The following is a 72,089-nucleotide window of genomic DNA, read 5'->3' on the forward strand; positions in this document are numbered from 1 at the left end:
GTTCCCAGCAAGAAAACCAAGTTATCTTGTAGATAAGATACCTTTTAATGGCTAACAAAAATACATGATTTTACTGCGAGCTTCCGAACCAACGCAGGGTTCTGCTTCAGGCTTAAATGAAATAGAACCCTATGTTGGTTCAAAAGCTCGCATTAACATCATGTATTTTTGCTGGCCATTAAAAGGTATCATATCTACAAGATTACTTGGTTTTTCTTGCTGGAAACAATCAGATTTTGATCCATTCTGAGGATGTAGGATATGGGTGACTTCCCCATATAACCTGAGGCTGTCTTGTTCATGTCTCCATATTTAAATGTTGGAAAAGTATAAATGGACTGTGTGAGGAGCCATTATGCCGTGATGTGCCAACAAACCTTGAAAATGCTTGCAGTGCATTTAACAGGGATGTCCTTAGCCACTGTGACTGCACTGGAGTTAATCCAGCTGATACAATATTGTATCTTTTGACTTTCGCTAACTGCTTGCATTAATGACCACACAATAATCAGGGACAAAACGTAATTAAGCCCATCCCAGACTGGGACAAGTGTGAGCAATGCCCTGCAAAGCGAAGAATGGCCAATAGATGACTAACTGCTACTTGACAGGTGCTTTTTACCACTAAATATAACACAAACAGTGTAGTAGAGCAAGTATACCTATAAACAGTGTATGCACATATAACACTGTAACAGAAAAGAAGAGCAGTACAGGAATGAAGCTGAGCTGATATACGGGAGCTAGTGATGGCAGCAGTATTCTGGATTCACAGAAGGTGAAGGGTAGCATCTCTCCTTAAGGAGAACACCTAGAAGGTATGTGGAGACACATGGGATGTGAGTAGACTTATAAGGCCATCCATGCTCCTTTGGGAAATATATTCAAATAAGGAAGGCGGAACAATACTTCTTCGGTGCCACCTATTGGATGGCAGCATTCCTGCAAATTTTATAACAACGATTGGGAATTGACCACAAGCCAGAAAACCATACACAGACAGCTGTCCCGGGGTGTTTGCCTTTCATCAGTGTGCAGTAGGTTTCCTGCTTGACTAGTGAGAGGCCTATGACGTGAATCGGGAAGGTTATCATATCTCCTTAAAGACTCACAGAACTAACATGTATTTGTAGCTGTAAGGGACACTTCAAAAATGAGTGAAAAGTGTGGAATAAGGACACTAGCATATATAAAAAATAATTTTTTCTATGTCAAAGATTTCCATAGCTTGAAATTCCCAGCCAGAATGACCAATAAATGCAAATTCAACATCAGGAAAAAAAATAGTCAGAACAGATGTACTACCGTATATTTAATAGAAAATCACACCAAAGTTTAGCAAATTAAATATATGATATTTTTCAGGATTTGTGTCACCCTCACAGGTTCCACTGTTTTTCAATGGTTTGGTCTCCACAGTTGGTTATATTTTTTATTTCTCATCAAACAAGCCAAGCCAAGGATATTTAATGATGTTGAGGTCTGGGCACTGGGTGGCCAGGTTATTGTTACGAGAACACGAGCAGCTCTTCTGTCTGATCACATCCTCTTCACCTTCACAGCGGCGTGCCTTGGCTTATTATCCTGCTGTACATTTACCGGCATTACATCACTCTAGAATTTGTTTTACATCCCCAAACTTGTACTTGTTCCCTACCATTTCTAACTAATAGTGTCTTTCATTGGTTTCTGGGTGTACATGCTGCACTCTGTTAACACCAACGATTTCAAATATAAAATCATCAATCCATAAAACTTCTGTGCTTCTGGTGTTTAGTTTTGTCTTCTTTTTGTCTGCTTCTTTTTCCCTGTAACGGCTGGTTGACCGTCAAGCAGCTTTTCTACACATTCTCATAGATGTTTATAACTCTTCTACTTAGAAATGCTGAATTACTGAAAATGATGAAAAACCCCTTATCGTTATTTGGGTTATATGAAGTGTTTTTTCATGTTACATAAATAAATCAAAACCCCAAACCAATCCGAATCTTAAGAAAAAAAATCACAGCACTAACCCAACCGGGGAGGAAGCAGAATCAAATAAAGAGTTAGGAGGTAAGTGCTAATAATGCCATATAGCTATAACTGCTGCAATCCCCTTACATCGGGTTTATGTGAACTGAACTGTATTACCATCAATTACTCTTGTGGACGGCAGTGACCCAGTGACCATAAATACGATGGTCCTGTTTAGCAATGTAGTGTTGTACTGTTTGCCATGCCATGTGCTAATCACATTTATCTGCATGTTCTGTGGAGTCCAAAATTTGAGCGATGACTGTTGCATCTTAATGCACGGATATCGTGCAGTTTCCGTGCACGATTCGTTCCTCGCTCAATTCTAGTTTTCTAGAATTGAGCGATGAACTCTTATCAGTGGTGCAGGCTGTTATCACAGTTGGCAGCACTGCTAAGATTCTTTCAGCTCATGTCCAGCTGGTAGTTCACAGCGGGACACGAGCTGTATGCATGGAGAAAAATGAAGCTGTTTGCTTATGCAAAACAGCTGTACTGTTCGTCGAGTGTTAGCAGCAGTGTCCCGCTCCAAGTGCATAGCTCTTTAGTAGCTAATTAGCTACTATAGACTATGCAAAGATGATCGCTCAAAACTATCACTCAAAATGTCATTTGAGTAATTTTTGAGCGATCATCTTTCAGTGTAAATGGGGTCTAAACAATTAACTGCCAGTTATGTTATATGTAATTTGTCATTTCTGTTATATGTGATATGCCAGTTGGGTCCAGAAAGCCGAGTCATAAACCTAGGATTGTGTGCATGGCCTCTTGTGTAGAGCTGCAGCCTAAGGAAAGCTCCCTTCAGCAAGCATTTCAGGATTAGTATGTTTACCCTAATATAAGACAGGGTTTTATATTAAGGTTTGCTCCAAAAGATGTACTAGGACTTATTTTGAGGGGTTGTCTTATTTTGATGCAGGTCAGCCGAGTCACTTAGCAGGTCCTTTTGTTGCGTTCGTGTGAGCAAGTGAGCGCTGAGCCCACACAAACGTTACCAATGGATAATTTACAATGAATCTTCCCTAGCGGGGATATCACCCCAATAAGGGGCAGCCCAGCGGTCTTTGGAACTGGGCCCTTGCTGTCCCTAGGGACCCACGCACACAGCTTAGGATGCATACACATGCGACCACCAACAGGGACAACTGGACAGAGTAAGAAGAAACACAGAGCCATAATCACACCATACAGCAGCCCAAACACAAACACTAGTAGCAGATGTAAATGCTATAAATACCAGGTATTTGTTGACATTTTAGCCAAAATATGGAAGCTAGCGAGCCACGTCACGGCTCCAGGCTATACCGCTAGTCCCTGTACTAACTAGGAGTCCAGCGACACAACCAAACAAAACACAAAACACAAACCTTTCTTGTAGCAACCAAACACAGAACCTGCTTACACCACACACAGAGTGAGTAATGAGAATGGAGAAAGCTGACCCCACCCACACCTGGGAAGACAGCTGACCCCCCCCCCCCCCACACCTGGGAAGACAGCTGACCCCACCCACACCTGGATAGACATCTGACCCCACCCACACCTGGGAAGACAGCTTTTATGTGTGCTGACCTGGAGTGATTGGCTGACTAGAGAGACACACGCCCAGCCAGCACAATCCCCACTACCTGAGCAGGAGAACTCCAGAGCACCTGTAGAACCACAGGTCTCAGGAGACAGACGTGACACCTTCCCACTGCTTTCCAGAGCCTTGGCACGGTTACTGCCGCCCACACAGGATCACTTCCTGGTTACGGGATTCATACATCCCGCCTCCATAAAGCAATGGCTATGATTGGTTCTTCAAGCACTGTTCACCCAATCACAGCCATCCCTTCGTGGATGCAGGATTTATGAATTCATAAATCCCGCCTTCACAAAATGATGACTGTGATTGGTTCTTCGAGTGCTGCTCAGCCAATCAATGCAGCGCTTTTAGAACCAATGACAGCCATCGCTTTGTGGAGGCAGGATTTATGTATCCCGTAACCAGGAAGTGATTCTACGTGGGCAGCCGAGGACTGAGGGAACAATGCTGAAGAGAGCCGAGGAAAAGGCATCGACTGAGCCTGCTGGGGAAGTGACGTGGCTGACCTGCGTGAAAAGCGCTGCAAAAATGCAGTGATTGCGACTTTATTGCCCTTTTAGCATACCTAAGGCATTCGTAATGACTTTTTTAATGAACTGTAACTAGGGCTTATTTTGCTATAGGGCGCATATTTCAAGCCTCTCTGAAAATCCTGAAAAATCATGCTAGGGTATATTTTCAGGGTAGGTCTATTTTCGCGGAAACACGGTATTAAGATGGTTTTTGACTGCTACCTGAAGGTCTGAACTGTGGGCTAGCAAATTGTGGGTGAGCTGTCGAGTGGACCAAACTTATTGGTTGTAACCTGCTGCCCTGTATTTTGTTCAAATTAATGTCCTGTGAAATAAAATAGTCTAAAACCATTAGGTTAAGTGTCCTGTAAAGAGACGGTATCCAATGGGCTATGTGACCCACAAAGAGACTCTATTGTTACCTGCAACCAATGGGCTAAGGGTCCTCATTAAGAGACTGTGACCCCTGAGCTCTGCCCCATTATTGTAACTGTCAGACCCTGTACCTTCTTTAGATTCTGTATCCTACAATCTGTCGTCCATTGTGACTGTAAACGATAATGCTTGTACCTGCTCTGGAATAAAGCATTGTTAAGCCAATTGTTGGTGTCCACCTCAAATGCTCTGCCATCTTTGGTACCGTAAGTAGGGTCTAGGGTCAAAAGTAATTCATAAAACTTACAAATGGGATCTGAGAAATTCTCTGTTAATCTAACTTTTTTATGGAAATATTAAGGCGCACAAACATTAAAATATGTTTGCAACTATTACTGAATAATTAAAGGGATATACCCAACTCAGCATTTCCTGGCTGAGATGACAAACCTGCGGGTGACTGCTCATTGGGTGTTATGGAAACAACTGAGGCAGCAGCCTTACAATGCTTCTGTAACTCCCATGGAAGTGAATGGGAGTTATGGAAACAGAGTTCCACAGAGCACTGCACTGTTTCCATAACACCTATATTACATAAACAGCTTAGCACACTGTGCTACACTGTTTCTGTAACACCCATTCTCTTCAGTGGGAGTTATGGAAACAGCCTAAAGGGGTTGTCCCGTGAAATCAAGTGGGGTTATACACTTCTGTATGGCCATATTAATGCACTTTGTAATATACATCGTGCATTAAATATGAGCCATACAGAAGTTATACACTTACCCACTCCATTGCTGGCGTCCCCGTCTCCATGGCTCCGACTAATTTCTGCATCTTCTGGCTTCTTTAGACGCGCTTGCGCTGTCCGGTCTTCTGCTCTGTTCAATGGGGCCGCTCCGGCGTGCTCGCACCGCACAGGTCTTCTGCGCATGCGCAGACCAGCTCTCCAGCGCGAGCACGCCGGAGCGGCCCCATTCAACAGAACAGAAGACCGCTAGAGATGAGCGAGCGTACTCGGAAAAGCACTACTCGCTCGAGTAATTTTCTTTATCCGAGTATCGCTGTGCTCGTCCCTGAAGATTCGGGTGCCGGCACGGAGCGGGGAGCTGCAGGGGAGAGCGGGGAGGAACGGAGGGGAGATCTTTCTCTCCCTCTCTCCCGCCCGCTCTCCCCTGCTCCCCGCTGCGACTCACCTGTCAGCCGCAGCGGCACCCGAATCTTCAGGGACGAGCACAGCGATACTCGGATAAAGCAAATTACTTGAGCGAGTAGTGCTTATCCGAGTACGCTCGCTCATCTCTAAAGACCGCACAGCGCAAGCGCGTCTAATGGAAGGAGAAGGCAGCTTTAGTCGGCGCCATGGAGACGGGGACGCCAGCATCGGAGGGGGTACGTGTATATCTTCTGTATGGCTCATATTTAATGCACGATGTATATTACAAAGTGCATTAATATGGCCATACAGAAGTGTATAACCCCACTTGCTTTCACGGGACAACCCCTTTAATACTGCCACCTTGGCTTTTTCCATAACACCTAGTGAAGTGGTCGAGCAGCCAGCCATGGGTTTCTTATCTCAGCCAGGAAGTTCTGAGATGGGACAAGCACTTTAAATGTAATTGTAGAAACATCTCATTAACCTGGAAATTGTAGTTGTACAGTAAGTGGGTGCCAAATTACTATATCAGAGGACAAATATAGTAATGAGAGAACAAAAAAACCTGTTTACGGAGCCTTGTGTTTGAGTACTGCATCTTACCTATCCAATTATTTGGATTTCCCCCTTTAGATCATGTATATTCAAATGAATGCTTCACAATGACTAAAGGCCCATTCAGACACAATGATTACCGCTCAAAATTCGCTCAAAAGACGTCTTTTGAGCAATCATTGTTGCGTGTAGATGTGCTCATCTTTCACTTTATTGCCGAACAAAGGGAATTTATTCAGGGAACAGCGGGTGGTCTGTTCTCTGAATACAGCTCCCAGTGGCTCACATGCTACTAACTGGAACTAATAGGCATTAATATCAAGTAGTAGTTTATGCAAAATGATCACTCAAAAGCCATCTTTTGAGTGATCATCTGTGCGTGTAAATGCACCTTAAGTTCTAACTTGTGAGAAGTTGTTAATAGTGGTGATCAGAGCACTTTAGGCCCATTTAGACACAACGATTAGCACTCAAAATTCACTCAAAAGCCATCCTTTGAGCGATAAACGTTGTCTAAACATGCTGCCATCGTGCACTGTTCATACACTATTCATTCATCAGTGATTTCTAGCAAGTTAGAAATCACCGATGACTGTTATGAGCGCCACATGCTGATTTGTTCAGTGGGCGGCGCTGATAGTATTCTTTCAGCTGGTATCCCGCTGGCAGTTCTCAGCAGGACACCAGCTGAAAGCTCTGAGAACAATGCAGCTGTTTGCATATACAGTGATTTTTGAGTGATTTATCTTTCAGTGTAAATGGGCCTTTAGCTCATACGAGTAGGTAGAACAAAGAATCTATGTGTCTTTACTGAGTAAGGGCCAAATATAGTACTGTCTACAGCTCTCTGAGGAATAATTGCATTTTTTGGTATTTCTCCATAGCATGTCCTTTTGCAATGAAATATGTTTAATAGTCTCCTCCAGAAGAAAGAAAATGTCAATATGTGACCTAGTACAGAGCCTTTAACCATGATTTGGGTTAATCAAAGTCAGAGACACAAATCTGCAGGCAGCACATCTGCTAGGTTTGTTGCTCCTTGTCACTACACAGGGGGCTTTTGGTTGGCTATGTCAGATACCATATATATGGACTCTATATGAAGATATCCAGGAGTCTTTGGGACAATGCTATGGCATCTCAGGAATTAAAAGAGTAACTACACTTTTCATAAATCAATAGTAGAAGTTATAATATACCCTCTGTCAAAAAAATCCAGCCCCTAGAAGAAGTTGTCGTTTTGCTGCAAAACGCGGCATCAGTTCCATCTCAGGCAGATATGCAAATGGTTAGAGTTGTGGTGATTAGATGACTTGTCACCTGAGGCTCTAAAAGTGGCTCCCCCCTTGGCCTATAAGAGGCTCTTGGAGGCTCCATGCGTGTAGTGACCTCTTCTTTCGCTTGTGTAGAGCTTGTTGACCAGTAGACGCCTATCCGATACAATCCAAGAGATTTTGCCCAGTTAAGGGAGTTTGAGAGGGGCGCACTACTAGAATGCGAAAATTTGTATGGTTGTAGCGACCAAATGCCAGCCACCTGGGCCGTTCTGACTGGACTGTTAGGAGGTGTTGGGACTAGTGGATGTGTGAGGGCACACATGGTTACTGAGCTCAAGATGTCCCCTACAGACCACCAGTAGAGAGGCGCGTCTGATCATCTAATAAGCACAAGCAGCACCAAGTATTTTGTTGTGCACCATCCAGATTGGTATCATGAACAACTAAGCTGAAGTGATACATAATAGAACTGCATTGTCTTCAGTGACACATCCAGGTTTAGTGTTGGCACTGATGACGGCCCTGTTTGTGTCTGGAAACTTAGGGATGAGCACCTCAATCCTGCCTTTGCTATGGAGCAGCACACTGCCCCCTACTGGTGTGATAGTCTGGTGGGCCATCGCATACCACGGTCAGTCACCCATAGAAAAGGTACAAGCAACACTGACAACTCAGCAATATGTTCAGGTCATCCTGCAGCCACTTGTGTTCCTCTCATGGCGGCTTCCAACAGGCATTTTCCGGCAGGATAATGCTTGGCCGCACACACAAGGGGGTCACAGGAGCCCCCACAACATTGTCACACGTCTGTGGCTGCCCTTCACAAGATTTATCACTACTAGAACATGTATGGAACCATCTGGGACACCAACTTTGAGAGCCTATGAGTTTGCTGAATCTAGAGGCTCAATTGCAGCAAATGTAAAGAGATATGCCACAGGATACCATACGGAACCTGTATGCCTCCATGCCCAACTGTATCACATCTCGTATCCAAGCTAGAGGTGGCCCAAGAGTGTACTAGAGCCTCCATGCACGCCCATATCATATCTAGCATCCAAGCTCCAGGTGCCCCAACAGGGTACTAGAGCCTCCATGCCACCCATATCACATCTTGTATCCAAGAAATTAAAAGAGTAACAAAGTTGTAAAGCTACATGTGGTACAACAGGGTACTAGAGCCTCCATGCCCACCTGTCTCATTTTGTATCCAAGCGAGAGGTGATACAACAGGGTACTAGAGCCTCCATGCCCTCTTGTATGACATCATGTATCCAAGCTAGTGGTGGTACAACAGGGTACTAGAGCCTCCATGCCCGCCCATATCATATCTAGCATCCAAGCTCCAGGTGGCCCAACAGGGTACTAGAGCCTCCATGCCCTCCTGTATCACATCATGTATCCAAGTTGGAGGTGGTACAACAGGATAGTGGAACCTGCCTTCAAGGTGTCAGTTTTAAATGATCCTTTTGCTCTGATATTGTAATCACTTGTATCAATGTTAGAATCACACAGAGAAAGTTTCATTCCATTCCAAGAACTCCTTCTAGGGAGGGAATGTTTTTTGACTATAAGTGTATTTTATCCTAGCTGTCAGCCACCTCTTCTGACTGCTGCATGCTAAACTGATCCCACACCATATGCTCCTGCTTCAGGGAATGTGTGGTATAGATGAGTACGATGTCCTCTTCTCTATATGTGCCATGTATAGGAGACATCTTAAGAGGTACTCTTCATCCACTCCGAAGCTGAACTGAAGGAAGGCTGATAATTAGAGTCTACACAAGGGGGGCAGCGGAAGCATTCTGAAAAAATCCTATGAAAGTACAGCCATGCTTTAAGACTAAAATGGAAATTGCATGCATTATTATATTATTTGCAGACTTGTAGATGCCAGATCATTTGCATTTTAGACTGCAGGTTATAATATGAATGGTATCCTGACATTTAACAAACACAAAGAAGGGAAAAAAATTAAAATAATAGACTGAAAATGAAGTATTTGTGCTAATAAGACACATCCTCCGTTATGATAAATGTTACCTTCTTCTCATCTATTGTCACATAACGGAACCTGCATGAATTACAGGTTTCAGAAATGACTTCCATGCAGTTAATGGTGTAAACTAGACATGATTAGAAAATCCTCCTGCACAGCGAAGAGACGAGCAGGAACATCCCCAATAACAAAGAAAGTGCTTTCATTATGTAGGATTGATATCTGTAAGATTGAGATCAAACAGTGTTCATCTGCATCATCTGTAATTCCTACTGACAATATTGCACTATTAGTTTAATAACTTTCTTCAGATTCTGAAGATGAAAAGCAATGTCCTTTTTAGACTTCCACATAAAACATTCTTACCGGCTACTGAAATTGCTATCTTTTCCTCTATCACAAACATTAAAACATGTAATTTTAAACATTTTTGTGTCCCTTTATTCCAAACAGAAGAAAATTGCCACAATACTGTTTTCAATAAAAAATATTTTGCATACGGAGCAAAATTGGAAAACAACATATTGGACAAAAGCCTATAAAATGGTATTCCAGGTTGATGCTTAAAGGGGTTTTGTCATTGATGATGATGATTATTCGTTCAGTCGCATCCGACCTTCGGTCACTCCATGGATCAATGTTCTCCACGCATTCCTGTCTTTGATGGCTTCTTTCAGTTCGGCGATTGACATGCTGGTGATGGCATTGATTGTATCTAGCCATCTTGTTCTTTGTCATCCTGGTCTGCTCTTCCTGATGACCTTGCCGAGCATCAGTACTGTTTCCAGTGAGTTAGCACACATCACAGAGCCGCTGTTTGATGATTTTGCCCTCTAGTGATATTTACGGTTTGACGTGATCTAACACGACCTTGTTTGTTGTCATGGTGGTCCAATGTATCCCTAGCATTCTCCTCCAGCACCAGAGTTCCAACACATCAACCTTCCTTCTGTCTGTTTTTCTGAGCGCCCAACTTCCGCAGCCATACATCGTTATGGGAAGGACTATTGCATTGACCAGTCTGGTTTTGTTGCAGTGCTAATGTTTTTGCTTTTCCAGATCTTTTCCATTCCTTGCATTGCATTCCTACCAAGTGTAATCCGCCTCTTGATCTCTTGTCTAGATTGCCCGTTGCAATTGATTTTGGATCCAAGGAAGATGAAATCTTAAACAGGCTCAACTTCTTCATTGTTGATGTTATGTTCACTGTACCATTGCTTACCGCAGTCATGACTTTCACTTTCTTGCAGTTGAGGTACAGTCCCATGCGTTTGCTTTCCTTTTGCACTCGTTGGATAAGGTATTCCAGCTCCCTTTCACTTTCCACAAGCAGGGTGGGGTCATCTGCATATCGAAGGTTGTTGACATTTCTTTCACCAATTTTAAAAAAATCACTACTTACCTATTCCTCCCCCATCAGTCTTCTTGCCACATCTTCTTCCCACCGATTTTCTCCTGGCTCCTTCAGTCGCCCAGGTCACCTCACTGCATGCTGGCCAGATCCTCTTCCTCCTGTTTTAGAGCATCCATTCTCGGCAGTCTGCTTCAGGCAGGTCAGTGTTCCCGGTCAGTAGTGACATAGCATTCACTGCCTAGCAGGAAAGGCCGAGCTATTGCCGAGACTGCGCATGCGCACCATGAGTCTTCATATACTATTGCCGCAAGACAACACACATGCACAGTCTTTGCAATAGCCTGGCTTGGGAGTCAAGATTCCCTGCTGGTCAGTGAACGTTACGTCACTGGTATCATAGCGTACATTGACCTGCAGGGAGGAGAATGCCGGTAATGTACGCTTCGTCACCGGAAGAACAGGATCCAGGGGACTGGAGGAACCAAGAGAGAGTTTCACAGAGGCAGTCAAGGTCCAATTACTAAATTCACCACTGACTCTTTTGGACCGGCAGACTAATAAGTTTAAAATTAAAATTTTATTTATTCACTTAAAAAGTATGAAATAGACAAACAAACATACACATATATGTAGTGGATACTGTACACATATATGTAGTGGATACTGTCTCACTTAGAGATCTCAATTCCTCAATTGAAGATTTCGGACAACTAGTGTGTCCAATTACTAGCAAGCTAATATAGTGCGTATATTTTACGCGTGCCCTCAGGTAGAGTGGCAATTTTGAATAATTCACAGGCTCTCCCGGCCACAAACACACCAGTGGCGGTCGATTTGTATGATATATTTTTTGACCGCAACAAGTGTTTAATAAGTGCCCTACGCGTTTCACCCCCAACCACACAGGGGCTCCTCAGGGGCCAATAGTTGTACCAGGAATCAGTTTCTGGCAAGTGGTTATGGAGAACAAGAATGTCGTACGAAGGTCAAATCACCTCCCTCACGTACGTATTCGTTAGTGATCGGCTAGTATGTTTCAAAATTATTTGTTAGTGATTAGCTGGCATAATCTTCCCACAAAAACAATCGTGGACAAAACAATTATCTTTTTGGGAGGTACCCTCAGGGGTATTGTTATTATAGGTAGGGAAACCCCAATAGATATTAATACGTCCCTCTATGGTTTCCACTGCCTTGTCCTCTAAGGAGCTAATCCCTCACTGGTGACTCACTACAGGAAAGGTAGTAGCATCCAAAGAGCAGTTGTTCTCCTTGGATATCTAATGCATCTACCTAACCTTCTCTCAGGAGTCAATAGTGACAACCCACAATCGGTTATTCACCCTGTGTTTCTAAGATAAGAGACAGCGTTTAAAAGCAGATATCAGAGAATAAATGAACAGAGAACAACTGCTCGTTGGATGCTACTACCTTCCCTGTAGTGAGTCACCAGTGAGGGATTAGCTCCTTAGAGGACAAGGCAGTGGAAACCATAGAGGGACGTATTAATATCTATTGGGGTTTCCCTACCTATAATAACAATACCCCTCAGGGTAACTCCCAAAAAGATCATTTTTTTGTCCACGATTGTTTTTGTGGGAAGATTATACCAGCTAATCACTAACAAATAATTTTGAAACATACTAGCCGATCACTAACGAATACGTACGTGAGGGAGGTGATTTGACCTTCGTACGACATTCTTGTTCTCCATAACCACTTGCCAGAAACTGATTCCTGGTACAACTATTGGCCCCTGAGGAGCCCCTGTGTGGTTGGGGGTGAAACGCGTAGGGCACTTATTAAACACTTGTTGCGGTCAAAAAATATATCATACAAATCGGCCGCCACTGGTGTGTTTTTGGCCGGGAGAGCCTGTGAATTATTCAGAATTGCCACTCTACCCGAGGGCACGCGTAAAATATACGCACTATATTAGCTTGCTAGTAATTGGACACACTAGTTGTCCGAAATCTTCAATTGAGGAATTGAGATCTCTAAGTGAGACAGAATCCACTACATGTATGTGTATGTTTGTTTGTCTATTTCATACTTTTTAAGTGAATAAATAAAAGTTAAATTTTAATTTTAAGCTTATTAGTCTGCCGGTCCAAAAGAGTCAGTGAGGAACCAAGAGAAGATCGGCAAAAAGAAGATGCTGTAGGAAGACATTGCGAAGGAATAGGCGAGCATTAATTTTTTTTTTATGACAGAACCCCTTTAAAGAAATGTAGAACTTAGAAAAGTAATTACTGTATATACTCCAGTATAAGCCTAGTTTTTCAGCACACTTTTTTGTGCTGAAAAAGCCTCCCTCGGCTTATACTCGAGTCAGGCAAGGCTTAACAACCCTCCATACTCCCCTCCCAGCTGTCATCTGTGTCTCCGGCAGCAGTGCGGCAGGCTGCTTGAATTCTCTCTGCTGTCATCCCCTGCCATCCTCTTTGCTTGCCTTTGTCATCCCCAGCCGTCAGCGCTGTGTAAGTAAGAGCTGTCATTGGAACAAGCGTCAGCCAATCACAGCTGGTGCTCGATCATTCACAGCCAATCAAGCTGCTTTAGAATACTCCCCGCTATCATCTCCCTGCTCGGCTTTCAAATCCCCTGCCGTCAGTGCTGTGTAAGTAAGCGCTGTGATTGGATCGAGCGCCAGCTGTGATTGGCTGGTGCTCAATCCAATCACAGCGCTTACTTACACAGCACTGACAGCTCCAAGCAGAGAGGACGGCAGGGGATGACAGCGGGGAGAACTCAAGCAGCTTGTCACACAGACACAGACGCCGGCTGGGAGGTGAGTATGGAGGGATTTTTTTTTTTATCTGTATATACTCGAGTCTAGCTCGGCTTATACTCGAGTCAATAAGTTTTCCCAATTTTTTGTGGTGAAACTTATTGTCTCGGCTTATACTCAGGTCGGCTAATACTCGAATATATACAGTAATAAAAATGTTAAATGTCAGGATCTCCGCATGTGGGACGTGGTTGGCAATGACACTTCATGGGTAGACCAAAACTGGCTATATTTCATCCCAAATAGTGGCAAACAGCTTTAATGGGCCTCAGAGTGATTTAGCACTTCCTAGTAATTATTATTATTATTATTATGCATCCCAATTACCACAAATAAATGGTGGGCGTATCTGACTTTCTGTACTAGTTGCATACTTTTTATATCTCAGTGATGAGCCCAGTTGCATCACCTGAGTGACCTGGAGGAGGAAATTGCAGGTCCCACTACCAACCTGCCCACCATCCCATAAAAATTCAAGCCTACGGAAATAAACTGGGAATACCTTCATGTGGAGTGGATATTCTGCAGCAGTGAAAAAATTCCGCAGCTAATTCTGCAGCCTTTCTGCATCCAAAACAGAGTCTAAATCCGTACCATCAGTGTGGACTTGGACTTTAAATCAGTTACATATCCACAGCTGATATCGGCAGATACACCGCTCCCCTCTCCTCCCAATACTTTGCATCATCTGCGCAGCCTTTCTCCCAGTACTCAGCAGCCTACAGTGAGCGCAGCGCTGCTGGTCAGGCGATGCCACTTCCGCATCACCTAACCAGCAGTGCTGGGTGGAAGGCTGTGCAAAGAATTGGGAGGTGAGGGGAATGCTATACATGCAGAGCTCAGCTACGGATATTCAGCTGATTTTGAATCAAAATCTGCACCAAGGGTTCGCATTTTGACTCTGTTCTGGATGTGGAAATGCTGCGGAGTTTGTCGCAGAATTTACCGCTGCAGATATTCCACAGCTTTCCACCCCATGTGCCATGGCCTAAGGTTGGTTTCATACATGGGTTTTTGTGGCAGTTTTTCATGCAGTTCTTTGAGCCAAAGCCAGAAGTGGATTCAAATGATATACATTCACTGTCAAAAACATTCCCTCCTATAGACGGAGATGTTGGAATTGAATGAAATTTTCTCTGTGTGATTGTAACATTGATATTGTACAAGTGAGCGCAACATCAGAGCAAAAGGAGCATTTATTGCTGAAAACTGAATACTTGAGGGGAGGCTCTAGTATCCTGTTGTACCGCCTCTAGCTTGGATACAAGATGTGATACAGGTGAGCATGGAGGCTCTAGTACCCTGTTGCACTGCCCCTAGCTTGGATACAAGATGTGATACGGGGGGCATGGAGGCTCTACTACCCTGTTGTACTGCCTCTAGCTTGGATACAAGATGTGATACTGGCGGGCATGGTAGCTCTAGTACCCTGTTGTACCGCCTCTAGCTTGGATACAAGATGTGATACAGGTGGTCATGGAGGCTCTAGTACCCTGTTGTACTGCCTCTGGCTTGGATACAAGATGTGATACAGCTGGGCATGGAGGCTCTAGTACCCTGTTATACCGCGTCCAGCTTGGATACAAGATGTGATACTGGTGGGCATGGAGGCTCTATTACCCTGTTGTACTGCCTCTAGCTTGGACACAAGATGTGATATGGGCAGGCATGGAGGCTCTACTACCCTGTTGTACTGCCTCTAGCTTGGATACAAGATGTGATACTGGTGGGCATGGATGCTCTAGTACACTGTTGTACCACATTTAGCTTGGATACAAGATGTGATATGAGGCGGGCATGGAGACTCTAGTACCCTGCTGTACCACCTCTAGCTTGGATACAAGATGTGATACGGGTGGGCATAGAGGCTCTAGTACCCTGTTGTACCGCTTCTAGCTTGGATACATGATGTGATACAGGTGGTCATGAAGCCTCTAATACCCTGTTGTACTGCCTCTAGCTTGGATACAAGATTTCAAGAAAAAAGGGTTTCCTTCCGCGCTCCTGCTGTAGACCTTCTCGTTCAAAACGAATCAGCTGTCATAGCAGATAGTCTTTTTGAATAGCAAATTTATTCGAAAAAAAGTTATAACAAAGTTGCATACAAGAATAATTACCTTATGGTAAGACACACTATTTATAAGACGAATGCTTAAATATATGTTATGCTTGAAAAAGGTGTCTAAAACGCCGAAACGCGTTGCACGATCATTGCTACAAGAGGATTATTCTTGTATGCAACTTCGCTATAACTTTTTTTCGAATAAATTTGCTATACAAAAAGACTGTCTGCTATGACAGCTGATTTGTTTTGAACGAGAAGGTCTACAGCAGGAGCGCGGAAGGAAACACTTTTTTCTTGAAACCTTGTTCATTTAACCCATTGATAACTCTTTCTCTGGGAGACTTTTCCTTCCCGCGGCTCTCCTTCCTACCAAAGGATATCTGGAGAGCCTATCTGTACTACAGGCAAACTCGGACCACAGGTGCAGGCGGGGTGTCCCTGGTCATCCAACAGGAGCCCCGCTGCGCACCAGGTGAGTTACTTTATTATAAATGATATGGTGGCGTGGATCGTTGTTCCAGTTTTGGATACAAGATGTGATACAGCTGGGCACGGAGACTCTAGTACCCTGTTGTACTGCCTCTAGCTTGGATACAAAATGTGATACTGGTAGGCATGGAGGCTCCAGTACGCTGTTGTACTGCTTCTTGCTTGGATACAAGATGTGATACAGGGCACATGGAGGCTCTAGTACCCTGTTGTACCACCTCTAGCTTGGATGCAAGATGTGATACACGTGGGAATGGAGGCTCTAGTACCCTGTTGTACCGCCTCTAGCTTGGATACAAGATGTGATACAAGCAGGCATGGAGGCTCTAGTACGCTGTTGTACTGCCTCTAGCTTGGATACAAGATGTGATACGGGCGGGCATGGAGGCTCTAGTACGCTGTTGTACTGCCTCTAGCTTGGATACAAGATGTGATACGGGCGGGCATGGAGGCTCTAGTACGCTGTTGTACTGCCTCTAGCTTGGATACAAGATGTGATACGGGCAGGCATGCAGGCTCTACTACCCTGTTGTACTGCCTCTAGCTTGGATACAAAATGTGATACTGGTAGGCATGGAGGCTCCAGTACCCTGTTGTACTGCCTCTAGCTTGGATACAAGATGTGATACTGGTAGGCATGGAGGCTCCAGTACACTGTTATACTGCCTCTAGCTTGGATACAAGATGTGATACTGGTAGGCATGGAGGCTCCAGTACACTGTTGTACTGCTTCTTGCTTGGATACAGGATGTGATACAGGGTAAATTAATCACTGTGGACTGCTTTGGAGGGTGCCAGAGATTTGGCATGGAGTGAAGAAAAGAGAAGATACTCATGGTCAACTAGTGTAGACTGCTGTGTTCCTACAACTGAAAGCAGGAGGAGCTGGTGGTTCTTGAGGCATGCTGTACCATCCACTCTATGACCTATTCTGCTGCAGATGTAATGAACAGGCAGAACTACTACTAAGGAATGGCAGCAGGCTTACCTCACCTCCTGCAGAACATGGAGCTGTTGCTTTTAGTGGGAACCACTTGAAATGACAACTTGGCCCATCCTCTACCAACACCACCACTACAACACATCGCCTACCCCATGCTTTCTTCATGTTCCCTTTTTATTTTATTTATTTTTTTGTTTACTTTTTAGTGTAGTTTTTTGTAACTTATCAACTAACATTGCAGTTTGCAGAAAACCACTGAAAGTTTCATAAGGCCTGCAAATAATTTGCAGTGGCCGGGCTGGAAACTTTGAACGACGTCTGAGATCGCCAGCACACAATGTGTGTATTTGCTGTTTCCCTGTTTGGTTTTCTTTTTATTTTATTTTAACAAAAAAACACTGACAAATAAATAAGTCGCAATCCCTGGGAGGTGCAAAGAGTAGAGCTCGTATCTTTTGCGAGCTGTTCCTGTTTGGTGCAGAGTAATTAAATACCCCAAACCCCACTGATAGCTGCGTAAGGCCCACAAATAATTTGTAATGGCCTGACAGGCCACTTTAAATGATGACTGAGGCCACAAACAGAGAACAGCAATATTTCCCACACCAAAGTGTAGTTTGTCAGTCTGTTTTGCTGCTATATGTGTTGATAGTAGCAGACATATACCCTCTCCCAAAGTACAGACCACATTTCATATAGGCATATAAACTCAATGGAGCGCAGGGAGCTAGGAAGCATATTAGGACAAACTGACAGAGGCAAACCAGAGACCAATGGTATACAGGCAGAATGTGTAAACTGCACAACAAAGACCAGAGTAACGTCCCATCCGTCAACACAGGGCCAGTAAACCAGTGAACCACAAGTGTATCCAAAAGTTTTACCGGCCTCCTCTATACAGAAGAGCTGGATTAAATACCCTAAAAAAGTTACTTACTGACTATCTAGGCTATCAATCATCCCAGCCAGTTCATCAGCCCATCATCTCAAACCTGTGCCTGGAGCAGGAATTTGTCAGCATTGGCAGCGGAGTGACAATTTATACGTATTTGATATATTCCTACCACCTCTAAACTGCTCTGTGTTATAATCATAGAATGAGCCTTTTTCTTTCTCTACAGGGGCTTAATTACATAACTTCTCACGTACCATACCATACCGAAGCAGAGTGTATATTCATTGCTCTGTAATTATTCACAATTACAACCTAATTATTGTTAGTGTTCACAGCCCAAAATAAAACCCTTACATTATTTTCAAGCATATTCCTGAAAAAAACTGCAATATATGTATTAGGAAAATGTGTGTGTAGTATTTATACAGGAGCACATTAGGAAAGAAATGAATAACTGACAACAATATAAAATAGTAAATTTAAAAGTAGAGTAATTAAAAATATTTTTTGGTACTTGTGGTAATCTGTCACCATTTTTTTTAGTGTACAAGACCATTCGACGCTACCGTGCTTCCCCGAAAGTAGGTCCTATCCCAATAGTAGGAACTACCGGGTTTTCGGGGGAAGCCCTGAAATATAAGGCCTCCCCTGAAAATAGGACTTAGCTAACATGCCCCCCCCCCCCCCCGAAAAAATCTATACTCACCTGGTTCGCGGCATCCCGATGGTCCCCGGGAAGCCGTGGACCAGGTGACTATAAGCCCCCCCTGAAAATAAGACACTGTGCCTCTTTTGAGGCAAAAAATAATATAAGGCAGTGTCTTATTTTCAGGGAAACATGGCATCTTGCAGGCTATTGCCGCGTTTACCCCACTTGAATAATATTATAAATATTTATGTTTTGGAGAAATAAGAAGAGTTCAAGAAATAAATAGTGGATTTTTTTATGCATACGTGTTGGTCAAACATTTCTAAAATTAATTTAAAAAATGGTGACAAATAACCCACAACTACTAATTTTTTTTGTAATCCTTTTTGACAGAAAGACTAGTACTGCAGACCGAACGATTCTAGCCATCACGAGTTCCATAAACCCTGACAGAATACTAAGGAAGATCCAATATTAATCTGAAAAAGTTCCAATAGAGCCTCCTCTGTTCCAGCATCACCATCAAACAGGTTCAACCAAAGGGGATTTAACCTCTAAACTCTATCTAAACCAAACCCCCCACCATTCATAATCAACGATAAATAGAGTGGAGAGTGAGAGTATATCAACCGTTGTTTTCACGGCTGGCCGATATACGCTATCATCTTGGTTGTAGAAGCTCTTGAATGGGCGCACAAATCTAATGTTTGTGCACCCATTCACACGGCATGGGTCTGGCACATATGCACCGAGGTCACCATGCTGTTGCCCCTTTCCCCTCCCTCCCATCGCTGGCTCACCTCTGCTCTCCTCCCCGCTCATTCTTTGCAATGGGAGGGGGCAGAGCTAAGCACCCTCCTCCCATTGATGGCTATGGACAAGGGGCAGGGAGAGGGTTGAGATTAGCTCCACCTACGTCCCGCCCACTTGTCAGCAGCCAGCAAAAGGAGGCAGGATGGGCCGGTGCTTAGCTCCGCCCCCATCCTGCCCCCTCCCATTGCACAGAATGAGCGGGGAGTAGAGCAGAGGTGAGCCTGCATGGGGAGAAAAGAGCAGAGGGAGGGAGTTTAGCAACCAAGCTGCTAAACTTCCTCTGACCTCCAGCCACTGCCATGGGCTCACATATAGCCCTTGCAGCAGCCGACGTATTTCAGCCCAAAAGATAGTTCCAGGACTATCTTTTGGGCCCGACGCAAGAACGACTGATGCTATATTGTGATCTGATGCACTGGAATCCAATGCATCAGATCACAGCGTATATCAGCTGTCTGTTTCCACGGCCAGCTGATACACGCTCATGGGAAAGAGCCCTAAGGAAGCATAGATGGAGTACCTCTCGGCAGATCTATTCTAATAAGTGTATTATGTGAACTGGAATAACACGAGTATTGTTGAATTTCTGGATTTCTCTACAGATCACATAAATCTAATTTCATTAATAAGCAAGCAGAAGTAGTTGGGGAAGGAGAAGCCACTGAAGGGCCTTTATTAAATCTAAATAGGGATCCAATCTCCAATCCAGGGATTTTAAAATCAATCACAATTAATGTAGGAACAGCAGGGAATAAAACTGAAAAGTCCACACCTTCTTAATACATTCATTGAAATATGGAGGAGAATATATATTTACTACAAAAAATACTTACTTTTCACAGTAATATATTTAGGACATTTTTGGGTTTATTCTTTAAAAAAGAATTTATTTGTAAAAAGCTTTTTTGACAATTTATGGAAAAACTCAGGTCGGCGTGTCAAAATCGAATTTTACAAAAATCTACATAATTTTATAGTCTGAACGATCACAACAAGCAACACTACTACTAATGCTTTAGATTTTGTTATTTAAAGTATAACTTTATAATTACGTTTTTTAGGCCTGAAATGATGTGCTCATTATCTTTAGAATATATCAGTATGCAGGTTGTAACTACATTCCATCTTGTCTTACAGTAGTAGTAAAGTTGAAAATATATATATTTGGTGGCTTGCAGACTTATTTAGAAATCGCTTGCTGAATACAGATAATAAAAAAAAAACGATACAGTTATAAAAAAAACTACAAAAAATAAATAAAAACGTCAAAACCTCACCTTTCCCACTTTTCTATGCAAAAACTTTTTTTAAAACTGGTATTACTGCTAGAGATGCTCGAGTCTGCATTATTCGAGTCGAGCTTTTCGTAACATTTGAGATCTCTACTCGAGTAACGAACCCCATTGACTACAATGGGAGACTCGAACATTTTTGTATGTGGGACGCCGGGTGCCGAGCTTTTTTTTTTTTCTCTCTCTCTCCCTCTCGCGGCGGGGAGGGGCCAAAACAGGCACGTCACAGCGGGGAGGAGCCAAAAACCTGGGGCGGGGTCGAACACGGATTGATGCTCGTTCGAGTAACGAGCACCATCGAGTACGCTAATACTCGAACGAGCATCAAGCTCGGCAGAGTATGTTCGCTCAACTCTAATTACCGCATTAATAAAAACCAGGAAAAGGAATTATTCTAATATATAACTTATGAAAAATATTATACAAAAAAACATGGCGAAAAGAACTAACTTTACTTATCTCACCTTACAAAGAACGGAATAGAAAACGATCAAATTGTCATATGGATCAACAAATGGTACTATTAAAAAGTTCAAATCATCCCACAAAAAAAGCCCTTACACGGCACTAGAGATGAGCGAGCATACTCGCTAAGGGCAATTGCTCGAGCGAGCATTGCCCTTAGCGAGTACCTGCCCGCTCGAGAAAAAAAGGTGCGGGTGCCGGCGTGGGGGAGCGGTGAGTTGCGGAAGTCAGCAGGTGGGTACGGGGGGGGAGAGAGGGAGAGAGAGATCTCCCCTCCGTTCCTCCCCGCTCTCCCCCGTAGCTCCCTGCCCGCCGCCGGTACCCGAACCTTTTCTCTCGAGTGGGCAGGTACTCGCTAAAGGCAATGCTCGCTCGAGCAATTGCCCTTAGCGAGTATGCTCGCTCATCACTACACGGCACCGATAAAAAGGAAAAATGTTAGGGGTCTTTGAATGTGGGTCTTATGTAATCATACTGAACCACAGAATTAATTTAACATAAAATATAGAAATATAAAACATGCCAGAATTACAGATTTTGTTAATCTTCCCACTAGAAAAAAATTGAATAAAAAGCAATCAAAATGTTATATGTTCCCAAAAACATAAATTAAGACTAGAGTTCATCCTGCAAAAAACAAGCCTTCATAGAGCTCCGGCGCTGGAAAAATAAAAATGTTATGGCCTTTGGAATCTGGCGACACAAAAGAAAATCTCTAAAAAATGTGGTTTTAGTGTACAAAAATAGCAAAACATAAAAAAACTGTATAAATGTGTTATCGCCGGAATCGTACTAATTCAGAGAATAATATTTTCACGCTCTTTATTCTTCATGCTGAACTCTATAAAAATTAAATCCCAAAATCAATTGGCGGAATTTTTTTCCCAATCCCCCTAAAAAAAGATTATTAAAAGTTATACAGTATAACTGTACCCAAAAATGATGTAATTAAAGATTACAAATTGTCCAACTAAAAGCAAGCCTTCGTACGGCCATGTCGACAGAAAAATTAAAAAGTTATGGCTCTAAGAATGCAACTATGAAAAAAAATTAAAAATGAGTTGGTCATTAACCCGCAAACAGGCTTGGTCACTAAGGGGTTAAGAAAAGTTACTATAAAGGCTATTCTTATCAAAATAATAACAGTAAAATTCTCTTTCTACATCTGGAAGAAGACGACAAAAAGTACCTTTTAATTAAAAAAAAAACTGTAAAAACATTCTATGGCGTCCCAAAGGGCCAAGCAGAAGCTGTCCAGGTGAAGGTGCGCTATACAAATACATATTAGTATATATACTAGCAACTTAATACTGTACATGCAAGTGTAGGGACTTGTCAAAGCAACAGGGCACATTTAACCCTTTCCAATCCACTGTCTGACGTCTGAAGACATTCTGATTGAAGGCTGTACAGCTCCGATATCAGAAGACGTCCGGCAGGGTATTCTTACTGTAGATTACTGGCCGTTCTGTTGTCAGGAGCCTCTCCACCATGTCACATACCACAGTACTGGCTCTAGCCAGCAGATGGCGCCATTGTATAATGACAGAAAGAGAGAGCCCCCTAGGAAATCCTGAATCCAAAATTGGATTCCAAAGGGTTAACAGAATTGTCTGGTTGGGGCACAAAAGTTTGTGAATTAGATAAAAGACACATTTAGGCTCACAGATGTATTCCAGTTTTATACTGCTTCTGAGTTGTATGGGGCCATAACACAGCGCCCATAGAAGTCTATGTAGCCCTCCTATACCCCCATGCCTTCAAAGTATGCACAGAGGTTTTCTCTTGGTTTCCGTATGAATGGTTCATTTGATGCATGCTCCATAGGATGCCATATTAATACATTCTGTATATCCCTCAGCAGCACCCGGAGTGCCATTCACTCTGTAGTACATGTGGCTTTGTACAGGTGCTTTACATAATGACTCTGCAGTGGGCACGATGCCTTACTGCACTGATGGATTCACATCCAGAGATATGATGAATAGAAATATAATACATATTCAACTAATATTTAATCACACGCTTTCTAAACACTGCAGTGTAAAATATCAGGCTGACATTAAATTACATATAGATCTTCATGGCTTATGTCTAACATTTTCAATTATGAAGTTTAGTGGTCCTTTAAGTTAAATATAACAGGAATGTTAAAACCAGTCTAATCTTTAGGGTATCACGAACATTTGGCCATAAATGCATCAGATACAATTGGAGTAGAGCTGTAAAGCATCTGGGATCATTAAGCTGAGAATGCAGGTAAGTAGATATACCGTATCCGGAATTGAACGTCTTACAAAAGAATAAATAGAAAAAAGTGCAGAAATGTCTTCTAAAGTTTCCAAATATTCATATTACAGCAAATTTACAAAGGGCTTATTTGCAGCACATAGAGCAACATTTCGGAAAACTAGCGTAACAGAAAAGTCAAGAAGTAACCCATAGAAACCAATCCGATTGGTTCTCGCCTAAGGGCTCATTTCTGTTTTGTCGGAGGTTCAGTGTTACTTTCCATGGATTCCATTGGGATTTTCTGAGCGTGACTTCTGCTCAGTTCAGTCCTGTTCTATTTATTAACATAGTAACATAATATGTTAGGCTGAAAGAAGACAATATTCATTCAGTTCAGCCTGCTTCCACCCCTTCTTGTTGATCCAGAGGAAGGAAAAAAAAACAATAAGGGTGGCTTCACACGAGTGTGTGCCGTACATAGGTGCGCACAAAAGTGTTCACCCATGTACGTGCACAAACACGCGTGAATGCAGGTCCGTGCCCATTGCGTTCAATGATGCTGTGGCTGCTGCCGACGGCCCTATTGCAAGTAATGGGCTGCCGGCAACCCCTGCAGTGATTTTCGGAGAAGGGCTTTAAATATAAAGCCCTTCCCTGAAAATCATCCCAGTTTGTGTAAAAAAAAATATATATATAAATATATATATATAAATTTATATACTCACCTCTCCACTGCTGCCATGTAAATATTCCCCATGGGGAGACCCCTTGTCACTGAGCACTGTGACAGCACTGTCACAGTGATCAGTGCCGAGAGGAGAGGACTCCCAGCGGGGAGTAAGCAATCCCCTGCCACGGCTGTCATAGCTGTCACAGCTGTGGCAGAGGATTTCCTCATCTCCGCAGGGAGTAAAGAATCCTCCGCCACAGCTGTCACAGATGTGGTAGAGGATTTCTTCATCCCTGTGGTGAGTAAAGAATCCCCTGCCAGAGCTGTGACTGCTGTGGCAGAGGATCGCAATGTTCTCCCATTGCTTTCAATGGAACTGGCACTGCTGCAGTCCCATTGAAAGCAACAGGCTGCTGACAAGCCATGGAGGGATTTTCAGGGAAGGGCTTTAAATATAAGCCCTTCCCTGAAAATCATCCCTAGAATGTGATAAAAAAAAATTTAAAATTATACTCACCTCTGCTCAGCCGCCGGGATGTCTACCTTATCTTCTCCCTGCACTGCTCTGAAGCTCTTTCAGCAGGTGGGGATTTAAAATCCCCACCTGCTGAAAGGGCTGTATCTGATTGGCTGAGCACTCAGCCAATCACAGGCAGCTCTCGCCCATTCATTGAATGACAGCTGAGCGCTGCCTGTGATTGGTCACTGCACTCAGCCAATCACAGGCAGTGCTTGGCCATTTATTGAATTCTATGAATGGCCAAGTGGTGCCTGTGGTGACAGCGCATTTTGGGGGGAAAAAATTCATTCTCGACTGCAAAGTTTTTTAACGGAAAAAATAGTACTGACTGCAGCGCTAATTTTTACACTAATAGTGAACAAAGACGATCCTTCCGTTTTTTTAACATTATAGTCAATGGAGGATGGAACCAAACTTAAAGTTTCCATTTGGTTTAGTTCCTTTTTGGGTCCATTTATCAGATATGTTTTTTATGAGCATGCACAGAGGGGAAGGAAGACAAAAGAAGGCAATTAAATCATCTTCTAGTGATAGGAAGACCCATGTTAGAGGTCGCAAGCACCGCCTGACCCCACCCTGAAGTAAACCGGAAAGTACAGGAGTCTGAAAGTGCTATGGGTCCTCCTAAAACTTTTGTCTGGGTACGTCTAGTTCTTTAGCTGTGTTCTTTTAACTCCTTGTGATACTTTAACCCCTGGCCTATGTATACTCACCTGCATTTATGTTGTAGCAAACAAATAGCCATAGCTTTTTTTATTTCTCCATCGATTGCACAGTATGAAGGTTTTAGTTTTTTTGCGGGATTTATATTAATTCCGCTGCAATATTTCCTATACGAAAGAAAATACAGATCTGGAATTATTAGAAACTTTTTTTTCCCATCATTCACCATCCGTCTTCCTTAACTCACATACAGTACATACATTTATGTGGGTCAGGTGAACAGGTGTGATAACATAATTCTTTTTCCCATTAAACCACTTCCACAATATACTGTCTTAATCTTATGTCAGTGAAAGCGTACCCAATTTTTTTAATGCCATTACTTTTTCCAACTTTTGACATTTGCAACGCGACAACTAAATTTAATAATGTCATCGGGATCATCAAAATTAGTTTTGGGAACACTGAGTGACTGTTCCTATCTAAAGCAAGGATTAAATATCATTGTACAATACATCAGTCCTAAAATATTTCCAGACCCCTAAAATAAATATCATTTTTGGTTACATCTATTTATTTTTTTTGAAACCCTAAATATTTTATTCACAGATCTCATTTTCTTCACAAGAATGATTACCACAAAAAGGCAACAGAGGAAAGCGGCGTGTTCTATAGTTAGTGAAGGCTGCATGTCTGTTCCCAGAACATAAAGGAGTAGGGTGATTTCTTTGAGAGGACAGTTCCCACCACGTTCCTGCATTCCAGGGACGGCATGTATAGCTGTTGATTGGGAAGTGTCAACGTGTTGCTATTTTTTGAGGTCCTAGAAAGTATGGACATAACTACTTCAAAAGTAACTACATGGAGGTAAAAAAAAGGAACCTCTTTGATGTCAAAGTAAAATGACAAGAGCACCCAAATCTGTTGTGTTCAATATTAAACCTCAAAGTATTTTTTTTTCAGATGTCTTTATTGGGGCTTCAAATAGCAGCCCACCATTTTGTGACACTGGCTGGTGCCAATTTTCAGAAAGTCATTCAGGCTATTCCAAAAAAGTCTGTACCGTCCATGGCCCATAACATTTGCTATATTGTACTCCTAAACATGAGCCTCATGTGGTGCAGAGTGTCAAGGCAGCAGAAATGCAATTCTAACCTCTTACTCATGACCTGAAGGTTGTGGGTTCAATCCCCACATGGTTCAGGTAGCCGCCTCAAAGTTGACTCAGCCTTACTGAGGCTTGCTGTGGAGTAAAAAAAGAAAGCAATGGTAAAAACAGTCTGCCTTAACACTCTGCACCACATGAGGTTCATATTTCAGAGTACATTATAGCAAATCTTACAGTCACACGCTTTCTTGGAATAGCCTGGATGACTTTCTGAAAATTGGCACAGTGTAAAAGGAAGAAGATTCACAAATTGGTGGGCTTTCTCAGAGTTAGGGTGGTTTCCCACAGACAATAAAATCGCGTGATGTTCGCAGAATTAGGACATCCCCTGTGGATATAAAAGTTAATGATTTTTAAACAGTCCACATACTAAAAAAGAGAGCGTAGCTTAATAGAGTAGAGAAAAGCCTGTACTGTTGTCCAAGAGCACTTATTTTGAAGCACACCGTGTTGATTGTATAGGCTTGACTCTGCCCTTTGAATAAACAGTCCGAAGGGGTCTTGGTAGTTCCTCCCTCCAGGATCTCATTCTATTTCTATGCTGTGCATAGACAGACCTGTACTGTTGGTTAAGAGCGCTTATTTCCAAGTGCACCGTGACAACTGTACATACTTGACTGTCCTAACTGGACAAATAGACCGAGCCATGGTCTAAATCACATACGTCAACTTAAAGGCCTGTGGGCCAAATCCGGCCCATTATGTCATTTTATGTGGCCCACAAGGTCCGGACATAGAAGAGCCCTTTCTAAATCCATTGGTCCTGAGCTGAGCCATGAAGAGTCTATGGTGGACTGTGGGCTCATTTATGGCCAGCCACTGGGTACTGGGATTGTGACTGCCATCTTGGTCTTTCACTGCAATATTGGGTGCATGTTGACTGAGAGCTGTGGCTTTTACTGCCATCGCCGGAGCTTTTGATGTGCACTACCCTGTTTGCTTCTCCCGCTGAGCTTATCCTGCAGTAGAGCACTGCCTGCCGGGGCTTACACTGTGAGGTGGCCTGTACACCCCGGCTGGTCCTTGCTACCATCCTGCATATGACAGTCTGTTGCAGCCTGCCTGTCCATATCCTTTGAGCTTGCTGCACGGATCAGAGAGGTTTTTGTGTTATACTGCTGATAAACCCAGTGAGTAAGGGCTCTGCCTTAAGGAATTTTTTGGGAACCTTTCATCAGGATCTGCTAACTCCCACAATTTTTACTTTTCTATGACTTTCTGGCAGTTTAGAGTCAAATGCCTGTGTTGGGGTACTTGCGTCCTATTTTTTCAGGACTAGAACCTTGCTCCAGCCACCCCCCTACCTTTTTAATAAATCCAATACATTACAGTCTTACAATTACAAACGGTCCTTTGAAGACAACCATAATGCTGATGGGGGCCTCACTGAAAAGGAGTTTGACAACCTTTCTCTAGATAGTTCCTCCCTCCAGAACATTGTTGTTTGTAAGGCAGAACAGCAACATATTATTTTTTTTTTATTTTCAAAATTGCTCACTGGCTTTTATAAATGAATGACAATTTTAAAAAATGAGTGCTAATTAGAGTGCAGTCCTTGCAGGTATCTATACTAGTTTATGTCGACTCTTATTGGCAGGTTGCCATTCAAAATTGTTAGAACATCTGATTTTTTTCTTCGGTGGGTGTTTTGGTGTCGGAGATAGCAGCGCGCAATCACTTATATAAAATTATACTTTCCACATTTCTTTTGGATGGCAATGGTCATGTCATCCTAGCCATTGAGAAGCGCATAATATAACTCCTCCCAGAGGCTCCAGAAGAACTTAAAGGTGTTGTCCCGCGGCAGCAAGTGGGGTTATACACTTCTGTATGGCCATATTAATGCACTTTGTAATGTACATTGTGCATTAAATATGAGCCATACAGAAGTTATACACTTACCCCCTCCGATGCTGGCGTCCCCGTCTCCATGGCGCCGACTAAAGCTGCCTTCTCCTTCCATTAGACGCGCTTGCGCTGTCCGGTCTTCTGCTCTGTTGAATGGGGCCGCTCTGGCGTGCTCGCCCCGGAGAGCTGGTCTGCGCATGCGCAGAAGACATGTGCGGCGCGAGCACGCTGGAGCGGCCCCTTTCAACAGAGCAGAAGACAGGGCAGCGCAAGCGCGTCTAATGGAAGGAGAAGGCAGCTTTAGTCGGCGCCATGGAGACGGGGACGCCAGCACTGGAGGAGGTAAGTGAATAACTTCTGTATGGCTCATATTTAAGGCACGATATATATTACAAAGTGCATTAATATGGCCATACAGAAGTGTATAACCCCACTTGCTGCCGCGGGACAACACCTTTAAGCAGGCTGGCATCCACAGAAGATCTGTAGTTAGTTCTCCAAGATGTTTGAAACAACATTCTTGCCGCATTCCTTCAAAAACGGTGTACAAGTGTACCTAGAAGATATGATGCTGCTTCCAAGGCAATGGGCAGTTACACCAAATACTGATTTGACTTAAATTTCTCTTTTGTTCATTCACTTTAATTTAGTTAATTGAGAAAAATAAACTGTTAACACTTCTATTTTTAAAAGCATTCTTACTTTGTAGCAGTTCTTCCACACTTGGCTAAAACGTTTGCATAGTAATGTATATATACAATAGATAGATAGATGAAAGCAAATGCAAATGTATGTGTCTGTTTGTTTGGAAAGTGTGTGCTGTATGTTTGTACTACCGATCTTTATCCATTAAGTTAGGGTGACTCTCGGACACTTTATGGATCAGCCCTCTCCACACGGTTCTGTTTTGAATGGCTTCTTTCAGTTTGATTGCAATGGCTCAGCTGAGCGCACCAAGTGGGTAAGAAGCGCACCACAGGGTTTTGCAAGATAGTTGTCACATGTGGCTCTGGAATCCCTCCCAACAGTGGTGATAACGGTGCTCTGCTCAGCTGTTCCACAGAGCAAGGTTGACGTATTTAGATACATCTAAAATAAACAGTTGTTTTGTCACGGATGACGCCAGTACTCAAATCCTGAACTCGCAAGTCTAGTGATGGCGGAATAACTTGAGACGAGTCCAGTAGCTTGTATACGTGAAACTGGGAGCACGCAGATTTATTGAAGCTTTGGTAATAACAAGATAACATACAATGGAATTTTTCAGCAGAAAGGGATGCAGCAGAGCCGACAATGATGCAGTATATGAACATGTTGATAAGCAGTAGATTTTTCACTTTAAGACAACAATTTCTCCAATGCTTTCTCTCTGTATTTCTCCTAGAGGTAACTCAGTAAAGATCTCCCTGCTGTATTAGTTAGCTGGTGGGTTTTACTGGACGGGAAATATATAGGTGTGGGATGCAAGTTAAAGATGGCCACTAGACTAATCCTGGGTTTGATTTCACCAGGTAGTTAAACTCACTGTTTTGTGGAACGCTGGCCTCCAACTCAGATGTGTTCTCTCCTGGGTGAACAAGGGAGCGGAATGGGACCTTTCTGCCCTTGCTGACTTTGGTAAAACACTGCTCACTCGGCTGGCTTGCTAACACTCCTCCTCTCTGACCACGAGTCTCTGTACACTCCTTTTTCCTCCGACTCCTCACTCCTTCTCCTCGTCTGTGTACTGACCCCTCCTTCACTTCCCCTCTAGATTCCCGTACTTTCTCTCTTCCACACCCACTCTGCATAGGGACTCAGGTTATGTTTTCCCACTCTGGGACTCCCTCACCAATCAGTGGAGGCAAGACAGACAGCTAATAGGTAGTCAGCTATTTGCCACACTAAGTTCTTAGATTAGGAAGGGAGAGAACCAGGGTTTCTCTGATGCACAGTACCTTCTATGCCTAAGGGAAGCGCATAAATGGGTACGACAGGACAAAGTTGATGTGACTGTTCTGGAGGAGCCTCTAGGCCACTACAGTTCCCCCCTACTTAAAAACACAGCCACTCTCAGCTGTACTGAGCTGCAATGGGCAGAAGGGTGTGCCTACAAAGTATGTATGACAGCACATAAAAGTAGAGTTTAGTGTACTTGCAAGTTTTTAGGAATTACATTGGGGTAAGAATCTTCGGTCCCAGCTAGCTATTGGGCACCTACATAACTCCCCACAGACAAACCGATGATGCACAATATAGATGCAAACAATAAATGACATTTCAAGAAATGCACTGTATGGAAGGGAACCTTTTAAGAGAGGAATTTGTTAGAACGGCAGCAGTCGCACAACCTTTTAGAGTCCTGTGCAAGAGTCCATATATGCATGTACAACCTGTAAGTAGAAGCATGCAATAAAAGACAGTAGTTTCTTCTTTTCTTGGCAAACCTTATTGGGAAAAGTGGCTACCTTACCACCAGGATGGCATGAGTCCATAAACATCAGCATCAGAAACAGAGTCCATGATGCAGTAGTGCGGGGCACTAATCAAGCATCTCTGAAATAGGTGAAAGCTAGGATAAGCATCAAAATTAACAACAATAACTTGTAGAACTCATCAAGTAGTTTCTTGAGGCGTAAAAAGTTAAGGTTACTGAGTCAGAGTCACTTTCTTCAGTACCTGAATCTGTTGCAGGAGAAGGTTGGGCTAAACAAATCTTTAGGCAGTTTCTGTGGACAGTCTGGATTTTTCCTTCTGGGTGAGCTCTGCAGTAAAGTCCTTTGTGAGGGCTGAAGTTCCCAACTGGGCGTCAATTTTACCAGTACGATGTTCTTTGCGTAACCATACCTGGTCTCCTATTTGTAAATCTGAGGCTTAAGCATGTTTATTAAAGTCTCTTGCTTGTTTTTCTCTTACACTAACAAGATGGGTGTCAACAATTTCTTGGACTTCTTTGAGGCGTCTTTGGTGATCTTGGATCCATTCTGTTTTGGGCAGTGGGTTAGTGTTATCAGAAACTTCAATTTCTAATCTGAGACCTGCGGGCAATTTTCCTTGACGTCCAAACATAAGGCAGTATGGGGTATATCCTGTAGAACAATGAGGGGTGTTGTTGTAGGTGTAGATGAGTTCTGGCAATAAGGTGGGCCAATGGGCTTTCTGTTTAGGTGGAATAGGCCTTAATAATTCTAGTATTGTCTGATTTGCCTTTTCACATAATCCATTTCCTTGTGGATGGTATGCAGTTATTCTGAGTTTCCAAAGGGCTCGAGGATATACAGTTAAATTTGAACAACCCCATGGGTGTGGTGAAGGCATTTTTTTCTCAGTCTAACTCACTTATGGGCACCTGCCAATAGCCACTGGTTAGATCTAGGGTGGAGAAGTAGGCGGCAGTACGTAGAGCAGTAAGGGATTCTTCAATGCAGGTTAGTGGATAAGCATCTTTATGTGCGACACTATTGAGCTTGTGGTAATCTACGCAAAAGCGGATGCCTCCATTCTTTTTAACTAGGACAATCAGAGCGGCCCAGGGGCTTTGCCTTTCGCTGATGATTTAATTGTCTTTCATTTCTTTAATCATATTTTTCACTTGTTGATAAGAGGAAGGTGGAATGGGCCTATATCTTTCCTTTATGGGAGCGTGACTATTAGCTGGAATAGAGTGGTGAATATCTATGGCTCTGCCAAAGTCCATACTGTGCTGACTGAAGGCTTTCTGTTTTTCTACAGCTACGTCTCTTATTCCCTGTATCTGGTCAGCAGAGGTCTGGGAATCCCCAATGTGCAGGTCAGTAAGCCAGGAAAGAAACTTAGCAGAATCTGGATGTGTGGACTGTGCCCCCTGGTGGACGCTGTCAGTCTCTTTCTCAAGTACATCATCAGGCGAGAGTAGGAGCTACAGCAGTGTATTTCTTTAATTGGGCAGGGACATTCCTAATATTGATCAAGCAGATTAGCACTTTACCATCTCTGACAGTGGTCAGGCTCCAGGCAGCCAGTAAGAATGGGTGGCCATCAATGGAAATAGGTTCAATAAGGACCTCGTACTCGTGACCATGTAGGCCTGGACGTGTTTGGCACTATAGAATAAATTCAGATTCTGGTGGCACTAAAACTGGTCTGATATCATTTACATGGGCTTTGCCAACATGACCCTGTGGGTTAGTGAAGCGTTACTGAGCCGTGAGCGGTTTAATGGCTGTTTTTTGGACAGCACGCTGAACCCGAGATGCTGAGGGCATATGGCTCTGGAGAGCCTTCAGCATTTCTGCATAACAGTTTCTGAGGATATTCATACCCAGGGTGATGACTGGTGCATATTTGTCTGGCATATCCACTACCAATATGACCGTAGGCGCCCAGACCCAACTTTTGGTACTGGTAGACCATTACTCGCTATGACATTAATGAGCTGCTTTGGCGGGCAGCTGAGGACTTCAGGTGACTAGTGCTTTTCAAAATCACATTTCCGGATAGTGGCCACTTGTGAACCTGTATCAAGCAAGGCAGGCAATGACATACCATCCTCATAAATCATTACTTCCAGACGGGGGCCGACATGTTTAAATATCCCTTTCTGGGTATGTGGACCTATTGTTTGTCCTCCTGGGGTACGTTTTTTCTTCCCAGGAGTTGTCCGTTTAAATGGAAGCATGTATTAATTTCATGTCCGTTTTGAAGGCAATGTTCAAAAAATGGCTGAAAGGTTCGCAGGTAACTTCCGGTCGGCCGAGGTGGTCCAGGCGGTACCCTGCACTCGGGTTGTAATGGCTGGGGGGGTAGTGCACGGACTCTACATCTCGCTAACTTTTTTGCACAGGGCTAAAACACTGAGACTCAGTTCAGTCATCTGTTGCTGCATTTCTAACAATGGTTCAGTGTCATCACTAGATTTTTCAACCTGCCTGTACATGTCACGCTTTCGGGGGCAGGACAACTTATCGTCAAACAGAAGGTTCATCCCCTGTTTAGGCTCCTCCACCCTCAGCGGTCTAGGACTCCATACCCAGAATATTTGGGGCCAACTCTTTAAACTCAAGAAATGTGCTGTCAGGATGTTGCACTGATAACCTTTTTAGTTGGCTCCTAAGAGTTTCAGTTAAAGAATCCTCAATAAATTGCTCTCTCAGGGCCTGATTAGCACCAGCAGCCTCCTTAGGGTCGACACACACTACGGCGTTCATATGCTCCTGTAGGGATAATGCGTACTCCAATAACATTTCCCAAAACTTCTGTTTCTTATTGAAGAAGCGTTTTTTAATTTCGGGCATAATATGCATGTCAAAAATAGCCTGCAGTCTCTCAAAGATGTCCTCTACTGTCTTTTTATGCTCATACGGCCATGTTTTAACTTCTCTGGCAGCGGCGACCTCTAATTTTCCCATAAGGATTTCTATTTTTTGTTCTGTTTCTAATGAGTATAGGCGGAACACAGCTCCCATTTTTTTCCTCAAAATTCTCTAAGGGTATGGTGCTTGCCACTATATTTGGTTATCCAGCATACTCCTAGACAATAGGGCATGGTCAGCGGTGCGAAATTAGAGGGACTAGTTGCTGCAGGGGAAGGATCTGCAGGCACTATGACAAATGGCACTGCGGGCAGGCGCTAAATCCGGAGGGACTACCGGAGCATCTGTGACATCTGGCTAGATGCCAACAGGGTTATCTCTATTTTCCCACATTTTGATAGGGGGTTAACTTAAAGTTTTGAATTTTTAAAAATGGTCGTTGCACTTGCAGTTTTGCTGCACTACTGCAACCATGTGTATGTGCAACAGAGACAGCTTTATCCTGTTCGTGACACCAAGGCTGGGTGGATATATGCAACGGCCGAGCTGAGCGCGCCAAAGTGGGTGAGACCACAGGGTTTTACAAGATGGCTGTCAAATGTGGCTCTGGAATCCCTCCCAACAGTGGCAATAATGGTTCTCTGCTCAGCTGTCCCACAGTGGCAAGGTTAACGTATATAGATACATCTAAAATAAACAGTTGTTTTGTCACGGGTGACGCCAGTACTCCAATCCTGAACTCTCAAGTCTGGGATGGCGGAATAACTAGAGATGAGTCCAGAAGCTTGTATTAGTAAAACTGGGAGCACGCAGATTTATTGAAGCTTTGGTAATAACAAGATAACATACAATGAAACTTCAGCAGATAGTATCAGGCCAGCATGTTCTGTGGTGGCTAGGTCTTGTATTGCCGCTGACGACTGCAAGCATTATCCATGTTTCTAATTCATTAGCTCTCATTAGGTGGCTGAAGTATGAGAGTCTCTATTTCATTATTTTGCCCTCTAATGAAAACTTTGGTTTGATGTGGTCTACAACTGTTTTATTTGTGATCTTGGTGGTTCAAGGAATTTTCTCCAACACCAAAGTTCAAGTGTATCAATCTTTCTCCGGTCCATTTTCCTCAGTGTTCATCTTTCGCAACCGTAAGTTGTGATTGGGAAAATGATTGAGTTGACTATCCGGCATTTTGTTGCAATGCTGTGTCTCTGTTTTTCCAGATCTTATCCATACTAAATATTGCGTTGTGACCTAGTGGGATTCACCATTTTATTTCAGTTCCTGATTCGCCATTGTGGTCAATTTTTTAATCCAAAGAAGATGAAGTCTTCAACTGCTTTGATTTCTTCAATGTTCATTTTGATTTTCTCTGCACCGTTACCGGCTGTTGTCAGTTTGCACCAGCACCACTATCAAGGTGTGACACTTGCTCAGCAGATGGATTTGCATACAGAGCAATTTAAGAAAGCTGCAGAGCATGGAATAAAATATGAGATGGCAGACAAGAAAGTGACATCCAGACAGCTCTGACTAGTTGGTGTTAGCAGATGATTCAGCACCGGCTTCATTCATGTCAGACGGTAAAACAACTTGCTTACCTTCAATAACACTAATACCAACAGGGTCAAAAGGAAATTGCCAAGCTGCATAATAATGGCTGCCAAAAAATGTATTCTTCTCTTTTAATCTACTTCTTTACACAGAAGCAGTGAGAAAATTCCACTGTATATTGAGCAATTTAATAGGTAAGAAGTTTCCACCTTAAAGTCACACTTTAAAGGCTTATTCACACAAATGTATATCAGACGCGTTTTTCATGGCCAGCCGATATACACGAACATCTGAGGCATTGGATTCCAATGCATCAGTTCAGTTGGCCGATTTTCCAGCACGTAAAAATGGCCAACCGGAAAAGATAGCGCATACGGTGTGCATCCCAGTCGGCCGTTTTTACGCTGGTTAGAAAGGATAGATCTGGAACTATCTTCTGGCCGGGATGCAGCGGCCAGACGCATAGACTCCTATAGAAGGCTATGGGATCCGCCGGAAAAGGGAGGTGGGAGGGAGTTTAGTTGAGGCTCCGCTAAGCTGCCTCCCCCTTCCCTCCCCCTCTCTGTCCCTTTCCAGCTGCCAGCAAGGAGAGAGGGCAGAACGGGGCGGGAGATTAGCATACTAGCTCTCGCCCCGTCCTACCCCTCACCTTGCCGTTAGCCGGCAAGAAGTGGAGAAGGGATGGGAGTTTAACATACCAGCCCCTGTCCCTCCACCTCCTCTTGCCAACACCAGTGAGGAGGCAGAGAGGAGGAAGCAGTTTAGCAGAGCTAAACTCTCTACCCCGATGGTATTCCGGGTGCAGCGTATACTCACCACACTTGGGCCATCTGAACAGGCATATAAACAGGAGATGTAGCAGTGACTTGGCCACGACTGCCTCTCGTTCATGCAATTTTCAGCCGGGTTGCAGCTGTGACGTGGCCAACTGAAAATTGCAGCGCCCATGTGAAGGAGCCCTAAAAGTGTCATAAACTAAGTTTTGCTTACAGGACAGGAGTCTGGGGATGTACTTTTTATACTTAACCAGCTCCTCATTCCCATTCTGTTACCGGTGGAAGTTGACGTTTGTACAGTCAGTTTGACTCTTCTCTTCGGACAGTGTGATGCACTCCTATGGAGAACACTGTATGTGCGCGCACTGCCTGAAAAAAGTGTCAAACTGACAGACAACTTTCACCGGTGACACCGTGAAATTGGGGACATCTGAAGTACGTCTGCGCACTTCTCATTCCCTGTCCTGTAAGAACCATAATTTAGTTTATGTTATGGGAGATCAATGCCCTTCATATTCTACAGTTAAGAACTGAGTTGCCAAATTTAAAACGGCCCACTTCAGCACCAATGATGAGGAACGTCCTGGATGGCCGAGAGAGGTTGTTGTTCTGGAGATCGTCGATGCTGTACACAACCTCATACTGGAGAATCGGCTAATTTCAGCTAAAGGAATAGCAGACATCATGGGGATTTCTCGTGAACGTGTTTGTGTCATTATTAGAGATGAGCGAGCATACTCGTCCGAGCTTGATGCTCGTTCGAGTATTAGGGTGCTCGAGATGCTCGTTACTCGAAAAGAGGACGACACGGTGCTCGTATCGATTAAACGAGCACTGACCATTGAATTCAATGGAGCCGGCAGTACAGCCGGCTCCATTAAAAGCAATGGGCTGCCGGCTAGCGCGGGATGAATTTTCGGGAAGGGCTTAAAAATATAAGCCCTTACCTGAAAATCATCCTAAAATGTGTAAAAAGTAAAAAAAGAAATATACTCACCTTGTCGGGGCAGAACGATGTTAGCCCATTGAATTCAATGGAGCCGGCAATACAGCCGGCTCCATTGAAAGCAATGGGCTGCCGGCGATCACACAATGAATTTTCGGGAAGGGCTTAAATATATAAGCCCTTCCCTGCAATTCATCCAGAAATATGTAAAAATAAAAAATATATATATACTCACCTGGTCCCGGCAGACGGAGTTCAGCGCGGCAGGCTGCAGTTCTCCTGAACTGCTCTGAACAGCTGTGAGTAGTATTCAGCAGCCGGGGATTTAAAATCCCCGCCTGCTGAATGAGCTGCCTCTGATTGGTCACACCCTGACCAATCAGAGGCAGATCTCACTCACACCCATTCATGAATTCATGAATGGGTGAGTGAATGCTGCCTCTGATTGGCTCAGCGCAGCTCTCAGCTGAATGACAGCAGTTCAGCACCACAGTGCAGGGGACAGCAGGAGAAGACACGGCTGTGCCCCAGCAGCTGAAGGGAGGTGAGTATCTATTTTTTTATTTTTTTTTTTAAATCACTTTTAATTCATTTCCAGGGAATGGCTTATATGTAAAGCCCTTCCCTGGAAAAGAATTCAGGTGTGCCAGCGGACCATTGTCTTTAATGGAGTCGCCGGCAGCAGCAGCGGCTCCATTGAAGAGAATGCCTGCATTTTTATTCTTTTTTACAATTAAATCTTTCTTTTTCAGGTAAGGGCTTATATTTTTAAGCCCTTCCCGAAAATTCATCACGCGCTCGCCGGCAGCCCATTGCTTTCAATGGAGCCGGCTGTATTGCCGGCTGCATTGAATTCAATGGGCTAACATCGTTCTTCTCTGCCACAGCTGTTACAGCTATGGCAGAGGAGAACGATGCAGACATAATTTTTATTTTTTTATTTTTACACATTTTAGGATGATTTTCAGGTAAGGGCTTATATTTTTTAAGCCCTTCCCGAAAAATCATCCCGCGCTCACCGGCAGCCCATTGCTTTCAGTGGAGCCGGCTGTATTGCCGGCTCCATTGAATTCAATGGGCTAACATCGTTCTTCTCTGCCACAGCTGTTACAGCTGTGGCAGAGGAGAACGATCTTTATGCTGACAGTGGAGGGGGGGGGTCTCACTCTTGCCACTATTGTGGCTTAAAAGTGCGACCTCGGAGCCCGAAATGCAGCCCTGCATGTTGCTAATCGCCTGCCCTATCCATTTCTGTGTTTTTTACATGACTTTGGTGATTTGCTAAGATTTTCACAAATGAAAACCTTAGCGGAGCACCAGTCATATACAAAAATGCTCGAGTCGCCCATTGACTTCAATGGGGTTCGTTACTCGAAACGAACTCTCGAGCATCACTGAAAGTTCGACTCGAGTAACGAGCACTCGAGCATTTTGGTGCTCGCTCATCTCAAGTCATTATTCATGAACATTTGAACATGAAGAAGCGATCTGCAAAGTGGGTCCCCAAATGTTTGACAACAGATCAGAAAAGCATGCGAGTGAAAACTCCCCGGTCCATTTGTCAGCGTTTCCGGACTGATAAGAACTTCCTGGATCGACTGGTCACTATAGATGAGACCTGGATTTATTTGTATGACCCTGAAACCAAGGAGCAGTCAAAAGAGTGGAGGCACAGTGGTTCTCCTCGCCCAAATAAGTTCAGCCACTAAGGTGATGGCGTCTGTGTTCTGGGATAAGGAGGGTGTGCTGCTAGTGGACTACCAGCAAAATGGTTCCACCATCAATGCAAGATATTACATTGAACTTCTGGACCAATTGAAGGCAGCTCTGAAGGCCAAAAGGTGCGGCAAGCTGTGCAAAGGAATCTTGTTCCTGCAAGACAACGCCTCCGCTTACACTGCACAAGCGACCGCGGCAAAACTGGTGGAGCTAGGCTTCCAGCTGGTTGACCACCCACCTTATTCACCAGATCTAGCTCCCTCCGACTATCATCTGTTTACAAACCTGAAGAAGCACCTTAAGGGTACCAAATTTCACACAATTTCTGATGCCATGGCTGCTACTAGAGATGAGCGAGCATACTCGCTAAGGACAATTGCTCGATCGAGCATTGCCCTTAGCGAGTACCTGCCCGCTCGGAAGAAAAGGTTCGTCTGCCGGCGCGGGTGAGAGGTGAGTTGCGGCCATGAGCAGGGGGGAGCGGGGGGGGGGGGAGAGGGAGAGAGAGATCTCCCCTCCGTTCCTCCCCACTCTCCCCCGCTGCTCCCCACTCGCCGCCGGCAGCCGAACCTTTGCTCCCGAGCGAGCAGGTACTTGCTAAGGGTAATGCTCGATCGAGTAATTGCCCTTAGCGAGTATGCTCACTCATCTCTAGCTGTTACGGATGACTGGTTTGAGGCACAACTGAAATCCTTCTTTTTGCAAGGCTTACAGAACTTGGAATACCGATGTAAGAAGTGTGTTGACGTCAGTGGAGAGTATGTGGAATAAATGGAAACTTTCATCTTCCTATCTCGTTTCCCTCTGGGTAAAGCCAAAGACTTATCAGCACCCCCTCATATAAGGAAGCAAAAATCAGCAGAAAGCCAAGTTCTCAATGCCAGCCAGCAAAACGGAGCAGAGAGATGGATGCCCTGAACTGACCCTAATGCAGGTGTGAAAGCAGCCTTACCGGAATGCTCACAGCTGCCATAGCAACAGAATGGCAACTCTCAATTACATTGCTAGAGGGGGGGGGGGCATTTAGAACCACCCCACCCCCACAACTAAAACAACAATTGGGGCATTTAAATTCTGCTGTCAGAATTTACAGCAGCATTTAAAGGGTTAACAGCCATGATCAGCGTTAGCGCTGATTGCAGCTTTTGCAGGTGAGTCTCTGCTATCACACACAGCCATCACCCGCCTTGTATGGAGCTTGCGATCTTGCTCCATATAAACCCCGCACACTCGTGATGTACATTTACACCCAGTGGTATTAAAGGGTTAATATCTCTACTGTCTCTGAAGGTAATATCCCTTTAAGTTTAATTGCAGTCATTGGGAATAGTTCAATGAGGAAGTGTAGCCCTCAGACCAAAAAAGGCTGTACTACAGGAATAATATCCCCATCACCTGTTCTTAAGGCTTCATGTCCATGGCACGCGCGGATTCAGCACGTGGATTTCCAAAGTGGAAGACCTGCGTGCCAGTGCGGAAATTATTTTCAAATGCTTGCCAGTAATCGCGGATGCAATATTTTTTTTCTCCACGCGGTCGCACTGCAGATCACCCGTGCAGAAAAAATCCACAACCCCATGTCCCAGCCTTTTCCCCGCCTCCCTAATTAATTTTAACCTTGATCGTCCGCACTCCTTGACTTCTATTGAGCCCGTCTGCATGGAATCCGTACTGAAATGAAGCATGCTGCGATCAAATCCGCATGCCTAAATTCAGTGGCAGATGCCATTGCTTCCCGATGGGTACTTTGAATTGCGGATCTTCTGCGCAGGTGACCCGTGCGGATTCCGCAAATCAAATCATGTCTGCGGACATTGGGCCTTATACATGCACTCTGTAGAAGTGCTTCTATTCCCTTTACGTCTCTGTAATGTTTCCATAATCACTGCAGAAGAATACTATTTTCCGTCTTAACCTCCTGATTTCTGCAATGATTTCTTGTAGCACAGCATAGTAGATTATTTTAGCAGGCATGGTCAGCTCAGCTTCAGGAACGGTTTCCTAAGGAACTATATAATCTCACTGTTGATCATGGCTTATCTGAAGATTAGTTTGCTAAACAAGTGACATCCCTGCTGTAAATAGTAATGAGCAACTGATAAGTGACAAGTTTGATCTCAGCAGTATTCGCTTATAGCAAGAAACCATAATTGCTATGGGAGATCTTCAAAGCAGGACTCCTCTTAGTATGTAATGTAACTGAAAAGCAGTTAACCTTCCTTGAGATGAGCGTCGGAGGCGACACTTAGGAGCCTCCATGGCTAATTTCCACAAAAATCACAGATAAAATAGCCCTGCATGTAGGTCTATTTCATCCGGAGTGGATAATGGTGCCAAACTGAACCCATTACAGACATTGGGTCCATTTGGTGTCGTTCAAGTACTGGATCCAGCACTTCCGCATTTACCATTGTTTGGCTCCTAGCATGAAGCCGTGGATGGTAGCTGTCAAATGGCAGTGAATGAGCCCTCAATAGATTCACTGACCTGTTGGTGGGAGTCAGAATGATATAATACGGTATGTCATAATTTAGTGCGGAAAGCAGTAAAAATACACTTACTTGTCCATGCAGCTCAGCCTTTTACACCCAATATTGGTAGAAGCCAATTTTCTTCATTTTAGAGGAAAATATTCCTTTCCAACTCCAATCTGGCAATCAGAATAATCCCCGGATCACCGACCCTTCTGAACAATCAATGATATAACATGTAATATTGTAACGCTTGAGAAAGGTACTCTTTTATTGAATTTGCCTTTGCCATGTGTTCAGTCTCACAGCTTTTACAGTAAAGAACCCTCTTCTATGTCTGCATAGAAACCTTCTTTCCTCTAGACCAGGGGTGTCAAACTCATTTTCACCGAGGGCCACATCAGGCTTATGGTGACTTTCAAAGGAACGATTGTAAGGCCCCCTGTCCACGGACGTGATTTCGCTGGCGATTTACCGCCGGCCGAAGCTTTCCATAGCGTTGTTGTGGTAAGCGCCGGCCCCGTGTCCACGAGCAGAGAATCATTGCGATTCTCCGCTTGCAGCTGCCAATTCGCAGCATGTTGTGAATTGCCGCGATTCTCCGCAGTCAGCCTGTCTGTCAGATAGGCTGACTGGCGGAGATTCATCTGCAGACTCCTGCTCCCAGGCGGCGGCTACCACAGTGAAGATCTGCCGTGGGATACCGCAACGCCCGTGGACAGGGGGCCTAAGACAGTATAGTAAGGGCTTTCAGGTAATTATTATTTATTACCCCCCACTGAACTTGCAAACTTCAGGTCGTAGGCGAGAGCTTACACTCTGTGCCACACGAGGCTCTACAGTAATAATAATAAGCCTCCCTCAGTAATAATAAGCCCCCCTTAGTAATAATAATAAGCCCCACCCAGTAATAATAGGTCCCTCTCAGTAATAATAATAAGCCCCCCCTCTGTAATACTAATAAGTCCACTTCAATAATAATAAGCCATCCTCAGTAATAATAATAATAATAACCCCCCCCCCCCCTCAGTAATAATAAGTCCCCTTCAGTAATAGGCTCCCCCTCAGTAATAATAAGCAATAAGTCCCCCTCAGTAATAATAATAAGCCCCCCTCAGTAATAATAAGCCATCTTCAGTAATAATAATAAGCCCCACTCAGTAATATTAATAAGCCCCCCCCCCCTCAGTAATAATAAGTCCCCCTCAGTAATAATAAGTCCCCGCTCAGTAATAATAATAAGCCCCCTCCCCCGCAGTAATAATAAGAAGCCCCCCTCAGTAATAATAATAAGTTCCCCTCAGTAATAATAAGACCCCCCTCAGTAATAAAAGTTCTCCCCAACCCATATACTTACCTCCTCCTTGATGTCAGCACCGCTCTGCCTCTGACGTCAGTGTGTGCGCCCGGCACGCTTCCTCCTCGAGTCCTCTCCTGCGGAACTGATGAGCAGAGAACTTAGGGGAGGAGGATCCCGGGTGCACACTGATGTCGGTGTGTGCCAGGATCAGCGCTAACAGCATGATTACCAGCGGGGAGCTGCGGCACCCCAGCTGGTAATCGCTGCAGTAGTGAGCGGCGTCGGCACGCCACAGGCCACAAAACATGAGGCAGCAGGTTGTGGGCCTTGTGTTTGACACGTGCTCTAGACATAGAGGGCGCCCCTGTTACAGACAGTCACCAGTGCCCAAAACTGTAGAGAATATTCCCATGTGTGGTCTGACCAATGATTTGTAAAGAGTAAGAACAATATTTCCATCATGTGCCCCTAAACCTCTTTTGAGGCACCCCATAATCCTATTTGCCTTAGCAGCAGCTGCCTGACACTGGTTGTTCCAGTTAAGTTTACAGTTAATTAAAACCCCTAAGTCTTTTTCCATGTCACTTTTGCTCAGTATTTCCTATTTATTGTGTAATGACGACATGTATTTCCTCTGCTCGTGTGCAGAACCTTACATTTACCAGTATTAACCCTCATTTGCCACTTTTCTGCCCAATTCCTCAACTTATCCAGATCCATTTGCAAGCGTATCCTGTCCTTTCTTGTATTTATTACTTTACATAGTTTTGTATCATCTGAAAATATTAATATTTTACTGTACATTCCCTCCACATTGTTGTTAATATATTAAAAAGAATATAGCCCATACTGCCCCCTGTGGTACCCCACAAGCAACGATGACCCAATCAGAGTATGTACCATTAATAACCACCCTCTGCTTTCTATCACTAAGGCAGTTACTTGCATTGTCCCAGTCAATAAAGTTGAGGGATTTTTGGTGGCTACTTTTATATTTGGAGGCCTCCATGTATCTCTACCTATAGAGACTCCACATGTTCATCGCCTTCAATTATATTTTTCTGTAGTGTTGGTTCTAAACAGGACTTTATATAAAGACAAACCCCTCCCCTGTTGTTTTTTTCAATCTCTTCTAAGCAAACTAGAACTCTGTAAGCTAACTGCCCATTCACAGCTTTCATGCAACCAGGTCTCCGTTATTCCCACTATGTCATAGTTTTCTTCCAGTTATGATTACTTCTAGTTCGTCAACCTTATTAGCCAAACTTCTAGCATTAGTCAACATACAAATTAGAACGTTTTGGTTACTTTTTTATTTTAAATGTATCCCTGTTGTGCCAGTTCTAAATGTACTAACCCCTCCCACTGCTTCACCCCCATTTTCATTACTTAGTCCCATATCACTGTATACACTATCTTCCCCTCTATCTCTCTGCTTGTCCCTTTCCCCAGTCCCTAATTTAAACACTCCTCCTGTTGGTCCAGTTCTCCAGGAACTGAAACCCCTCCTTCCTACACCAACTCTGGAGCCACTTGTATACCCCCTAATTTCCTGCTGCCTTTCTGATGTGGCTCGTGGTACAGGTGGTATTTCAGAAAACATATTTTGTAGGTCCTACCCCTAAACTTTAACCCTAGTTTCCTGAAATAGTTTTACCTTCCACCTACCACTAACTTTGTCATTGGTTTCAATGTGTACCATGACCGCTGGATCCTCACCAGCCCCTCCCAGTAATCTGTCAACTTGATGCGTGATGTGTCAAACTGAAGTGTCAGGAAGACAACACACCGCTCGATGATCCCGGTCTTTGTCCTGCCTGTCTGTCTGGCCTTTGGCCTGTCTGTCCGCCTAATAATTAAGTCTCCCACAATCAAGACCTGTCTACTCTGCCATGCATTCCTATTCTCCTTCTTACTAGCGCAAACATCTCCCTGGCGGTCAGCTGCCATGTCATTCTACGGGAGTGCTAACCCTGTAATGGCATCCCACTAATCTGCCAACTTTGCAAACTTGTTGGAGTGTGGCAGTTCAGGACTAGCCTCCCTGGATCTCTTCCATGTACTCCTCCTTTTAACTGTCACCCAGTTAGCTGCCTGCTCATCCTGCTCTCCTGAACTACATTTACCCCCACATCTGCCCCAGTGAGCGCTCAGTGAGCAGCGAACTCCTTTTCATGTTGTCAATGGATCTCAGTGCTGCAAGCTGATCATTTAGATCCAGGATCTTGGCTTCCAAATGTGCAGCACACTCACATCTGGTGCAGCAGTATGCACCCTCGAATGGCTGTTTTAGTGCAGTGACCTACTTGCTTACACCAAATATTATCCTGAGACATCAAGACAGATGATGAAAAACCATGTGTGCTATGATAAGTAAGTAGTATTGTTCATTCTAATCGGCCGGGCATCCACACCACGGATCTGCAGCAAATACTGTCCATAGCATGCTATGGGAAATCGATTCTTCCTGCATGCGAGAGGAAACTAATTACAGTTTCCATGAGTGGAGGAAATGGGATAGGTATGTGCTGTCGCCGGCTGCTGTCAGGGTTGGATACCGCTGCAGGCTCCCGCATGTGGAATCCAGCTCTGCTGTATGCAGAAGGCCCTAGTGGATATCTACTTGAGTGTAAACCACCTGCAACACCTATTAAACGTGGGGATTTAAGGAGCAGTGACCTACCTATCCGGTTGGGTCACCCACGCTGGTATGTCCCTTTTCATCATCTTTTTACACCTTCACATCCTTAGGGTGAAGTCACACGAACGTATATCGGCTCGGTTTTCACGCCGAGCCGATATACGTTGTCCTCGTGTGCAGGGGGAGGAGGATGGAAGAGCCAAGTGCAGGAACTGAGCTCCCGCCCCCCTCTCTGCCTACTCTACGCCCCTCTGCACTATTTGCAATGGGGAGAGGTGGGACGGGGCAGGGCTAATTCTCGCCACTTAGCCCCGCCCCCGCCCCGCCTCTTCCCATTACAAATAGTGGAGAGGAGGCGGAGAGGGGGCCGGGAGCTCAGTTCCTGCTCCTGGCTCTTCCATCCTCCCCCCCCTGCACACGAGGACAACATATATCGGCTCGGCGTGAAAACCGAGCCGATATACGTTCGTGTGACTTCACCCTTACGCTGAGGCGCTGTCCTGATTGTTTTGTGCATTAATCACAAACAGTTGCTACTCAATAGAGAAACAAAGTGGATCTTTCTACTGCATGCGAGAATCCCACATGGGCTAAATCAGGTATACATCAGGATTTGCCGTATCATTATGACTGACTGTATTCCTTTATGTTAATGGGTTAAATTGCTATAATTATACTACATCAGTATTAGATTATCTGTGATTGGCTATTTATATCACATGGTCTTGGAGCAGGGGATATTCCCATCATGCAGTTGAACATAACCTTAACCCCTTAAGGACCAAACAGTAAATTTATTGAGCTTGGTTCTTAGCTATAATTCCGCCACGGACGTAGCTAAAGGCTCATGGGCCCAGGTGCAAAATTTTATCTTGGGGGGCCCCCAATTTCTCTTAACCCCTAATGCAGAGGTGTAACTTGAAGCTCCTGGGCCCCAATGCAAACCTGTAACAGGGCCCCCAACTATAATGCTTTATTCATAGTACTGGGCTCCATATATGGAGAATAAAGACCTTATGGGCCCCCTAAGGCTCCTGGGCCCAGGTGCAACCGCATCCCCTATAGTTATGCCAGTGATACCGTCCAATAGTAAAAATACAGCATGGGATTAAAGATTCTGATCCTGCAATATAGAAGGAACATAGTATCATAGTATCATAGTATCATAGTATGTAAGGCCGAATGAAGACATTGTCCATCTAGTCCAGCCTGTCTATCCTACTGTGTTGATCCAGAGGAAGGCAAAAAACCCCAAGGCCAGAAGTCAATTAGCCCTTTTGGGGAAAAAAATTCCTTCCCGACTCCCTAATGGCAATCAGACTGTTCCCTGGATCAACCCCTAATAGTTCCTACCTGCCTATATACCAGGATTGACACTTAACCTAATATTTATATCCTGTAATATCCTTCTTCTCCAGAAAGACATCAAGTCCCCTTTTAAACTCCTCTATGGATTTTGCCACCACCACTTCCTCCGGTAGAGAGTTCCACAGTCTAACTGCTCTTACAGTAAAGAACCCCTTTCTGTGTTGGTGATGAAACCTACTTTCCTCTAATCGTAGCGGATGTCCTCTTGTTACCGTCGTGGTCCTGGGTGTAAACAGATTGCGGGAGAGATCCATGTGTTGTCCCCTCATGTACTTATACATGGTTATTTGGTCGCCTCTTAACCTTCTTTTTTCTAGAGTAAATCGTCCCAATTTGGATAGCCTCTCTGGGTATTCCAGTCCCGTCATTCCATGTATTAGTTTAGTCGCTCTTCTTTGAACCCCCTCAAGCACTGTGACATCTTTCCTGAGCACCGGTGTCCAGAATTGTACGCAGTATTCCATGTGAGGTCTGACAAGTGCCTTATATAGTGGGAGGATAATGTTCTCGTCCTTCGCCCCTATTCCTCTTTTGATGCACCCCAAGACTTTATTTGCCTTTGCAGCGGCTGACTGGCATTGGTTACTCCAGTTTAGTCTATTATCCACTAATACCCCCAGATCCTTTTCCATATCACTTTTCCCTAGTGGTACCCCATTAAGTGAATATTCGTGACATCCGTTCCTCTTGCCCATGTGCATAGTCTTACATTTTTCAACATTGAACTTCATTTGCCATTTTTCTGCCCAAGCCCCCAGCTTATCCAGGTCCGTTTGTAGCCACATATTGTCCTCCGTTGCATTAATTACATTGTATAATTTTGTGTCATCTGCAAATATTGATATTTTGCTGTGCAGCCCCTCTATCAGGTCATTAATAAATATGTTGAACAGAGTGGGGCCTAATACTGAACCCTGTGGCACCCCGCTAGCGACTGTGGTCCAATCAGAGTACGAACCATTTATTACCACCCTCTGCTTTCTATCGTTGAGCCAATTTTTTACCCACTTACACACGTTTTCGCCCAGTCCGAGCTGCCTCATTTTGTATATTAGCCTATTATGTGGCACGGTGTCAAAGGCTTTAGAGAAGTCCAGATATACAAGATCAATAGATTCTCCCTGGTCCAGCTTAGAGCTTACTTCATCGTAGAAACTGATCAGATTTGTCTGACATGAGCGACCCTTCATGAATCCATGCTGGTGAGGAGTTATTCCCTTAATCTCCTTGAGGTACTCATCGATGGCGTCTCTCAGAATCCCCTCGAAAATTTTTCCCGTTACTGAAGTGAGACTTACTGGCCTGTAATTACCAGGCTCACTTTTGCTCCCTTTTTTGTAGATTGGAACCACGTTGGCAATGCGCCAGTCCAATGGTACTACTCCGGTCTTGATAGTGTCTAGAAATATAAGGTATAGCGGCCTAGCTATCTCGTCACTTAGTTCCTTTAGTATCCTTGGGTGTAATCCATCAGGGCCCGGTGATTTATCAATTTTAGTTTTCTTTAGACGCTTCCGCACCTCCTCCTGCGTTAGGTATGAGATATTTTGTGAGGGGTTCGTTTTATTCCCCTGCTCCTCGTGTGGCATTTCCTTTTCTTTGGTGAACACACTTGAGAAGAAGCTGTTTAGTAGATTTGCTTTCCCTTCGTCATCATCAATGATTTCTCCTGCATTGTTTTTTAAAGGGCCAGCGCTCTCCCTGCAAATCCTTTTGCTGTTTATGTAGTTGAAAAATAGCTTCGGGTTGTTTCTGCTCTCTTTGGCGATCCGTCTTTCCGCTTCCTCTTTGGCAGTTTTAATCGTATCTTTGCATATTTTGTTTTTTTCCCTGTATGATTTTAGCGCTTCTTCGCTGCCTTGCTGCTTTAGTAGTTTGAACGCTTTCTTCTTTTCGTTTATTGCCCCTCGTACCGTCTTGTCGAGCCACATTGGTTTCCTTTTAGCTGAGTTACTTTTATTTTTGAAGGGAATGAACTGCTCACATGAGGCGATTAGGATCCTTTTGAACTTTTCCCATTTTTCCTCCGTACTGATATTTTTGAGGATGTTGTCCCAATTAATGTTACCGATAGTAGTTCTAAGCTCATCAAATTTTGCTTTACTAAAGTTTAGTTTCTTTGTTACTCCTTGATAAGGCATCCTATTGATTGACAGCTGGAAGTTGATTATATTGTGGTCGCTGTTCCCCAAGTGCCCCTCAACCTGCACCCCCTTTATACGTTCCGGTTTGTTAGTTAGTACTAGGTCCAGAATGGCTTTCCCTCTTGTTGGTTCCTGCACAAGTTGGTTCAGGTAATTGTCTTTAATTACTCTCAAGAACTTATCACCCCTGTGAGATTTGCAGGTTTCGTTCTCCCATGTTATATCTGGGTAATTAAAGTCCCCCATGATAATTACTTCGTTTCGTTTTGACACCTCCTCTATCTGCCTTAGTAGTAAGTCTTCAGTTTCTGCTGTTGCTTTTGGTGGTCGATAAAAGACCCCTATCAGGATTTTGTTGTTTTTTCCCCCCTGTATTTCTACCCACAGAGATTCCACCTGTTCGTCTCCTACCCCTATATCCTCCCGTAGCCTCGGCTTCAAGTTCGATTTGACGTACAGACACACCCCTCCCCCTTTCTGGTTCCTTCGGTCTCTTCTGAAGAGATTGTACCCCTGCAAATTCACCGCCCAATCGCACTTATCATCAAGCCATGTTTCAGTAATTCCGACCATATCATAGTTTTCATCAGTCATTCTCGCTTCAAGCTCGCCCACTTTACCGATCAGACTTCGTGCATTCGTGATCATACAATTTATTTCATTTTTTTTGTTTTTTAAATTTGTTTTGTTGCTATTCGTACTTATGGCTGATCTGTCAGTTCTAACTGTACTAACCCCACCCCCTGCTCGACCCCCATTCCCTTTGCTTGGGCCCAGATCACTAATTACACTGGCTACCCCACTATTTCTCATTTTACCCTCCCCCCCAGTACCTAGTTTAAACACTCCTCCATCCTTCTAGCCATCTTTTCCCCCAGCACAGCTGCACCCTCCCCATTTAGATGCAGCCCGTCCCTACGGTAGAGCCTGTAGCCGACCGCAAAGTCAGCCCAGTTCTCCAGGAACCCAAATCCCTCCTTCTTGCACCAACTCCGGAGCCACTTGTTTACCTCCCTAAGGTCCTGCTGCCTTTCTAGTGTGGCTTTAGGTACAGGTAGTATTTCCGAGAAAACTACCCTGGAGGTCCGCGCCCTGAGCTTGGACCCTAAGTCCCTGAAATCATTTTTGAGGGCCCTCCATTGACCTCTAATTTGTTCATTGGTGCCAACGTGCACCATGACTGCTGGATCCTCACCAGCCCCTCCCAGTAACCTGTCAATCCGATCCGCGATGTGTCGAACTCGAGCGCCAGGAAGACAACACACCGTTCGACGATCCCGGTCTTTATGGCAGATTGCCCTCTCTGTCCCCCTAATAATTGAGTCCCCCACCACTAGAACCTGTCTAGCCTGCCCTGCGCTCCCCGTCCCCGTCTCACTGGAGCAGTCATCCCCCTGGCGTTCAGAGGGCGTGTCGTGCTGCAGCGGTGCTGGCTCTGTAATGGCATCCCCCTCATCTGCCAATCGTGCAGACTTGTTGGGTTGTGCCAGTTCAGGACTAGCCTCCCTGGTTCTCTTCCCTCTACCCCTCCTTCTTTCTGTCACCCAGCTGACTGCCTGTGCCCCCTGCTCTTCCGTACTACCATCCGCCCCCGCCTCTACCCCAGCGAGTGCCTGCTCAGTGAGCACCAAACTCCTTTCCATGATGTCAATGGCTCTCAGTGTTGTCAGTTGCCCATTTAGATCCAGAATTTGGGCTTCTAAATTTGCAACGTGCATGCATCTTGCGCAACAGTATGCACCCTCGATCGGCTGATCAAGGACCGCATACATTGCACAAGTAGCACACTGGATGACATTGCCAGGCATGGAGCTCATCCTAATGGGGATCTACAATTTACTTGTGGAAGTAGTGAAGATAGCCTTGCTCACACTCCGCTCACACGCTGCCGCAACCGCTGTCCCGCTGCCGCAACCGCTGTCCCGCTGCCGCAACCGCTGACCCGCTGCCGCAACTGCTGACCTGCTGCCGCAACCGCTGTCCCGCTGCCGCAACCGCTGTCCCGCTGCCGCAACCGCTGACCCGCTGCCGCAACCGCTGACCCGCTGCCGCAACCGCTGACCCGCTGCCGCAACCGCTGACCCGCTGCCGCAACCGCTGACCCGCTGCCGCAACCGCTGACCCGCTGCCGCAACCTCTGACCCGCTGCCGCAACCTCTGACCCGCTGCCGCAACCTCTGACCCGCTGCCGCAACCTCTGACCCGCTGCCGCAACCGCTGGCCCGCTGCCGCAACCGCTGCCGCAACCGCTGACCCGCTGCCGCAACCGCTGACCCGCTGTCGCAGCCCTTCACCCGCTGCCGCAACCCCTCACCCGCTGCCGCAACCCCTCACCCGCTGCCGCAACCCCTCACCCGCTGCCTCTCTCGCGCAACCTCTTACCCGCTGACACTTATGCGCAAACAGTCAAAAATTTTTTTTTTTTCCCCCCTCACAAACACTTAGACCCCCAGACACACACACACACAGAAGACACAACTAACCAGATACACAGAAGACACAGAAGACACACAGCTCACAAACACACACAGAGGTAGATACTCAGCTCCTCCGCTCCTCCTGGTGACGTCACCCGCTGTCCCAGCGGCCGCTCACTCTGCACTCCTGTCTCAGCTGCTCCGCTGAACTCCTGGTGGCCTCTTGGCGCCGGCTGCTGCGCTCCGGTCCCACTGGTCACTCCTGCCCCCGCGCCTGCTTCAGCTGCCGCTGCCCCCGCGCCTGCTTCGGCTGCCGCTGCCCCCGCACCTGCTTCGGCTGCTGAGCTGCTCCGCTGTCCCCTTCAGCTCCCCGCTCGCTCGTGCCTCCGTCTCGTGTCGCTACTCCTGGCGTCTGACGTCACTTCCGCACCTTTCTGACTAGCATGACTGCTCCTTAAAATGTCAGTGACAGCTGAGGACCCTGAGGAGAAGGGAGAAGCAGTTTTTAACTGCTTCTGCCTTCTTTCTTGCAGACTTCTGCTATTCGACCTGGTGTTCACGTGACTCCCAGGTGCCCACTGCCATGGCAGAGCTGCAGGGTTTTAGCAGACCCAAATCAGCTCTGTTAGTGATTGTCAATACAGGGGAATGCTTTCCTTTGTAACTGGGGCTCCTATGAATGCTGCTACTATGGATGCCCCAGCTACAGTGGAAAAGTATGAAACAAAAAAAATATGTGAATGACCCCTAGAGGTCTTATATGATGTCATGAGGTACATAGATGTTAAAAAAGTTACTATCTATCTATCTATCTATCTAGAGAGAGAGAGACTGACTGCTCCTTTGGACATTAAACACCCTGGGCCTTAACGGGTTAAGTGATGAAGAAAGACTTTTCCAAAATGCATATGTTACTTGTCTCCTGGTGTTCTTTTTTTATCGCACGCATATGTTTTATACAACTGGAATAAAGATGGACCTATTAATTAAGCTAATCGAGGTGCCGGATCCTGGTGTGCTAATTGCCTGAAAGCTGAATAGACTGTAGGTCATCCAGCAGACATGTTTAATCTAAAACAGCACAGTCCTACACAAAAAAACCTAATTATTGCCAATGAGCACACTCATATATCACATAATATCGTCTTACTAGTCAATTGCTATTCTCAACTGTTTTTATCGTGAGTGCTAAAATGTATCCTTCTCCAAACTTTCCAAACAAATGCACTCTACAGATTATCATGGCTTCCATATACAGTAGATGAAAAGAAGATATGACTTGAGGTAAAGCACCAGCAATCATATCCAGGCTAATGACACTCATAATTGTAATCTTAGTGATAAGACTTACCCATTAATAGAAACACAAATGGAGCACTAAGAGCCGTTCCCAAGGAATGTCTCTGAAATGTACTGAATATTGCCTTTCGAGCTTTACGTCAAACCTAAAAAGTGACAAGAAATACCAACCCATTTAATACTCCGAACATATCATTTCAATTGGTTTATTATGTTCCCTGGATGAATTGCATGCTGTCCACTATCCACTTAAATTTAGCAATTGCAGCATGAGCTCAACAGCAACATGTATTTATCTCAATTCTATCCGTCAAAGCGCCTTTTAACTCTATTTTAAGTCTGAATGCTTTAGAAGAGATCTTTTTAGCATAGTGGTCAAGTTTATTCATGTTTATCGACTAAAAGACTTCATCTATTTCAACTTTGTAGTTACGGGAGCAAAACAACTCTTTTCACACATGAAAGGTAAATTCCCGCTGATAACTCTTTACTGATACATAAGGTAATCATCATGTGGATTTGTCTCCATATAAAGGATTTAGCCAGCTTCTGTGTCAGATCTCCTCCGGGGTTCTTCAGACCTCTGTGCAATATCAAGTCATTAATTGCTATGTATTGGTAGAGCCATTAGTAATTCTGTAATATCAAGGGTATTCACCCCCAAGACCAGGGAGCACAAGACGCTGAGCTTCTTTACCGCAGAACTAATGAATGTGCCATAGGCATTCCCACACATAATAGAATTGTAGAAGCAATGGCACATTGATGATCAGCTACTGCATACTGATTGGAGGATTTTTGGAAACAATTTGATAAAAGTCCTAAAGGAATCAGTCCAGCATAAAATGTTGATGCTTCCTCTATGCACAGCTGAGAACAATCCTAAGAGAACATAAGAAAAGACGTAAAGACAGTTTTCGAATGACATATGTAGCAGAGCTTGTTATTGGTGCTACAGATGTTAAAGGGGCACTAACTTTTCAGACAACTTATGCTCATCTACTAGCTTGTATTAGTCTCATCATTTCTGTAATATACATGACTTGCACTAAAAAATTTCTGTCTTCACCACTGTGAATCACGTTTGAAGTCGCTGCCACTAGGGGTCTCCTTTCCAGCTCCACTGCAATCCACTGTCTGTCCTTAGGTACATGGACACAAATGCAAGAAGTCTGATCGGTAAACTAGGTGAGCTTGAAGCGAGAATGGCCGATGAAAACTATGATATAGTCGGAATAACGGAAACATGGCTGGATGATAAGTGCGATTGGGCGGCAAATTTACAGGGTTACAATCTCTTCAGAAGAGACCGTGGGAACCAGAAAGGGGGAGGGGTATGTCTGTACATTAAATCATACTTAAAGCCGAGACTACGGGAAGATATAGGTGCAGGAGATGAACACGTGGAATCTCTGTGGGTAGTAATACAGGGAGGGAGAAATAACAAAATCCTGATAGGGGTTTTCTATAGACCACCAAAAGCAACAGAAGAAACTGAAACCTTACTACTAAGGCAGATAGAAGAGGTGTCAAACCGCAATGAAGTAATTATCATAGGGGACTTTAATTATCCAGATATAATATGGGAAAACGAAACCTGCAAATCTCACAGGGGTGATAAGTTCCTGAGAACAATTAAAGATAACTACCTTGCCCAACTTGTGCAGGAGCCAACGAGAGGGAGGGCCACTCTGTACTTAGTATTAACAAACAAACCGGACCGAATAAAGGGGGTACAGGTTGAGGGGCACTTGGGGAACAGTGACCACAATATAATCAACTTCCAGCTGTCATTCAATAGGAAGCCTTATCAGGGAGCGACAAAGAAACTAAACTTTAGTAAAGCAAAATTTGATCAGCTCAGAACTACTATCGGTAACATTAATTGGGACAACATCCTCAAAAATATCAGTACGGAGGAAAAATGGGAAAAGTTTAAAAGGATTCTAATCGCCTCATGTGAGCAGTTCATTTCCTTTAAAAATAAAAGAATCCCAACTAAAAGGAAACCATTGTGGCTCGACAAGACGGTAAGGGGGCAATAAATGAAAAAAAGAAAGCGTTCAAACTACTAAAGCAACAAGGCAGCGAAGAAGCACTAAAATTGTCCAGGGAAAAAAACTAAATTTGCAAGGATAAGATCAAAATTGGCAAGGAGGAGGCAGAAAGACTGATCGCAAAAGAGAGCAAAAACAACCCCAAACAATCTTTCAACTATATTAACAGCAAAAGGATTTGCACTGAGAGCACTGGCCCTTTAACAAATAATGCAGGAGAAATCATTGAAGATGATGGAGGGAAGGCAAACCTATTAAATAATTTGTTTCTTTTCAAGTGTATTTACAAACGAAAATGAAATGCCACAACTGATGCAGGAAATAAAATGAACCCCTCACAAAATATCTTACACCTGACGCAGGAGGAAGTGCGGAATCGGTTAAAGAAGATTAAAATTGATAAATCACCAGGCCCAGATGGAATACACCCAAGGGTATTAAAGGAACTAAGTGATGTGATAGCTAGGCCGCTATATCTAATATTTGTGGATACTATCAAGACCGGGGTTGTACAATTGGATTGGCGCATTGCCAACATCATTCCAATTTACAAAAAGGGGACCAAAAGTGAGCCTGGTAACTACAGGCCGGTAAGTATTACTTCAGTAACAGGAAAAATATTCGAGGGGCTTCTGAGAGACGCCATCGAAGAATACCTCAGACCAATCTGATCAGCTTCTATGATGAAGTAAGCTCTAGGCTGGACCTGGGAGAGTCTATTGATCTCGTATATCTGGACTTCTCTAAAGCACTTGACACAGTGCCGCATAATAGGTTGATATACAAAATGAGGCAGCTCGGATTGGGTGAAAACGTGTGTATCTGGGTAAAGAATTGGCTCAAAGACAGAAAGCAGAGGGTGGAAATAAATGGTTTATACTCTGATTGGGCCACCGTTGCTAGTGGGGTGCCACAGGGTTCAGAACTAGGCCCCATTCTGTTCAATATATTTATCCTCCCACTATATAAGGCACTTATCAGGCCTCACATGAAATACTGTATACAGTTCTGGTCACTGGTGCTCAGGAAAGATGTTACAGTGCTACAGGGGGTTCAAAGAAGGGCAACTAAACTAATACATGGAATGAAGGGACTGGAATACCCAGAGAGGCATCAAAATTGGGATTATTTACCCTGGAAAAAAGACGGCTAAGGGGTGACCAAATAATTATGTATAAATACATGAGGGGACAATACAAGGATCTCTCCCATGATCTGTTTATACACAGGACGGCAACGGTAACAAGAGGGCATCCGGTACGTCTAGAGGAAAGCAGGTTTCATCACCAACACAGAAAGGGGTTCTTTACTGTAAAAGCAGTTAGGCTGTGGAACTCTCTGCCTGAGGATGTCGTGATGGCAAAATCCATAGAGGAGTTTAAAAGGGGACTTGATGTCTTTCTGGAGCGGAAGGATATTATAGGTTATAAATCTTAGGTTAACTGTTAATTCGGGTATACAGGCAGGTAGGAACTATTAGGGGTTGATCCAGGGATTAGTCTGATTGCCATTAGGGAGTTGGGAAGGAATTTTTCCCCCAAAAGGGCTAATTGGCTTCTGTTCTTGGGGTTTTTACCTTCCTCTGGATCAAGAACACAGAAGGATAAAACAGGCTGAACTAGATGGACATTGTCTTCATTTAGCCTTACAAACTATGTTACTATGTTACAAGGATGTTTCCTCAGCAATGGAGGGAGGAGCTTCTGTGCACTCAGAGGCTGCAGGCTGACAGATGTGCAGTGTGATAATGATCTTAACAAGCTCTGTCTGTTATGGGGATGTATGTATGTTTACAAACATTATATTGGCCAGAATGGCTGAAACATCCTGAGAGAGCAGAGCATATACTGCCTTCCTGTTGATTTGGACTACAGTCAGTGCTATTCAGCATGGAAAGTGAGGGCAAGGAAGTTCAGGACAGTGAACTACTGGCAGAATGCTAGGCTTGCTACACGCCACTCCCTAAAAGTGGTTTGCAAACAGCAGCACAGCAGAAAAATGTGAAAGGCCACCTAAAAATCAGAACTTGCAGATATGAAACAAGGTGCAAACAGCAGTAAATGAATGGGTGAGAAGAACCTGTTGTAGTTTTAAAAACTTGTTTAAAACTCAGGTACACTTTACTTCACATTTAATGTTAAATGATAACTTAAAGGGGTTATCTAGGAAGCAACCAATGGGATACACCGGGGTCGGAGCAGAAGAGCTACTCCATCCCTGTGTAGTTGCCGGCACTCATAATTGCAAGCGCTGCTCCTATTGATTTCAATTAGAGTTGCACTTGCAATTATGGATGCTATATATCTCTTAGTATATCTCTATATGTATCCCCTTGCCATCATTATGACCTCAACTGCCTTGACAGCAACTTCTTAAAGCAACTTTCATTGTAGCTTTTAGACAAAGACAAAAACAGTTTTAAACAATCATTTCATTCATTGTAAGGAAAAAAAAACGTTTCCCGACAGTCATATCTCTTGTGTTGAATCATGAAAGAAGAGAATTGTCAATCGAAACTGTCCAAAAAATGACATTATCAATTTACATTACTGTGAAGGAAATTAGGCCACATAACCAGGTGCAGGAAGTCGTTGGACTGTTCTCACAGAGTGTATTTAGCTGTAGGATAATAGGAAGTTCTCAAACATGCTACAAATAGTTCATTTTTCTGTAGAGAGTTGAGTCTGTCATTAAAGGGTCCCACCTAAAAAAGTTGATTTTTTTTTTTGGAGTAGATGGGCTCTCCTGATTTCATCAAAATGCGCACTAAGATTCTCACATTTATAGGAAATATAGCAGGAATGCAATTCAACATTCCTATTTCAATGTTGGCATATTTGTTGACACTTGTAGCATGCTGCTAAAACATTTTTATAACTTGTCGGCTACCAGTGCCAAGAACAAGCTAGTTGCTTCCATTCGTAGATGTCTGCGTGCTTTCAGGCCATGCCTGGTGTGTACTTGCAACATATCCCAACATATATGCAAATATATAGCCTGGAAGAATAAATGCAACTGTATGCAATACAAAAAAAAAGAAGCATTTTTGGGGGGGGGTTGTCCTTGTATGGACAGTGTAGTCTACTATGCTTTCCAATACAGTTGAAAACAAAGGAATGCTAATGAACACCTGTGAGATGTATGCAAAAGAGAAGATGGAAGGATACCTCTACAGTGCAACCTTTTGAAAGACCGCATTCCTGCAAGTCAATATCAGACTTTTTCTTTCAAAATGTGTTTATTGTTTTTTTTTATGTACGGATTATATATTGTCTAAAGTCGAATGAACAATAAATGAAACTCGCCAAATAGAGTATCAAGCCAATGTCTCGTCTCACTACGAATCTTATGGCAAATCACAATTATGTACCAATCTATGGGTAGGCTATAGTGGACATTAGGTATCTGGTATTGGCACTTCTCATCCTATGGTAAGAACCTTGAACATTAGACATTAGACATGCTACAATCTTGAAACTAGATGTTGTAGTACAGTTCCACGTGGCGAGGTATACTGTCTTAATCACTTGCGAGCGATGCGACCTGCGGGCCCCCAGCGTTCCCTGTGGTCTTCCATTGACCCTATCTATGTTCATCTTTGCGACCTCACAGGCAATCTGAGAGATTAACCCCGTATCAAAGGGGTCGTAAGGGTAAGCTGTGAGTCAAAGTCACGTGTGTGTGTGGGGGTCCGCCCGCCGCATATCCCACTTACCTATATCGACCTACAAAAACCGTGTTAGAATAAACCAAGAAGGATAGATGGGGGTGGGGGGTGGGAGGGGGGAGAGGGTGGATATCAGCGCCCGTCTCGGCCCTACGCCCAATATTTTGAGCCTTGGAATTTGTGGTAAGGTCCCGGCTCAGGCCCAGGGAGGAACCCACTGTAGTTTCTTATGTTGAGCCATCGGTAAGCCACTTGACGAAGGCGTCGGAGCTTTTATAGTCTAGCCACACCATCCAGGTGTTAGAGAAGTTGACTGCCTCACGGTCTCCCTCCGCATCATTACTCCTGAGCTCCTCCATGTACCTGATGTGTTCTAGGGCCTCAGTCCACATGGCCCTAGTCAGCTCACCCCTCCGCTTCCTGTGCAGGGGGATGATGTGGCGCATGGGCATTATAAAATGCCTTAGGAGCCCCTTTTTTACTTGAGATATGGACCCCGGAAACTCCGGGGTAAGGTCCAGAGGTGACCTACATACCGCTTCATATAGTCTAGCTACGTCATTCCATAGTGGAGCGATTAGTGAACAATTCCACCATATAAGGTACATGTCTCCCAACCCTGAGCCACATCTCCAGCACTCACCAGGAGAAGATGGGAAGATTCTATGTATCTTATCAGGAGTCCTGTACCATTGCGTCATTATTTTATAGTTTAGTTCCTGTGCCTTGCTCGAGATGGACAATTTGTGTGTGAGGGTATAGAACTTAGTCCACAGCTCTTCAGGGAAGCCTCTTCCGAGCGCCTCCTTCCATCTCATCTCCCATCTCGGCTGAGTTCCCCCCCCCCCCCCTCTTCTCAGAGTCAATCAACAACCCGTACAGCAGAGAGACCATATGAGGGGGGGGGGGGGCTTCGGGGCTACACATAGTCTTTCAAAGGGCGTTAGATCCTTACTTAGTAGGCCAGGGGCCTTCAGTGATCTGAGATAGTCCCTCACTTGGAGTTATTGCATCCACGTACCGGGTTTTGTTTCATGGCCTGCTGTTAAATCTATTGAAGCACGTATCCCCTGCGAGTCCAGGACGTTACGAGCCTGGTGGCTGGGTAAGTCAGGTATGAATAGCAACGTCTCTGTGGAGATTGTGGCTTGGATCTGAGGGTTACCTGTTAAAGGCGTCAAACGGCCTGGACAAGTGTATATCCCCCTGGTCCTTTTTAGGCGGTTCCACGCCCTCAGCAAATTCATAGCTAGGGGCGAGGCCCCGGCCCCCTTCCAGTCCAACACGCCTGGAACCCAGAAGGCGCCCCCCAAATTGAACTGGTTCTGACTTATCTCCAGGGGAACCCACGCTTTCTCTTTTGCGCAGTGTTGGATATCCAGAACACATCTACCAATTGATGCTTTGTGATAGAGTTCAAGGTCCGGCAAGCCCGCACCACCCGAGCTTTTAGATCTAGTTAACATTTAGTAACTTATTCTTGGAGAGAGATCCTTCCAAACAAATCTGACCATAGCCCTTTGCAGCTGGGTGAAGAATCGTCTAGGAAGATCGTATGGGACAGTCTGGAAAACATATAATATTTTAGGTAGAATGTTCATCCTCAGAATGTTGATTCGTCCGAACCATGAAAAGTTGATTTTTGACCAGCCCTCCATCTCTGGCTCGAACACTGATAGCAAGGGTCTATAGATCAGTTCAAATGAGTCCGCCATGTCTGGGGAGATTTGTATTCCCAGGTATTTAAGAGACCTCTCCCTCCAGACAAGGGGGAAAGATTCCTTTAGGACACTGGCCTCCTCCGCTGGAATAGAGATATTGAGGACCTCTGATATTTGGGTATTCATTTTAAAGTTGCTAATCTTCCCATACTTAGACATTTCTGCTATGATCCCCGGCATGGCTATACGTGGGTTCATGATATATATCAAAAGATCGTCAGCAAAGATAGATAGCTTATGGACATATCCATGATCCTTCACCCCCTGTATGTCTGGATTCTTTCTCAGGGCCACTGCCAGGGGTTCCATTGCCAAAATGTACAGTAACGAGGATAGCGGGCAGCCCTGTCTAGTGCCGTTACGGATTTTGAGGGGAGCTGACAATACTCCGTTAACTCTAATTCGCACAGACGGGGAGCTATATAGGGCCATTATCCAGGAAAGGATCCTTGGGCCCAGACCCACATACCTCAACACCTCCTCCAAGAACCCCCAGCTCACTCTATCGAAGGCCTTCTTCGCGTCGATGGCCAGTAGGCAGAGAGGAGCGCCTCGAGCTTTGTTGATTAAAGACAAGGTTTTAATTGTGTTGTCTCTGGCCTCTCTTCCCGAGACGAATCCGACCTGATCTGAATGAATCAGGCGAGGGATAAGGGGGTTCAGTCGGGTTGCCAAGATTTTGGAGAAGATTTTTAGGTCGCTGTTAATGAGGGAGATGGGTCTGTAGCTGCCGCATGCAAGGGGGTCCTTCCCTGGCTTCAGTATGTCCAGTACGTGGGTATATATGCCATCAAACATTTTAATTTTTAAGAATAGGTATCTGCCCATTACGTCTCTCTCTATTGCCATGACCTGTGGTTTGAATGACCGGTGGAAAGCAATGGAGACCCCAGCCACTTTGCATTCGGGATGGGAAAGCCATAGAGAATTTGGTTTCTTTTCCGCGGGCTGTTGAGGCCTCTGGCATTATAAGTACTTACAGTTATAGACGCCATTGCATTTGCTTAGGAGGGGGGTTCTTAGACTGTGAAGAGGACCCCTGCAGTGGTTCTAGGGTGCAGGACCGAGATGAAGAGCCAGCCAAAGGAGGTTGAGGACCAGGTATAGAGGTGGGCGGAGAGGGAGAGAAAAAGGTGGGGGTAGAAAACAACATAATTGCACTATAACATTTGGTATAAATTGAGAAATAGTTTAGGAAAATGTATTCCAACTTTACCTTTCTGTATGTTTGGAGCGGGGGCCCAGGCCTAGGCCATCGCGCTCTGTGGTGTTCATGGGGGAGCAATTTGTACAAAAAAGGGAGTACGTTGCTAGAAAGAAAAAGGCAAAAAATAAAGGGAAAAAAAACAAAGTCCTGTAACAACAGTCGAAAAATGCAACTAGTCCTGTTGCTGGCCTGGTTTGGGGGAGTTGGGAGGAAGACAATTGGTTTCAGCTACCCCCAAACCCCGGCATCCTGGATTGGACCCCAGAGGGGTATGTCAATAAAGACGTCAAGTCCCTTGGGCATCCAAGTCCGGCATGTAGAGCAGGTTGAGCATCTGCTCTGGGGCAAACCCGATGCAGAGGTAATTCTCGTGATAAGTGAAGCAACCTTTGGGATTCAGTGTCTTCCCGACGGGCCCGCCACCCGCCATTCTTCTCTCGGTGGTTGTGGGGAAGGAGTGGCGACTTTTGGCTAATCCGGGATTGGGATCATGGGGAGTTCCAGTTTGGCCAGGAACTTCGGGAGGTCGCTGAGGCCTCTAAAGATCGCCGTGTTCCCGTCCTTGTCTGCCTGTAGCTGGAAAGGGTACCCCCAATGATAGGGGATAGTCTTCTCCTTTAACGCAGTGAGGATGGGTCTGAGGGCTTTACGAAGTCGAAGAGTCCTTCTGGAAAGGTCCGTGAGGACTTGTAAGGGCTTACCTTTGTGTGCGATGGGGCCTCTTTCCCTAATTCCTCTCAGCAGCTCTTCCTTTTCCTTAAAGAAGTGGACCCTGCACACTACGTCTCATGGTCAAGTGGGGTCTGGGTTTTTGGGACCCAGGGCTCTATGGATCCGGTCTATTTCTACAAGGTTATCCGCGGGTCTCTTAAGGATGTCTCCGAAGGTCTTTTGGGCCCATTTTTCTAGGTGTGCTGGTTCCACCTCCTCACTTAGGCCTCTTAAATGAATATTGTTTCTCCTGTTGTGGTTTTCGTTATCGTCTAATTGCGTCAGGATGTTAGAGATCTGTATGGAGTGGTCCATTAGAATGTTGTGGTGTTCAGATATCTGGGTTTGGATCTGGACCTGTGTTTCTTCATGCTCAGAGATTCTATGGCCTATCTGCTTGATTTCTGCTTGTATAGCTTCGATAGCCTGCATTTGGGTGCTCGTAGCTTTGGATAAGAGTGCATCGATTTCTCGCTTAGTTGGAATGCTTTTAAGGTGCGCTTTCCAATCCCACGCATCCTCCTCGGTGTCTGTGTCTGCTAGTGCATTTTTCCCAGCCTGTGTTTTGTTCTTTATGACTTGTACGCTGGCTGGTTTGGGGGTTATTGAGGCATATGAGGGGCCCCTTAGGTTGTTGCTGGTTTTCCCGGTGACGGGTTCATCCGAGAGGCAGTATAGGGGGTCATTCGCTTCATAGTCCTCTGAAGGAGGGAGGTCTGCAGTCTCATAATCTGACTGAGTTTGGGGATTGTGATTCTCTGCCTCCCCCCCTTCTTGGTGGCTTTGAGCTTCTCCCTCCCTTCCCCTGTGGCCTGGCATTGCCCTGCGGGTTTCTGTTAGGGAAGAGAGTGAGGGATCTGTCTGGGCTACCCCACCAGTGTCTCTTGTTGTTAGAGGGACACTAGGTTGTACCTTCCTTGTGCCTGTGTCCACTGCCGTAGTCTCTGTATTACCGCCGGGTGTGGTGCTGGTGTCCCCCCTGAAGCTGTGCCTGTCTCCTCGACTTTGGAGGAGTTATCTGCCGCTCTGTGGGCTCTGGGAGCCGGCGTCCAGAGATCCGGTGAGTGGGTTCTGGCAGGGTAGCCGCTGCAGCCGCTTTGCGCTCTGGAGGGGGCGGGGCTTCGACCCGCAGGGAGAACCGCGGCGCCATCTTGGGACCTGCCGGGGCCGTCTGTCTCCTGGGTGTTCACCCAAGGTAGGCATCCAGGGGGGCCGAATCTTCTGCCTCCGATGCTCCTCTGTCTCCTGCCTTCTTGGTGCACTTCATCTTTAAGTGTGAGTGCCGGTGGGTGCTTTTATTTAAGGTAGATGCCAGGGTCTAGCGGGAGCCTGTGAGAGACACGTGCTACAGCCTCATGCCTCAGGCCACGCCCCACTATCAGACTTTTTAACAAGACTTATAACAATGACTGTGAATTGTGAGACAAAGCCAGAATAACCATACACAGACAGCTGTTTTGGGGTGATTGCCTCTCATCAGTGTGCAGTAGGTTCTTGGCTTGGCTAGTGAGAGACCTATAGATGTGGGTTAGGAAGGATATCATTTCTCCTTAAGGAGAGCACCTAGCAGTGGTGAGGAGACAAATAAGGCCATCCATGCTCCTTATATGCAAATGGGAAGATGGAACAATGCCTCTACAGTGCCACTTATTGGAAGGCAATTTTCCTCTTGGTCAATGTCAGACCTTTTTAACAAGCCTTGCAACAATGACTGCGAATTGTGAGCTAAAGCCAGAATAACCATGCACAGACAGCTGTTTCGGGATAATTGTCCATCATCAGTATGCAGTAAGTTTCTGCCTTGGCTAGTGAGGGGCTAATATTGACTTGCAGGAATGCTGCCTTCCATTACATAAGGCTGTAGAGGTATTGAATGACGTTATAAGTCTCCTCAGTCACCTTCTAGATGCTCTCCCTAAGGCTGGGTTCACACGGGGCGTATTCCCGCCGAAAATCCCGCGGTTTGGCCGCAGCAAAAACCGCGAGATTTCCGCCCTGAGAACCGCCCCAGAAAAACCTGCGGCGGCTTTGAAGCAGCCCGGCCGCTCGCTCTTCCGCTGCGGTCGGCGCTCCCATAGAGGAGAGCGTGGCCGCGGCGGAAATAAAACAAAAAATAGACATGCTGCATATTCTGAAACCGCGGCTGCGGCCGCCGCAGCTGCGGTTCCAGCCTGACTTACCGCAGCAGATTGGCCGTCCCATGTGGACGAGATTTCTGAGAAATCTCGTCCACATGGCTGGCTAATCCCGAGATAAGTGGCCGCAGGCGGATTTGCCGTGGTGAAATTCCACGGCAAATCCGCCCTGTGTGAACCCAGCCTAAGGAGAAACAATGCCCTTCCTGAACCATGTATGCAAAAGACACACTCTTGTCATCTGTCCAAGCCAGAGGTCTAACGATACATTTGTCATAAGCCTTCCATTTATTTCAGAAAGATACCAGGTGCCAGACTCCCATTTATCTGATCTTTAAGATGTCACTAATATCTTATTTTGCTTGTATCCACATTATAGTTACCCATGCATTGTTTCAGTATGTTAAACGTTCTTAAAGAATACACTGATACAATTGAGCAGAAAGAAACATAATACATTGTAACAAGCAGTTATGTTAAGAATATGTTTAGTGTGTGTTGTGAAGGTAAAAAGCAAACCTGTTTGACATGACCAACACTAAGACTTGCAACGGACAGCTTAATTTCTCTGCCTCCACGGGATCATGATTGAAATGTGTCTGCTTGTAAAATGCAGGTTGAACAGGAAAGTAAGAGTACCGTAGATAGTTTTCTGCCCGTCAGTTCAAATTCAGTCAAGGTCAGAATGCATTTGACTGTCAGCCTTTGTGAAGGTGGCAGTCTATCAACCCTTGTCCATAAAGAGTGCATTAATCCATAAAGAGTACATTAATCCAAAAAGGCCACACTCAACAACATCTCCAATAGCAAATGGAATACAAATTTGATGGCGGTTCATCTGATTTCTCCCTTATCAAACACCGTTGTAAACAGGAAAAGCATAGCTGAGGATGATAGCGGTATAATTTGTGATGGCACAGCTCCGTCATTCTGAGACCTAAAGAATACTTTCAGTCCAGAGATGCCAGAATAGTGCAGGTCACTTTGCAGAATCCACAGTAATTAATGCTAACCACGCACAAGATACTTGAAGGCTGAATGTTTATTCATCCAATCATTATCTCTAACTTGCCTATAAACATGCATATTATTCCGAGCGTTCATGTTTATTTTAATAGCAGGAGAGAAATGTTGTCTGACATTACTTATTTCCTGGGTGAACCAAGGATTGGGCATAATGAAATCCAATGGGTCTTATTTATCAAAACTGGCATTTTTTAGGGGACAATATAGATTCCCTCATTCCCGTCCATGCCATTTATCCAATGTTAACGAGCAGCTTAGTGTCCCAATATCTAGAATGAAACAAATGCCAGAATTTAGCAGAGATAATTATATTCGTATAGCAGCAAAACTACAAGTAACAAGAGATCGACAGTCCTGTCCAGTAGAGCAACGGAGTCACTTATGCACATCAACAGAAGTGAGGACGGGCTATACTAATAGGGAAGAATCGGCAGGTGGTGGGGGTAATCATCAGAATAAGGAACCACAGGGGCGTAACTATAGGGGATGCAGGGGATGCAGTTGCACCCGGGCCCAGGAGCCTTAGGGGGCCCATTAGGCCTTTCTTCTATATATAGGGAGCCCAGTACTATGAATAAAGCATTATAGTTGGGGGCCCGGTTATAGGTTTTGCATCGGGGCCCAGGAGCTTCAAGTTACACTTCTGAGGAACCATTTATGAGAATATGATGGATTTGTTGTAGTGATGAAGACTACCAGATACAGATGGAAGAAATGGTTAAAACATTTGTGGCTTGTGGAAATTCGGAAGATCTAGTAGGAGATGCTGGTAGAGAAGTGAATCGTATGACAAGGTCAGAATTATGGAAGAGGGAAAGTTAAGATGCTTTTAGATGGAATGATCATTCGAAAAAATCATTCAAATGAGTGAAAGTGAATAATAATTGTTAAGTCTAAACGTGGGCCAACGACAAAGGTAATCATTCACTTTTCGCTCATTGTTCAATTTTGCAAGCATTAAAGTCATCGTTGGCGCGTTATAGGTCGGTTTAAAGAACGATCGTTAAGTCGTTCTTATTCACTTATACAGCGAATGTGAATGACTGAACGATTTCTCGATTAAACGAGTCTATGATGTATCTGCTGTATAGACAGGCTGAACGAGCGAACAAGCTAGCGGTGACGTCACTCAACTTGTCTAAAAGGACCCTAAGAAACAGAAAGTAATGGGAACATTTTTATATATAGACATTCTGTCATGATTAGGGGGGGCTTCACATGAGCGTGTTTTTGTGCGTACATATGCACGCACAAAAACAGGCATCTATTAGAACCATTGCATTCCCTATGGTGTGTTCACATGTCTGTGTTATACAGGTGTGTGCCTGTAAAGATAGAACATGTGTGCACAATAGGGAAGGCACGCATTGTCTTCAATGGAGCCGAGGCTGCTGCCGTGGCTTCATTGAAGACAATGGTCTGCCGACACCCCTGAATTGTTTTTCAGGGAAGAGCTTTAAATATAAGCCCTTTCCCTGAAAAACAAACATTTTAGTGTAAAAACAAATAAATAAATAAATAAAAATATACTTATCTGTCCGCCGCTGCCGTGTCCCCCGGCGAAAAATAATTTCCTGCTGCACCCACCACATCTGTGACAGATGCGGCAAAGGAATTCTTCATCCCTGCGGAGAATAAAGAATTCCCTACCGCAGCTGTCACAGATGACAGTTGCGGTAGAGGATCCAGCTGCCGGCATCCTGTAATAGTTTTTCAGGGAAGGGCTTTAAATATAAGCCCTTCCCTAAAAACCAAGCCAAAGTAGTCTTAAAAATAAAAAAAAATCATACTCCCCTTCCTTCACCTGCCGGGACTTAGCCCCGTCCTCTTTGCACTGTCCCCGACTCTTCAAAGCAGTTCTTTCAGCAAGCGGGGATTTAAAATTTGCGCCTGCTGAAATAGCTGCTTCTGATTGGCTGAGCATCTAAGTCAATCACAGGTGACAGCTGCCTGTGATTGGCTGAGCGCCTACTCAAAGAACTGCATTGAAGAGCTGGGGACAGCGCAGAGAGGACGCAGCTGAGCCCCGGCAGCTGAAGGAAGGTGCGTATGTTTATGTTTTTGGTTTTTTTTAACACTAATTTGCCTTGTTTTTCAGAGAAGGGTTTATACCTAAAGCCCTTTCCTGAAAAACAATCACTGGGTGCTGGCAGCTGGATCCGCTACCGCAGCTGTCATCTGTGACAGCTGCGGTAGGGAATTCTTTATTCCCCGCGGGGATTTAGAATTCCTTTGCCGCATCTGTCACATCTGTGGCAGGTGCAGCAGGGAATTCTTTTTCCCCGCGGGGATGAAGAAAACATCTGCCACATGCAGCAGATGTGTTCTTCATCCCCATGGGGGACACGGTAGCGGCGGACAGGTAAGTATTTTATTTTTTTTTTTACACTAAAATGTTTGCACAATTACAGGGTGTCGGCAGATCATTGTCTTCAATGGAGCCGCCACGGCTCCACTGAAGATAATGCGCGGACCTGCATACACGCGTGTTTTTGCGCGTACAGGGGTGCGCACATGTATGCACCTATGTATACACAAGCACATGCTCGTGTGAATCCACCCTTCAACAAGTGATTTGTAAATATTGGGGTCTGTTTGTCGGATCCCATGTATGGACTTTTGTTTAAAAAAAAGAAATTTTTTAATAGAAAAAAAAAGGTATATCATTGGCTAATGATTTACTACGTGCTTCCTAGTAAAATCTCTAGATGGACATTTTTGAAAACTGGAAACTCTTGCCTAAATTATTAAGACATCATAAATTGTGGAGCGATACATCATTTGAAGAAGGGTCATAAAATCAATATTAAACAATATGTCATATGTAGTCGTTCAGGCGTGGTGTATTTGCTCTGTAGCCCGTGTGGGCAGACAATGAGAGCTGAATGAACACTGGCCAGCGATTAAAACATATGCTCAGAGAGGAGTCAGATGGGAGGAACTGAGGAACAAGGGAAGCCTTTTGGGGGAACAGGAGTCATTTTTAGCGATGAGACATACGGTGTATGACTTACAATGGGTGATATTAGAAGACGTATCTGGTGGAGATGCACAACAAAAGAAAAATCTACTTTTGCAGAATGTAACATTTTGGATATATATTTTAAAAACAGTGCAGCCTTATGGACTGAATGAGATTTGTAATTTTAATGTATTTTTCTATGACGTCAGATGTTTGAGTATTAGCTGGAGATGAAACCATTATGTAGTTTATGGCGTTTTGGGCCAGGCAATATTATTATAGTATTGTAAGATTGAAAGAGGACATTTGAGATGCTATATTGTATTGTTTTAAACAGATGATGAATATATTGTTGGTTACATTGCTCTAAATATCGGTGAAGGGCATACAATGCACATGACCAAAGAAAAAGGAGGAGGAGCCCCGGTAATGGCATTTGGTTGGCCAGTGGCATATGTCTACACTCTACTTTTTGCCCCCAAACTTGGTCTCCAGGTCTTCAGAACATGATGGACACTTGCTTTTGGGTAAAGTTTTGCCATTTTTTGTTATATATGACGCAATAAACTTTTTATAAAGAAAATCAAATGCATTTAAAAGTGTCCAGACTATTTCTTGAAGTCTGAATGTGAGTACGGACACCTATAACTAACACTATATGCCTGGACTACTCCTTTATTGAAATGTTGCCCAAGGTCAAACCAATAGTTGCCATCACTGAATATCAATAGAATGTAATGGCAAAGATTTGATGCGCCAAACCATAAAATAACTGAATAAAGTGAAAAGCAGATCTCCTACTGGCTGAATCATTCTTTAAGTATAGCATCTCCACCCACCACACATCCTTACAATAATTATAAATCAAACCTCTTATTATAGTGTATTTTGGTTATTCCATACTTGTTACACATTTCTCTAACCTGCATGAATAGGAAAAATGGATGAATCATCATTGATGAATGTTAACTAGATATTTTATAATTTTAGGTGACAGAAAATATATAGATATAGCAAATATCCAATGTTCTATCAAATCAATCTAGTATACGGTGAGACGAAATAGTGAGGTGGACCTTTTCGGGGTTTGTGGCTCTGTTTAGCAGTAAACCTAAATGCAGCACCCCTGTATTCAAAGGTCTATGGGGCTGATTTACTTGAGAGTTTATGTTGCGCTGGCCCTACAACATTTTATAAAAAGTGTACAGGGCTTGAAGTCAGGGGGCATGGCCACTAATGTCCCATCGCATCTACTGTAATGTGCATCAGAAACTGGTATAAAGCATGGCTTGTGTCTGCTGTAGATCTCACATTTGATGACTGGACAACCCAAGGATGCTCCTCATGTATTAAGAGGTGTGCACACCTCCCTCTTAATACATTTGGTGCATTTTGCACCATTGAAGTCTTTACTTAGCTTGACATATAAATCGTCCCTATGTGTTCAGTTTCCCTGTTGAACCACTACTCTAGCCTAAAGCCATGAAGATCGTGAACAGGGGGACCACCTCTTATAATTCTCTAATAGGATATATGAAAATAGGTTTCTAAACTGGATAACTCCTCGATAGGATGGCCGTAGGAGTTGACATGGAAACCTTGAAAAGAAACTCTCTTGTCTCATAGTGACAGTACTTCAAAAGTTAATTAGAAGTGAGGTTCAAGTAGAAAAAGTTTAACGTCCTGGAGCGTCGGGGTATGTATGAAGAGAGGTCGCGGGGTGACCTCTCTGCATACAGTGCGGGCGTCAGCTGTTTATTACAGCTGACACCCGCGGGCAATAGCCGCAATCGGCCGTTCGGCCAATCGCGGCTATTAACCCTTTAAACGATGTTTGGGGGTCTCGCATGGCCCCCATGCGATGAGATCGAGGGAGCCATGCTGGTGTCCTGGCAGCCGGGGGCTATCTGAAAGGCCGCAGGGCTGCCTTAAGAGACTGCCCATCAAGCCATCCCCGTGGGGTGGCTTGATAGACTGCCTGTCAAATGTCAGTATGAAATAATGCTACAGCATAAGTCATACTGCAGGAGCGATCAAAGCATCGCATATTGTGGTCTCCCAGGGGGACTTTAAAGTAAAGTAAAAAAAAGTTTAATAAAGTTTTATTAATTGTAAAAAAAAAAATATATAAAAGTTTAAATCACCCCCCTTTTGCCATATCTATTATTAAAAAAATCTAAATCATAAAATAAAAATACATATTTAGTATCGCCACGTCCGTAAAAGTCCGATCTATCAAACAAGTGCATTATTTTCCCCATATGGAGTTAATACCACACAAGTTTTCGACATTAAGGACCAAGCAATTCTTTTTGTTTCTTCACTGTCACATTTCAACAGCATAACTTTTTAATTTTTCTCTGTTGACACAGCTGTATGAGGGCTTGTTTTTGTGGGACAAGCTGTAGCTTTCAATGGCACATCACAATCGTTCCTCAATGAAAGCTATCCAGGAGGTCCAAAAACTTGAAACGTTAATGGGTTGTCCGAATTGCACCATTTCAATCAATCGATCACTGAGCTCTGTTATTGGCTGCAGCCCTATGTGACATCCTCTAAACTGGGCGGGACTGCAGCTGTCAACAGAGACCGGAGTGGGGGACCCAACACTGGGGGAGCAGGGAGAGGTGAGTATATGACAGTTTGTTATGTTAGTGTACGGCTTAGGTATTGTCCAAAGATGGTACAACTTGGACAACCCCTTTAACACCAAGATCTCTCACCAAGAATCTATTCCTCCAGTATCTGCTGGTCTTAAAAATAGCTGAGCTCACCCAGATCTTTCTCTAGCGTTTCCCCAGTTTTACTGCAGAAGCAACTCAGATGTGTTCAAAGCATTATTTTGTTGCAGAGGATATGATTGGCGGGTGACTAAACCGGATCTGCATCACTCCAGGGAAAGCTGATGATGATGCTCACCAACAGATGACGTGCTTGAAGTGCAAATTCATACCTACCTCCCCCACTTGGAGACCCAGCTCAAAGCAAAAAATGGCAAACCAAACCCAACGCTTGGATATAGATTGCCCTGTAAGCCATTTCTTATTTATTTTAACATTGCTATGGAGGGGTAAGAGATGTCAGCCTGCTGGGGTGTAAAGTCAAATGCAATCTAGATATGAAATGTATTATCACAAAGTTATAGAATGCCTCCATTTCTTGAATGCTCTATGTAGGAGTCTTCCGAGTGATGACGACTGTATACAGTGTACATAGGACTATGATGCACTTATTAAGTCTCTATAGGCCTATGTAGCTAGACGAAAAATAAAAATAGATGATATGAATTTAAATTGATCAGGCTGACTTTTCCGGTTTGAGCCATAAATCCACATATTATCCAAATTAAATAGTTCTAATGATTTAACCAAACCCTTCTACTTCTCATTGCATTTTAATGCGTTTAAATGAGTTAATGGGTAAAAGAATTATTTGGATCTTGTTCTGCAATCATGCAACAGAATGTTAATAAAAAGATTTATAGAACCTTTCTGAGCATCAGGGAATATCTACGTAGGCAATGATTTCCAAATCAGATGTAATGGCATCAGGTTATGCATTGCATTATTGAACTTCAACAGTTTCATATTTAATATGCCTGATTTATCCAGTTCAATTATGTATTTATTCTCTGCCTTTTTTATTTGCTTTATGTCCTTCACAATCAACAGCAGGCAGAATGTGCCATCTAGTGCTGGAGTGATGTGCGCTCAGACATTTCTGGCATGTAACCATTCTGCATACAGAACTGTGATGTTGGCTATGCTTATCACTTGGGAGAATATTGGTAGCTTTTTGGTATCTGCAGTTATATGAGTGTATATAAACTTATGCTAGACTACTGCTAGAAAGTGGGCCTTGCTTATAAGTGACCCCACAAACATGTATTTATGTGTAAATATGCTCTATTAGTACCTGGACAACACATGCCTATGTCTATTATATGTTTCACCCATATTAACTATCTTAAATACGTCCATCTAGTTCAACCAATTATCTCCCGCAGTATCGAGGCTTTCTGATAAATGACTACAAGTAGGGTGTTGTTTAGGGAACGTTGTGTCTCTGCACAGAGGTGTAGCTAAAAGCTGATGGTCCCGGATGCAAAAGTTTGCATAGTAGCCCTTCCACAACTTTTCTTTGCATCATTTGGCTCTCTTAACTAGAATCTTAAAAAATTAGGCAGAGGCTAAATGTAGGGGCCCCAATGCAAAACCTGTAACATGGTCCCCCAACCATCCATGTGCCATTTATAATACTGGAGTTTTCTAATATGATAGAGGGGCATTTGGGCCCCTTAAAGGGGTTGTCCCGCGAAAGCAAGTGGGTCTATACACTTCTGTATGGCCATATTAATGCACTT

The sequence above is a fragment of the Eleutherodactylus coqui genome, chromosome 9 (genome assembly GCF_035609145.1).
Source record: "Eleutherodactylus coqui strain aEleCoq1 chromosome 9, aEleCoq1.hap1, whole genome shotgun sequence".
Classification (NCBI taxonomy): domain Eukaryota; kingdom Metazoa; phylum Chordata; class Amphibia; order Anura; family Eleutherodactylidae; genus Eleutherodactylus; species Eleutherodactylus coqui.